The following is a 72089-nucleotide window of genomic DNA, read 5'->3' on the forward strand; positions in this document are numbered from 1 at the left end:
GTTTCTTCATTGATGACTAACTACACAGGAACGCACTATAAACATTCTAAGATTAATTAAAGATGTAGTAACACTTGAGTCAACCTTACGCAAATCTCAAAAGTTTACAATGACTTAAGTCAATAGGCGGTTTTCCCAAAATTGTAATTGTTCAGGTAGGGCGCCAGACAGTTTAAATAAACTGACAAACAATTTGTATCTTCTGATAACCACCCTTACGGGAAGAAACAGAAATGTTACACATAGGGTAAGTCTTGTAATTTCCGTTGACATTTTAAAGCAATGACAACAATAACAAAAAAATACCTTCTCTTAATGTCCAGAAACACGACCTCTGAAATGAGCAAATGAAAAGATTAGGGTGAATTGCCCTAATGTGGAACATTTTTTGCACTTCAGACTTCTGTGACATATTGCGATGTGTAACTAAAACATTAAATCCACACCCAATACCATTAAAAAACAAAACAGGATGTGTCCTAATCAAATCAAAAGAGAAAATTCAGATAACCCATTCATAAGAGAAATTATAGACATTTTAGTGCTCTTATTGCAAGTCGTCTGAGAAAATCTGCAGCTTCCTAATGTGGGACACTGAAAAATTATGATAAAAGACCAAAAATCACATTGATACATGTAGAATAGAAAAATCTTATTTTATTTTAGATACACTGGAGAGTAGATTTAGGGACATTCCATGGCCTGGCCAACAGTCTCAACTGAGGGACCCCGCACCATATACTCCTCTATGGCTCTTTTCATCCTGTCCTGCCTCCACTGATTAAGTTTCTTTCTCTTATCCTTTCCCTGTTTCTGCCTCTCTTTCTGCGTCTGACAATCTGTCCCTGTCTTTCTCACCTTTGCCATTGTGATCTGAAATACATTTCATTGAATTAGTCAGATGCATAAAATAAAGTGGAATGGCTTTATTGGTTTTCTACTGCATTTTTAAATTCAGAGCTATTTTTCATTTTAAGTCAACTACCTACTTTTTACACACACATGACACACACACACACAGAGAGAGAGAGGACACACACACACACAAACACACACGTACGTACGCATGTACACACACATACACAAAAAAAAAAGAGCCTTCAAACCGCGCTCCAAGAATAAAAAATTCACATAACTGTAAAAATCTGCATTAACAGTATTATAATATTACATTACATGACTAAAACCATGTAAATAACTATGTTTGTCCCACAAACCATGCCCCACCACACATTTTTGAGTATTTAAGTACTGTCCCACATTAGGCTGATCATGCTGTCCCGGATTTGGAAACCACATTTCCTAATGTGGGACACTAGGAAATTTGATAAAAAATATTAAATATATAGTTTATACACACAAAGTTAGACTATTTTTTGATGGACAAACATTTCATAAGCATATTAGGCTTAAAAGTAGCAGGATTGCTTTGTTTAAAATGTATTTAACTCCTTAAATCAAATTTGTTAAAACTGTATGTCAGTGGCCTTCGGATGGTCTTCACACAAGGTGCCTCCTGTTTGATGATTGCTCCACCCTCAAATATGATTGGACATTTGATAGGTCATGTGATTTTGATCACATGACACCACAGCTTTGTCTAACCCATAGTTCTCCTACGAGAGGTTCTCTCGTATTGCGTAAGTTGCTTACGCTGCGGGTAAAGTCATCTTTTCTCGAGATATGAAGCCAAAAAATTATCCTTAATTTTTATAATCTTGTCAACGCAGTGCAGCAGCATTCAGACCTAGAGCAGGCTATCTAGCGTGCTCATTGGCTGCCCTGCTGCAACTGCAGCAGCCTACCACTGAGCCTGGTGTGACGTCACGCCCAATGAGGGCGCTTGGCGCCCTCACGCGTCACAGCCCGCCAGAAGGGGCGTGGTTAAGCGTATAAAAGGAAGGCTCGGAGGCTGGTTCACTGATTTTCGTCTCTTCAGCGAAGCTCTCCGCATCGCTGGACTCTGAGAGAAGCCGCCGTCGAATCAAGCGGCCAGCAAGCCGAGGATAGAGTCTGAGGAAGCCAGTCGTCTTCGCCGCCTTCAGCCATCCGTGCCTGCTTCGCTATCCGGCGATAGTATCCTTTTACTCTGTGCTTCACTGTGTGCTCACCGCCGCGACACACTTTTCTAAAAGAGCGCGAGGCGTTTGTTTCAAAATGCCTCGCATTTCCGCTCAGCAACAGGGACCGCCACGTGATCTGCGCTCTCTGCCTGGGCCGAGACCACGCAGCCCTCGCTCTCTCTTCCGGGGGCTGCGAACACTGCGACGAACTGTCGATGTCGACTCTGCAGGCTCGACTCGCCTCGTTCGACGCTCCCGCTGTCTCTCCGCCTGCCTCCACCGGGCCGCGCAAGAAGAAGCGCCGCTCCCAGAGGCCACCGGAGCCCGATGCAGCAGCTGAGTGCTCGCCGGATCCCTTCCCTCGAGCCTCGCTCTCTCCTTCTCCGCCCCCCTTTTCTGACGTGCAGCTGCCGGCTCTCGCCCACACTGCCGTCGCCTCAGGGGATGAAACGGACGAGGCTGCTATCGGCGACAGCTGCTCTCTTCTCGCTTCGGACAGCGAAGAGTGGTCCGGATCTCACCGCTCCGCCTCCTCTTCGACACGGGAGTCTAGCAGTTCCCGCGCCAATGTCGACGCGGAGCTTCTCCGCCTCCTCACTAAAGCGGTCGACCAACTGGGCCTCGAGTGGTCCCCACCAAAGGCGCCCGCGCCCAACAGACTCAACGGGTGTTTTCTGCCTAACCGCCGCCAAGCGCCTGCCTCTAGGTCAGCACCCTTCCTGCCTGAGCTTCACACCGAGCTCACGAAGTCTTGGAGCGCCCCCTTCCAGATCCTTCAAGCCGATCTCCTCCGCAAATTGGATGAGAAAGGCCCGGACCACTCTGTTCTGACGGACCTGCGCAGCGCGACGGATCTCTCGCTTCGCGCTACAAAGTCCGCAGCACAAGCCATCGGGAGATCCATGGCTTCGCTCACCGTCACCGAAAGACATCTTTGGCTGACGCTCACGGATATGAGCGAATATGAGCGCTCTGTGTTCCTCAATGCCCCGCTCTCCCCCACCGGTGATGCCACTCGAGCTCAGCTGCAGGCCGCTCTCAGAATCAGCCTCCTGCACGCAGCTCGTCTCAGCGCTTTTCTCAGCCTCCGTCTTCGCAGCGACGACAGGGCGGCCGCCCTAGATCGCGCTCGACCAGCCGTCACAGACCGCCTCCCCCTCGGGGACCCCGGCCCAAGATAGCGCTGAAGCCAGAGCCTGCGAAGTCCTCCTAGCAACCGCAGGGAGGAAAAGATGGATGAGTCCCGCTGCGGCCGGACCGCCATCAAAGCGCCCACCTCTGTCAGTCCCCTTAGAAAAGGCTACTGCAGCAGTGTATACCGCAGCCAACGAGTCAGTTATACAACTCCCTCGTCTGCACACAAAAGCCGTTTTTACGGCGACCCAGAGAAATCTCAAAAAGAGTGTAATGTCTGGTTATTCCGGCTCACGCCGACGGTGTTATGAGTGTAGAAAATGTGCCCACATCTCTGTGTTCACCCCTACACACAAGCACGATCCCCCCGGTACCTCCCACAGAGCGCACTCTCATAAAGCGGGCAAGCGCCGCTCGAGTGCTAAGTGTAGGAAATGTGCCCACGATCCCGTGCCCACACCTACCCATTTGAACAAAGCTCTCATGAGACGGCACCTCGTACATTCACGAAGTGCATGTACGATGCACTTCGATCATCTCAAAATGATCACAACCAGACAAATCCTCGCGCAAATTTGCCCGAGGGACTGGTTTATCTCTCTCGATCTGAAAGACGCATATTTTCAGATCCAGATTATACCCCGTCACAGGCCATTCTTGAGATTCGCCTTCGACGGTCAGGTATATCAATACACCGTCCTGCAGTTCGGCCTGTCTTTGGCACCTCGTACATTCACGAAGTGCATGGACGCAGCTCTCGCTCCCCTGAGAAGGCAGGGGATGCGGATATTGAACTATCTGGATGATTGGCTGATACTAGCGCAGTCAGAGACAGAGCTCATGTCTCACAGAACAGCGCTCCTCAGCCATCTGGAAAGCCTGGGTCTCTCGGTCAACTGGACCAAGAGCTCATTACTGCCCAGTCAGTCAATTTCCTTTCTGGGAATAGAACTGGACTCGGTGACTATGACGGCCAGATTGTCAACGACATCTCGCCGCGTCTTTCCACACAGGCAGCCGGGTTCCGCTGAGAACATTTCAGAAAATGTTGGGCCATATGGCATCAGCTGCAGCTGTGCTCCAGCTGGGCCTACTGCGCATGCGCCCGCTACAACGCTGGCTGAAAGCGACAGTGCCTCACCGAGCCTGGACTGCCGGCGGCCTGCGAGTCAGTGTGAATCAGGGCTGTGTGTCAGCCCTGCAGCCCTGGCTGGCGGCCGAATGGTACCACACGGGGGTGACTATGGGAGTTGTCTCGCACCAAAAGGTTGTCTCAAAAGATGCCTCCAACCTAGGTTGGGGGGCTCTTTTCAAGAGCAGACCGGTCTATGGCCTCTGCTCAGACCAGGAGATTCGCCTTCATATAAACTGTCTAGAGATGCTGGCGGTCGAGAATGCGCTGAAGCACTTCCTCCCATACCTGCGGGATCACCATGTACTAGTCCGCACGGACAATACGTCAGTGGTGTCCTATGTGAAACGTCAGGGCGGCGTCAGATCCAAAATTCTCTGCGCCCTGGCGGAACGCCTCCTCGTTTGGGCTCAGCACTCACTGCGCTCGCTGAGAGCCACGCATGTGCCCGGTCACCTGAACGATGGTCCAGACAGGCTGTCCAGAGACAATGTTCCCCCGGGGGAATGGTCTTTGCATCCCCAGACAGTCCAGTTATTGTGGCGCCTTTTTGGCAAAGCGAAAGTCGACCTTTTTGCGTCAAAAGCCAACGCTCACTGCCAAAGGTTCTTTTCAAAGAGCGAGGATGCGCTGACCCAAACCTGGCCCAGCGGCCCGCTGTACGCTTTCCCCCCGGTCTCACTGTTGCCACAGGTCATCGGGAGAATCAGGGAAGCTCGCCACTTGGTGCTCCTCATTGCCCTGCACTGGGAGAATCAAACATGGTTCCCGGAATTAATGCGGCTGGCAGATACAGCCCCATGGCCGATCCCGGTGAGGAGAGACCTTCTCTCCCAAGCCCGCGGCTCGATCTGGCATCCTCATCCAGAGCGCTGGTCTCTGCATGTATGGATAATCAACGAATACCCGTTGACCTGCCAAAAGGGGTTGTGAACACGATCACACAGTCTAGAGCTCCCTCTACGAGACGGTTCTACGCTTCTAAATGGTCTGTGTTCGATAAGTGGTGAACCGCCAAAGATTTGGATCCACAGACGTGTGGGGTCGCGCAGGTGCTTTGCTTCCTTCAAGAGCTGTTGGACATGGGCAGGTCCCCCTCCACGCTCAAAGTGTATGTTGCGGCCATTTCAGCGTTCGCCGACTCGGCGCAGGGTTCAGGGTCCAGAGTTCATCATCCGCTTCCTTAGAGGAGCCAGGAGGATGAATCCCCCGCGGCCCCCGTCGGTTCATATCTGGGATCTTTCCCTGGTCCTAGAGGCCCTGAAAGCGCATCCCTTTGAACCAATAGAAACTGTGGATTTCAAATATCTCACGCTCAAGACCATTTTTCTGATAGCCCTGTCTTCAGTCAAACGTCTGGGTGACCTACACGCGTTATCAGTTAACGCTGCGTGCCTTGAGTTCGGACCTAATGACTCGAAAGTCATTCTCAAACCGAGGCACGGTTATGTCCCCAAAGTGATGGGCACTCCCTTCAGAGCGCATGTCATTTCTCTCTCAGCTTTGCCGGCATCCGGCAGCGAGGTTGATAATAACCTCCTCTGCCCTGTCAGAGCACTGAGAAATTACATCACGCGCTCCGCCGCTGTCAGGCGCTCGGAGCAGCTTTTCGTTTCGTTTGGTGGGCGCACCAAGGGTCTCGCCGCCTCGAAACACAGTCTGTCCAGATGGATAGTGGACGCTATTGCGGCTGCTTACGCATCTAAAAACCTGCAGTGCCCCTTGGGCATCAGAGCTCACTCCACTAGAGGCATGGCCTCATCGTGGGCTTGGTCCAGCGGGATTTCCATTCATGACATTTGTACGGCGGCGGGCTGGGCCTCCTCCTCTACATTTGTTAGGTTTTACAATCTGGAAGTTCCCGCCCTGCAGGCTAAACTTTTATCAGTCTAAGTCGCGCGTATGCCCTGCCCACTCTCTCGTGCGCAGGCTACTGCTGTTCGATTTAGCTCTCCTGGTTGAGCTGCACTATAAAGGGTTGTGTCAGTTTCAGTTCAGACCGGCTGGGACGCTCTGCACTCCCTACTGTGTGTTTATGTACATGCGCTAGCCATTCTGTTGGCCGCCCGGCTCCCACTTATCGTGTTCCCCGGGCTTTCCCTGGGACTCATTCAGTGGATGCTGGGTGCGCACGGCGTTGACAAGGGTGTTCCCGTAGCGTAAGCAACTTACGCAATACGAGAGAACCTCTCGTAAGAGAACGTAATCGGTTACCTAACGTAACCTCTGTTCTCTCTAGAACGAGTATTGCGTAACCCGCCGTGCTCGCGCCATGAGCTCATTTGCTTCATTGATGAAAACCAGTGAACCAGCCTCCGAGCCCTCCTTTTATATGCTTAACCACGCCCCTTCTGGCGGGCCGTGACGCGTGAGGGCGCGACGTCATGCCAGGCTCAGTGGTAGGCTGCTGCAGTTGCCGCAGGGCAGCATATGAGCACGCTAGATAGCCCGCTCTAGGTCTGACTGCTGCTGCACTGCGTTGACAAGATTATAAAAATTAAGGATAATTTTTTGGCTTCATATCTCGAGAAAAGATTACTTTACCCGTAGCGTAAGCAACTTACGCAATACTCGTTCCCTCTTCTAGAGAGAACAGAGGTTACGTTAGGTAACCGATTACGTTTCACTGTCATTCATGTATTCATGGGGGACCTACAAACACTAGACCTTAGGTGTCCCTCATTAGGCAGTGTCCCACATTAGGGCAATTCACCCTATTTACAAATGAAATATGATTGCGTTTGCACACAGACCTTAAAAGTTCAACAGTGCCTTTCATAAAACAATAAAAAAACAATAATAATAAAAAATGTAAAAAAAATAAATAAAAAAAAATCTAACAGATAGAAAGAATAATAATCGTGTTTGCGATGGAAGAGTGGGGTCGTTTGATGTTATCTGACTGAGTTAGAGAAATCGTTAACCAGGAAGAGCGCGGGGAAGCCTGGATGTTCCTTTTAGCTTTTGGTGATCACACGTCCGGGGAAAAACCAACAGACGCAACCAACAGTCACAGCTTAGGATTGCGATTCTGCAATTTGACTGGGTCAAGTTTCCTAACCCGCTTTAGGCATTGGTTTTCACAGGCGGCGTTCAGATTTCAGCTCGTTCAGTCACTCTGAGACCGGGGACAGTTGCAACATGGGGCCGGTTGCAACATGTCATTTTTCTCCTATCAGAAACAAGCTAGAGTGATGACACTCATACTGCACATGCACAGTTAGACCCTCCCCCAACCAAGACAGTAGACATATTCAACATCTGCTGCTGCATTTATTTGTTTTGGAGGTATGAAAGTACATTTTTTCATGAGATATATTTTTGTCATACTGTCCTGACATTTTGTATGAATTAATCAAAACTTACTTATTACTCAAAACTGTTATTTGACAAATATGACTAAATAAATAAATTATAGGCTACAATAATATTATTGAAATAAACAATACTATAATATTATAGTAGGCCTAAAACAGTTAATATTTTCAGAATTCTATGCTCATTGAGACAAAAAGCTTAAGTTAATTAGTGAAATTTAACCCTCCTATTTTGCTTCATATTTAAAGACTTTTCCTAATTTAATGGGGACAACTGGGTAAACATAAAATTCACATGATGATAGGTTTTCAATGTTCTGTACGTACTTTTGTAGCATCGGTGTTCTTTGGGGTCAATTTGACCCCAGGCTCATTTTGCTGTATAAAACCGTATAAAACATATAAGAAATATAATTTTTTTTTTTGTTCACATTGGTGAATAGGCACAAATCCCACATTTATTTTAGATGATATTGAGGTCATTATAAGTTGAGATTTTATGATCTTCAAAAACCTTCACTCTGCTTTAGGGCCCTAACCTGACATTACCATATAGGCCTACTTGAAGTATTGCGAGAACCACTGATAGTTCACACGATATATGAAGGGGGGAATCATAATTCTCACAAGAAATTAGATATTTCCAGTGCCAATTATATATTTCCAGGGAAGGGAAAACATAATTCTTGCAAGAACTTTGATATTTTGTGCCGTGGGGGAGGGGAAAACATAATATAGGGGATGAGCAAATGTATGAAAGCTTCCACAGAAGCCTTATAAACCATTTCTCTTTGTGCTTTGTGAGCTCTCTCTTTATGCTCTCTCAATTGAAAATTACCTCTTAGCAAAGTTTTTTGGGGTTTTTTTGGGGTTCTATACGGACCTGTTCGCCAGCAAGACACCAGTCGACCCGTCCGAAATGCAGGACGATGCCATACCAGCCATCCCATCAGTGTTGACCAGTGAGGTCAGGCATGCGATCCAGAACATCCAGAAAGACCGGGCGCCAGGGCTGGACGGAATCGTGGCCGAGCTGCTCAAAGAGGGTGGACCACTGATCTATATAGAATGACTGGATAGCTCATGATGTCATAAACAGTGAAGCCATTGGTATTGGTATTCCCTAGCGAGCTCAAGCGTTCTATTGAATCAATAGGAGATTTTATGATTTGACTGAAAAAACATTGCCTAACGAGACACAGTTTTTAAATCTAAAGTCTCCCTGTACATTCTCACAACTCCTAAGCATGTAAATGGGTATTTGTTTAAAGTCGGAAATTTTTCCTGCTTATTAAAAAACGGCAATTTCTTTGCAAAAGGAATAAAAAGCTGTACGAGAACACTATCGGCCTTCACTTAAAAACTATCTTCACAGGTAAGAAAAACAGTTTGATACTATTAATTAAATAGTGAAAGGCAAAGACCTATATTTTTGTGAATTGGTGAATATTCAGGTGAATATTGTTTCGTAGCCACGAATTAATGATAATACCTCAGCACGTTATACTAATTTGTTCCCTCGTTTTATTATATTGTAGCCACGTTGTAATTCTTTAAATCAAAATGAGGGAGGCAATTAGTTCATCGTTCAAGTCGTCGTAACAACGAATTATTTAGATCAGTGGACAGGGCGCATAAGAACAAGCAGAGAGTGAGAGCCTCGGTCTGAGGTTTCTTTAGGCTACTGTTGACTGTTTTATCGTTGTTTTTTTGAAGAAGCGGCAGCTCTTGCCTCGGAGAAAACAACACAGGCATAGCGACAATTTTGCATATAAATTACTACTTATAGGGCTTGAATTACAACCTGTGGGCAGTTTTTCCTACATCCTTTTGTGAACGCCGTTTTACACTTGTATGCTGCACAGCGGGTCATCTTAAAAGTGCCGTCGGAGCTACCAATCTCTGTATAACGGCCATTGGAGCCCTCTGCTGGTAGGGAATCGTAAGATGGCCGCTCGAACACTTCCGGTGGCTTCACTGCCTAGTGGCAGTTTAGAACGTCATGAGCTATCCAGTCATTATATAGATCAGTGGGTTGGACCGATGCTTTGGGCAGCATTGGCCAGCCGTTTCAGCCGCTACATGGCGCAGAGAAGAACACCAGATCAATGGAAGACGGCCAAGACAGTGCTGTTGTACAAGAAGGGTGACCGCGAACAGCTGAGGAATTATCGGCCAATCTGGCTCCTGCTGACCGTGTACAAGGTTTTCACCAAGGTGCTGTACAACCGACTAGGCAGGCAGTTGGACGAACAACAGCCACCCGAACAGGCCGGCTTCTGGTCTGGCTACAGAACAATGGACCACATCCACGTGCTGAACCAACTGCTTGAATGCTGCCGGAAGTACAAGATGCCCTTGGTACTGGCCTTCGTAGACTACGAGAAAGCCTTCGACAGCATAGAGATCAATGCCGTACTGCTCACCCTACAACAACAGGGTATCTCCTACGAGTATGTGGACCTTTTGCGGGAGCTGAACAGCGGATGCGCCACCAACATCACCTTGTTCGACCGGACACTTCCCACTTGAATGCTGTGGCCAAATTTGAAATTTTTGCTGCTTCAGTTGTTATGATGTTGATTCACATTTTTCTAGATTATTGTGCAGAGTGATCAGAGGCATTTTACATCATTTCAAAAAGCTTTATCACAAAAAACCCCCAAATTTTACTGTTTTTGTCCTTGGCACCAAATTACCAGCTAACATAATTTTACTAATCATATCATCAGCACATAATTGCTATAAGGAAGGAAGAAGTGCTTCCAATCATTTTGTTGTGCTGTTAGCAATGGTTTCCTCCAAAGAAAGATGGAGGATCATCTTTGCATCAAAATGGCCTCCATTTACCAAATCATCAAGAGCTTCAAGAATAGAGGTTCGGCTGCAGTGAAGGCGGCTTTAGGATGTCCCAGAGTGTCCAGCAAGTACCAGGAACTTCTCCTCCTGAGGAATCAGCTAGGGAATCGTGTCACCACCAGTGCAGAACTGCTCAATATTGGCAGCAGGTAGGTGTGAGAGCATCTGCACACACAGCGAGGCCAAGACTTTTGGACAACAACCTGGTGTCAAGAAGGGCAGCAAAGAAGCCACTTCTCTCCAATAAAAACATCAAATATTGGCTGAAATTCTGCAGGAAGTACAAGAATTGGACAGCAGAAGACTGGTGCAAAGTTAATGTATCTGATTAGAACATCTGGAAAATCGATTGTCCAGAGAAGAAAAGGTGAACGCTACCATGAGTCCTGTGTCGTGCCAACAGTGAGGCATCCTGAGACTATCAATGGGAGTGTCATATTGACCCCAAACCCATCCTTGATCAAATATATTGTGTAATATAATAAATTAAAAGCTATTAAAACTCCAAAAAATATATATAATTTTAGAATTTTAGATAAATCAGTGACATTTTATAGTGATTTGCTAATTTGTCCATAGTCGTGCAATAGGTATTCTGGATGTATAAGGGGTGGGGTTGGTGGTGTTTTATTTAAAGGGCTATTTAAGTAGTCAACAAAGAAAAATAAAGTACCTGACTTAAACCTTTGGGGAAAAAAATCAAATTGTGGGGGTTTAAATTGCTGGGGTCAAATTGACCCCAGTGGGTAAAAGATGTTTGTAGATTTGAGGGTAACAGGAGGGTTAAGGTATTTTTAACATGTTGCAATCATCCCTGGGTTGTGTTGCAACCGTCCCCTGGGTTGTGTTGCAACCGTCCCCTGGGTCGGGGTTAGTTGCAACATCTGGCTTTTTCCATTCACATAAATACTGTGAACGATATGTCATATAATCATCTTTAAATGGTATGGGTAATTAGCAGACAGATGCAAGTTTAATACATACAAATGTGGTTGGTCTAGTCCAAATAGTCTCTGAGTAACTGAGAGAAATGCAAAAAGTGTTGCAACTGTCCCAAGTCTCCCCTAATCCATGCCATCCCCTTCTTTATCATTTCACACGCTGAAACAACGGCCTCGTTTCCCCCTGCCTTTTCGTTTATACAAATTCTAATAACTATTATGAAGTTGTTTAGGTTTCCATTTGGTATTATTTAATATGATTATTAATTAAATATTGGTTGGTAGCGGTTCGGTACATTAGTTATTAAGCTTTTCACGTTAGAGTACTGATCCAAATTATTAGTTCCTTAAATAGTTACTGATTAGCTAATAGTGAACTATACCGTTCGACTGAGCGCTACTTAGCCTACTTGTTCATTAATCAGAGTTTCTTGTTAGTTAGTAGGCTATACTTTAATTTTAATAGTGCGTTACTATCTTCCTGTGTAGTTATTCATTAATGAAGGAACAGTATTCTAAAGTGTTACCAAATATGGATTAAAAAAAGTATGTAGGCTACCTTTTCTGGGTCAAAATAGACTCGAATGCAAACGAGTTTATGACTCGGGTATCAAATTTATCCCAGTTTCCCAGTAGTAAATATGACTTGAGAGTGCATTCATATCCGATTTTCAACTTGGAAACTTGTATTTACGATTATTCCAATAGCACATAAAGGCAACATTAATCCTGTAAAGCCTGACATATGAAGCCTGACTTTTGTAAGTATTTTATTCAGAGGTTTATTTAGAAATTCTGAAAGCTTGTAATGTAAATCAATGAGATCTTATAACAGTATATCAGACTGCTTACATAAAATGCATTTAAATATCAGTTTTCACTTGATATCTACCAATATGTCTTATAATAAGATGATATTGAAATGCTTAGTTTTATGATCAAAGCCTTGCAGTTTGTATCAATACAATAATGATTGAGAGATGAACAAACATTCCTCAAAAGCCTGATGGATATTTTTTTGATACTCACATTTTAACAAAATTGATGTATATTCAAGTAAACCTAAATTGCTTTAGTCTAGTATATGTTCATCTTGAAATATAATTAAAGTTATTCTTATTTTTACCTTTTATTTTGTTATATAAAATTACCTTTTATAGGTTTATTCTTATGTAATCAGTAAAGATTTCACAGCAAAAACAAAAAGGACTTGAAGGTGGACTTCTTGCAAAAAAAAAGCATGAATTATCAATCAGACGACAGAAGGACTGTAGTAGATTGTGTTCAGCTACAAGTTTCAGCAAAGTTTTGATCATGTTGATTATTTAGATTTCTCAGAAATTTGCATATCAAATATGACACAGCATGCTTCAGGTTTAAGAAGTATTTTTATAATCGCTTGCAAAGGAAATTACAATAGAATAATAGCCACTGAGAGTGAGAGCGAGAAAGATAGAGTTCCTTGGAAGAGAAGATTAGTCAGGAACCGTAATTGCGCAACACACTCTCGTGTCGTGTGGGAGTTTCTCTCTTTAAAAGGGAGAGTGCAGGCCTGTGTTAGACTACAGCAGACGCTCACTTCACACGTTTACTGGCATTTCTCTGCACAACACTGATTCAGAATGATGAAGTTCACCGTAACAGCCTTCGTGTTTCTGATCTGCACCGCTGCACTGCTGTCCACAACAGAAGGTAAGCAGAATATAACATTCATAACGGTGTTTTAAATCCATTCATTTGCAGATATTTACACCAACTCTCTCTCTCTGTCACTGCAGGAATGCCTCACATCAACAGGCGCTGCCAGTGCATTCAAACACATTCAAACCCACCAATTCGTACTGGAAGAATACTCTCGTTGAAGGTGATTCCTGCTGGACCACACTGCAAAAATGAGGAGATCATGTGAGTGTTCCACATTCCTCTTCTTCTTCTTCTTCTTCTTCTCTTCATCACCTCAGGAGTTCACATGTGTGGTGGACACTTGTTGATGCTTTTTTCACTAATTTGAGTGATTTAAGCCATCATATTAAAAGGTCTTTAAGATCATTAGAGTGGCTGGTAGCGTGTGAAAATTCATAAATGATGATGATACATGGATGTTTCGTCTGAATGAATGAATTTGAGGCTTAATTTACTCTCCTTCATGTTGTTTCAAACCTGTATGGCTTTTATTTTCACCAGATGTTTAGCAGAATGCCTGAGCTGTTCTTCTGTAAAATAAAATAAAAGGTCTTGCTTTATATGGAAAAGAGCAGCTTGGATATTCTGCTATAAATAACTACTTTTGTGTTCTACGGAAGAAAAAAAAGTAAAAAAATTTTGGGGTGAACATAATTTAACGATAAAATCATGATTTACCAGAATTTCACATTTTTTCCTTACAGTGGTCTTTCAAAATAATAATAGATTTTAAATAATCATACATTTGTTTCTTACAGTGCTACATTGAAGAAAGGAATGACGTGTCTCAATCCTAGAGTAGACTGGGTGATTTCTCTCAAGAAAGAGTAAGTTTGTCTATGATGATGTGTCACACTTATTATCTGTCTTATTATTATTATTAATATAAGTGAAATCAAATCATGCTAATGGATGAATTTTAATTCATACTTTTAATCTCGGACACTGCGGCACCTTTCATCCTTCAGACAGTAATGTAATGTGTGTCTCTTTATGTTTGCAGAATGTGCAAGGGGAACATCCAGAGGCAGTATGCATATGACTGTTCTAAAAACACAGAGCAACTGAAGTAATATAGAATTTTTTATTTTAATTTATCTCTTGGTGAAGTATTGAATGTGAAAACATGCTTTTTATAAAATGTGAATTGATGTGTTTTTTTTTTTACTGTACATTTTTCTGACCTTTTTTTTATTATATTTATTGGTATTGTCTCACTAAATTATAGTTTTATATGTTGATGTAGTTTTGCATTGTTTTTGAATGATGACACGCTTATACTAGCAATAAAATATGTTTTAATTGTCTTAATTTATATTTTTGTTGTTTTTTATTGTGCTTATTTTTTCATCTTGCAAAACATTTTCATATTACGTGAAAAATTTTTTTTAAGACACACACAGAAATCTAGAATCAACATATGAATTTCAAAAATGGTGACATGCCTTACGCCACATGTATTGCAGCATGAAACATGTCTCCATTGCTTTGTTTCATATATGATTCATTCTTGATGCAATCCTACAACGTATTCAAATTTCAGAATATCTCATCTGTTGCAAGAAAGTACTGTTGGTGAATATAATCTATTAATACCAAATAACAACTTTTGATATGGATAAGATCTGTGATTTCTTTCTATTTTATGATGCTAAAAAATAAATCACCTGATCATCATCTGGCATTCTTTGCAACAAATTATGTATTTTGTTAAACACTGTTACAAAGACCACAAACTCACATAAAAAGCCAAGAGTCAAACTAGCCAACTAAAGCAAACACTGATCACCATAATGGTGACAACATTTTCAATAAAGCATAAACATCTAAACCTCTGTAAATTCTCAATAAGAGCTTTTGCTGAGATCTTAAAGGAGTCATAACCTGCAATTTTCACTTTTCCACGAGAATCAATGTATGTTATGATCGACTAACGATTATACACTGGCCGGGAAGCCGATATTTAAAAGTGAAGCGTTTGTTTACCTCAGGGTAAATAAACCAGCGCGCGTGCACGCGCACTCAAATACGAGATTTTGATTTCAGCTCCCTCTTGACGTCATGAGGTAGTAGGATATACCATATATGGACACCGCAGCAGGAAGCCCGCCCTTCCCCTCATATTCAGTTCAGTCGAGAAAGATGGAGAAACCGAGTGCACACCGGACTTGCTCTGTGGTTGATTGCCATAAAAAACATGTAAATGTGTTTTATCTCCCAAAATCGGACGAAACTATCAGGGACCAGTGGACGAAATTCATTTTTAATGACGCTGTCCCAACAACCCTTTCAACTGGCGTATCGTTATGTGTGTGCGCTTTATTGTATATTATATAACTATGACAACATATCATTGTATTGATTTTTTATAGAATAGATAACGATACATAGATAAATAAAACAAACAGTCAAGTAATAATAAACAAAGAAAAACAACACGTTACCTGTCTAAAGAAGAAAAATATTGAATGTCTAAATAACGTGAAACAAGGCAAAAACAGCACATGATAGTAAACATCTCATCTCAATAACCACTGTAAGCTGATAAAATAAGTAGACTACATCTCCGTTAATGTAATCGAAATTAAATAAAAGGTAAACCTATGTGGGAGAAAATAGCAATAAACGTTTTAGCTCGTTACCGATGTTAATGTATGTCTCAGTCAAAATGATTGTCTTTACCATTCAGAGACATCTTGATGTAGACATCCATCCAACAACTCTACATCTTCCCTTTCCAGCTCTGGTTCAGAGTCCGGCTCAAACATGTAGGGTTGAATCCCGTAGGTCGCGGCCAGGTGTCAGTTTGTAATGATGCTGAAGTTACCTGCGTGTCAACCCCCCTCCTTCCTTTAACCAATCAACGCGCCCCTCATTTGCATTATTAAAATGAGCGTCCACGACAGCCAAAACATCGCATTGATCTCGCAAGACAATAATGCCTTCAGAAATAAGGGTAAAAGTAGGTCTGTGTTTATTTTTTTTTCCACTTTTCTTTTTTAGAAGGGCCTGAAAGACTATAATACAGCAGTAGGTATCCAATGTAATACTAGGTTATGACTCCTTTAAGAGATTTCTGTCAGGTCCATTAAGTCAAGAACACACAGACAATAAAAATAAAGAATTTTCATTGAATAGATTGCAAACAAGTTGATGTTCCGGAATTGAAATTTGGCGGTATGGCTCTGTTCAGGGAGTCCTCTGACCTTTCATGAGCACCATGAAATAGCAGAGAGTCAGAGGACAGCAGCAGCAGCATTAGGGAACGCTCACACAGTTTAGGACTGTGAGAGCTAAAATATCCCCCCAAACAAAACCACACCTGGCAATCCTCTGAGATACAGAGGATGATTTTATTTTTACAATTTATATGCTTAGTAATCTACAAATATATACGGATAATTTGCTATGTTATAATCAGATATGAGTCCTGGCCACCCATAAGTTAGCAGAATCAGGGGACAGCAGCAGCAGTATGTTCTGATCAGATGAGCAGCAGTATGAGGAGATAGCAACAGCACATAGAGACAGCATTATCAGCATGAGGGGATGCAGCAGCAGCATAAGGGCTCTCACATTATTTTGACTAGATGAGCTATTCCCCCCAAAACAGAAATTGAGTGTCTCGAACAGTGTCGTCTGAGCCACCCTAATTTAGCAATTTATATTATGGTAAAAATGATTAATTAGTTACTGAAATGAATATTCAAGACTGCAATAGCTAAAACATGCTGTTACCCAGAATGATCTGACTTTGAACTGTTTTGACAGTCTACAGTGTAAGCGCTATGAAGAGATGACTAGGCCATCTTCTGAGAAACAAGCTAGATGAAGGAATTAAACAGCTTTTTACCAGCGTACAGATCAGCAGAAGCGAGCAGCAAACATGTATGAGCAAACTGAATGTGCTTTAAATAGGGCGCCTTGTTTGAGCTTTGGCCATTGAGCATCGAGGGGAGTTAACGAGCTAATGCAGCTCAGCTGAAGCAGATCAGCTGACGGGACAGTGTTGTTAGCAAACAGCATTAGCAGCGTCTTGACTACCTGGCCTGCCAGAACTGACGCTGACGCTCAATTTATGGTCTTCTTTTATTTCCAGTTGATTTCAGGCTGTTATAGTTAAGAGTGCAAGCATAATGTTGAACCAACATCACATTGTAACATTGATTCAATGCCATTACCATGATTTTTTGGATGGAATTAAAAAACCGTATGTTGATTCAATGCAGTTAATGTTGACATATTAACATTGATTAAACATTGTTTCGATGGTGGCTTGCTATCTGGGTTGTTAATAAATATCGATGTAATGGAAATTATTTATGTCTGTTTTTTTTGTTTGTTTTTTTACTAGATCCTGGATAAGTATACATATTAAGTAATGTTTCTTAATGGGAAACGTTTTATTAAATCCATATCTTTTTGTTGTTTTGAACAAATCATTACCATTAACTTGTATTTTTTAAAATAAGAATCAATTGATTATTAAATCTACATATATTTGTTTGGAGAAAACAAACTTGACTTGACTCATGCATACGTCTGAAGCCATTCAAGTTATTGAATCTTATAACATAATTTACATGTTAAAGGAACACGCCGACTTTTTGGGACTTTAGCTTATTCACCGTATCCCCCAGAGTTAGATAAGTCCATACATACCCTTATCATCTCTGTGGGTGTTGTAACTCTGTCTGACGCACCCACCACTAGCCTAGCTTAGCACAAAGACTGGAGGTAAACGGCTCCAGCTAGCATACTGCTCCCAATAAGTGACAAAATAACACCAACATTTTCCTATTTACATGTTGTGATTTGTATAGTCACAGTGTGTACAAATAACAAGGTCACATGAGACACAGCCATCTTCTAACCGTATACATACTGGGAACTATATTCTCAGAATGCGAAGCACTGCTAGTAAAATGTTGGCGTTATTTTGTCCCTTATTGGGAGCAGTATGCTAGCTGGAGCCGTTTACCTTCAGTCTTTGTGCTAAGCTAGCGGTGAGTAGGGTTGGGTATCAAGAACCATGCAGTTCCATTTTAGAACCGGTAACAAATTTCCAAAAACCGGGTATTCGATAAGACGCACGCATTACAATTCCTCTTATCGATTCCTGACTTTGGGACAGTTGCAAATTCATTATTTCAAATGTAGGCGCGCGGCAAGCACGTTCATAATAGAAGCGATGTGGGCCGTGGGCACGACGAGCATGCGGTGCGTGGCGCTCGTTTTTGCAGGCGCGCCTATGCCTCGGCGAGATGAAAACATCTAAACTTTTCAGAATGCCGCAAGCGGTGTGCAGGTCATGTGACAAAAAACAACCGACCTTTCTGTAACATCAAAAGCTCGGCTGAACAGCTGATCATAGCGGGGTTTTATTTCTTAAATAGAAATTTTGGCTTTTCCATGCATTTTTAGACGCGATATGTGAACGGTCCCTAATTCAGGAATCTATGTGGCTTAAAATCATTTTTGTTTTGTTTAAAATGGAGATCACGATTGCATACATCAGACAACTACTCAGAATAGCATGTTTAGTCTAATAGTCTATTTTTTTTAAACTAGTTTGAATAATTAATTCAAACACTAATTAATTCAGTGTCTCATAAATACTTGTTTAATGAATGAACGATTCACCGTTTTTGAAGGAATCTCTGGAGTCTTCTTGAATAAATAATTAAATGAAAAAAAAACTTTTGCCACCTACTGGAGTAATAATGTAATCAACACCTTTATATGAAGAGACTCCTTTCACTTTTTACATTTTATTGGTTATTGCTTAAAATTGGCAAGAATAAAAGGTAGAAATATTTATTCTTCAAGTATTTGTCCTTTTTTCTCCCTCCAAAAAATATTGGAATCGGAAAGAAGAATCGATAAGAACCGGATTCGATAAGCGGAATCGGAATCGGTAAAAATGAAACGATACCCAACCCTAGCGGTGAGTGCGTTAGACAGAGTTACGGCACGCACTGAGATGAAAAGGGTATGTATGGACTTATCTAACTCTGGGGGATATGGTGAATAAAGTCCCAAAAAGTCGGCGTGTTCCTTTAATAACCTTTTCATCCCACAAAAGGTTCTTTATAGTCAGAAAAGGTTCTTTGGATTTTCAGAATGTTCTTCACACTAAGAGAAAAAAAAGTATGAATATCCAGTTTAGGTGGCTTGCTAATAAGTAGGCTACCTTTAACAAAAATATATTTAAGTGACTCGATCTTATATATAAAAAAATATAAATAAAAATATTTTTTATATGACTCTAAAGTGCTCCTTTTAAATACTCAAATTACATTTGTTGTGTTAATGTCACTGATCTTAAAGAATAAAAACCTGCACGAGTCCTGGAAGCTGTGTAGGTTTCAGCCAGTCACATTGAAGGGTTGAGAGTTTCTGGACAGCTCGTGGCTCTGGTTTGTACCGTTTGCATCAGATAGTCTGGTTGGTCTGGCCTGCTTGGGAGTTGAGGCTGAACTTGTCTGTGGTAAATATGATTCATGTTTTAGTGCACATCTCCTTGATATCAGCCTTCATGGTGGTCAGATTCAGTTCATTTTGTATCTTCCTCTAATGAATTGTATGTAGGCCTAATCTTAAACCACAATGTATTGGACAATAATATACAAAAGTGCATTTATTTTTATTCATTCATTTATTATTCATTAATTCATTCATTAATCCATTCATCTGCTCCTGCTTGTGTATAATCTACCACCTTTTTACTTTAAACTTGGCATTTTGCACTGCTAATATTGTTGTTTCTCATGACACATTGCTTGTGATGTTTTCCGTTTCTAAGTCGCTTTGGAAAGAAGCATCTGCTAAATAAGATGCTAAATGCACAGTCTTTCTGTGTTTTATCATCTCACATCTTTCACATTTTTTCAGCTCAAATCAAGATTTAATTTCCATTTATTTGCATACTAAGTGTGCAAATGCAGTGTGTACTGTACATTGTCTCTGTGATTTTGTGTCATTCCTGACTTCAGGGATTACTTCAAATGTTTTGTCATCTGAACCCCTTTGATCTCAAATATAAAAATTTGACAACACATTTGCATGTTCACTTTAGAAACAGTTTACATAAAGCATTAAATTTAAAGCGCTTTGAGTGCTGAGAAAAATATATAAACTATATAAATCCAAATTATTAACTGTTATTAATACATTTTCTAAAGCTGTGTACATTGCAATGTGATAGTCCACTATTAGCTAATCATTACCTACTATTACATTACCTACTAACTAGCTACAGTAGTGAGTATTTGAAGTTGTCCTAAGAAAATTCATGTATAACTTTGATGAAAGGTTTTGATCCACTTCAAATGTTGACTACTGTACTATATACAGGTTCATAATTAATATTAATAATGCATAATCTATAATATAAGGTAATGGTAACCCATTATTAATGACTCAAGTGTTACTACATTTTTCTAAAGGAACTTCTAATTATTTTGGATCAGTATTCTAAAGTGAAGATCATGGGAACACACTAGTATGACAAAAGTGTTACCAAATCCATCGGAACGAATTACTATTCAAAATCTTACATAAATCTCAAAAGTTTACAGTGACTAAGGATTTAGTTCCTTTAGATGGATGTAGTAACACTTGAGTCATTACTAGTGGGTTTCCGTTACCTTTTATTATAAATTGTGCATTAATCATGTTAATTATGAACCTCTATATAGTAGTTCTCTGGGAGGTATGAAAAAAAATAGTAGTTACTGAAACTACCCAACGCTATCTCATGACCAGTTCATACCAATTTGTACGATCTGTAGATTTAGGGTCGTGATCAGTCATTCGTACGAATTTGTAAGACTGAAAATACTGGTTGGGGCCTGGTCTGATGAGACAAAGGGCACTGCTGGCTAATTAACATTCGTCCTCCCCCATAAAACCTCACTTCCTCTCACAACAACTAAGAACTCACACAAGAACATGGTTTAATGTGAATGTTTATCATTGACTGTTATGTTTTTGGTGTCATTTGAAATGTCTCAAAATGAGTGGTACAGATTTCTCATATCCAGATAGATAAAATAAAAGGAAATAAGGTTTATAGAAGTCTCCCCCATCCCCCATGTCACCTGCATTTGAGGGTGGTCACCCCCATCCCCCATGTCACCTATATTTGAGGGTGGTCACCCCCATCCCCCATGTCACCTGCATTTGAGGGTGGTCACCCCCATCCCCCATGTCACCTGCATTTGAGGGTGGTCACCCCCATCCCCCATGTCACCTGCATTTGAGGGTGGTCACCCCCGTCACCCATGTCACCTGGTCAAACAGGATAAAAGAAGGTGTTCGCACTCTCTCTGGCTCTCTTCTTTGCTGGACACGAATGGAATAGGGTCTCTCTCTCTCTCTCTCTCTCTCTCTCTATCTCTCCCTCTCTCTTTCTCTTTCTTTCCCTTTCTCTCTCTCTATCTCAGGTACAAGCTGGGTAAGATTCTTTGGTGTAACCAATATATAATCATGTTCTAGATATTTGAATTGATTGTGGAATTGATCTCTGATATCTGAAATATTAAATTGTTACATGTGATTATTCTAACTGATTTTGACATTGTTCATTTAATGGTTATAAGGAATAGTCATACATTCGCTCACTTTTAGTGAGGCACAGATATTATTAAAACCTTTCATTTATGGAGTCAGATGAATTAACGAGTAAATACATATGATTAATGTATTACAAATTTAACCAACCAATACTTTGCATGAGTGAGGACAGAACACGTGATTCCTTCCCCGTGTATTGGCGAACCGGCAATTGGACCAATATAGCGGGCCTTACAAATTCATATGTATTAGCCACCTCATAAAATTCGTACAAATTGCCGTGAGATCGGGTTGGAACTACCACATTCAACTGAGCGCTACTACTTACTAATTTGTTAATCAGAGTTTCTTGTTAGTTAAAAGTAGTTACTAAAATATTAATAGTGCATTACTCATTTGTTTTTGTGTAGTTGGTCATTAATGAAGAAACAGTAGTCTAAAGTGTTGCCGTCTTTGGAAATCTGTAACCAGAAAACCCCCCATGCAGTGCTGTCTCAGTGTCGTCTTAAAGGATTAGTTCACCTCAAATAGTTTACGCACCCCAATGCCATCCAAGATGTCCATGTCTTTCTTTCTTCAGTGAAAAAGAAATTACGTTTTTTGAGGAAAACACACACGATGGAGTTCAATGACAACCAGAATGTTGAAGTTCAAATCAATGCAGTTTCAAAGGGCTCTGAAGTGCTTCAAAGGGCTCTGCACGATCCCAGCTGAGGAATGGGGTCTTATCTAGCGAAACGATAGGTCATTTTCCCCCAAAAAATAAGAAACACAATGCTACAATGACGCTACAATGGGCACTGCATTTGTATTTGAATGATGGATCTTTCCTGTTTTATACATCAGTTAATATTCATACCTAATGAGTGAATTCTATAAAGAGATTAATTCATCTTAATTCAATAAAAAAAAGTGTTGTGGAGTGACTTTCACTCAACTTTTTGTTTTCTGTGCTTATTTCCCTTTTCAAGAAAAAAGTTGATTTTGTTGATTTGTTGATTTATTTTATTTTAAACCTATGGATATAAGAACAAATTCATTGTAATAACTGTATTTTTGACTAAACATAATATAATGCACTGGTAACATGCTTCAGTATGTTTATAGAGTGCATGCTGTGCTGGAGTTTATATGGTATTTCTATTTGGTCAAAGACTACAGATGTGTGTTTCTCAGCTTCATCCTCTGTGGCGTTCATGGTTGTATGGTGAGCTCAGTCTCCCCGTACACCTGTCTGAGCGCAGCACAGTCTAGACTCGCCATCAGTTTAGTAGAGCCGGCCCGGCGGGGACTGAATGTCTCCGTCCACGTTATAGAGGTGCCTGGAGAAATCAGACTGAAAAACACAATCACACACTTCAGAATGACACAAAACATGCAGTACAGACTTACATTCATGCATTTAGCAGATGCGTTTATCCACAACAACTTGCATTGCATTCAAGGTATACTGATTAGTTCATGCATTCCCTGGGAATCAAACCCATGACTTTAGAGATATGAGTCTCACATAAAACATGTTCATGTCACATTTCACTCTTACAAAAAGGAACCGTTTTTTGCACCGCACATTATTCCCAACACTAAATATGGAAATTTTAACATATATGTATTTTATTTTACTTGTATGCATTGCATTTAAAATATATGTACAATTTCGATGTAAAGGTGTCGGTCTGACAGTGTTCACCTGTACTGCTTGCGTTTGAGGGCCATGATTCCAGGACCCTCCATACGCAGATCCACATTCTCCAGACTGAACTTAAACGGGTTGGTGAACTCGACCAACACATACATTTCCTCGCTCACTCTTGGGGAACCGGTCACCTGTACAGAGAGAAAGAAGAGAGACATGAACTAGTCTCTAGTCTACCAGTAGAGGGCAGCAGATTCATTTACATTCAATTATCAAAAGCAACTTGCAGTCCATTCAAACAATGGTTTATGTTTATATATATATAAACTTAAAATCTCAGGGGTACCTCAAGTAAATATTTTAGGTCAAAGGGGTTTGTCTGACCAAAAAAAAAGTAAATTTAATTGAAATTAATAAGAGACCAAATACAGTTAATATGATTAAACTTATGATCTCATTAAACTTTAAATTTATATTGTTTTTATATTGTTTTATGTGTATATAATAATATACAAGTATAATAATACGTTTGATTAAAAGGTTAATCATCTTTAAATTATTTTTATTATCTATACTTTATTTGAGCTTTTTCAGTTCCCTCATCAACGGCAGTTTGGGAAACCCTGGTTTTAATGTAAATGAGAGGTCCAGTAACAGTAATGTACAATGCCTGACCTTCACTATGAGTTTGGGGTTGTGCATTGTGATGACTTTCATCGCTGTTACGATCTGGCCCGTCTCTTTAATCTTTCCTGTAGCGATGAAGTGGATGTTTCCCTGTTCCACCAGTTTGTGCATGTAGTCCTCGCCACGCACAGACACTTTCTCCTCCTTACCTATCGCCAGCAGGGGGAGCATTAAAAGCATGAGTATAGATCCAATCATATTACACTCTCTCCTAGGGCTGGGTTGAAAATAGAAATTTCTCGATTTTAATCAAATCTCCTTTCTATGCACTGATATCGTTTCTTTAATCCCGATAAATGATCTTTTATTTTATTTGTATCGCGCCGACCAACCAATAAATTACAATAAGCTTTGTGCTGTTTCTTTTGATGTGAAACAAAGTCTTAGCTTTCAAATTCTGTCAATTTTATTATGAATTTGACCATTTTGGCACTCTTCAATGTAGCGAGACAGATCGATTTTTCTAAATATATGCATTATTAATTATATTTTTACTTAACCTGTTCTTCAAAATTGAATGTGTGTTTATATAAATCTGTCATGAAAACAAGTTGAAAACGTTAAAAAACGAATTGGAGTAGAAACATGTCATTATTACAATAACGTTATTATAACAAGAACAGTAACAGTTTGTATACAAATCAGGACCTTTAAAATTATATTAATGTACCAACTGACATTATTCCCTGTATAGTTTACAGCATTAGTTGAGATTTTTTTTTTCCTTGACATGTACTGTAACTGATAAATATTCACATGAATCGATATATCAAAACGAGAACTTTTGCAAACTTGTGAATCAATATTGAATGGAGAAACTCGTGTACCCAGCCCTACTCTCTCCTATGTGCACTCACTCTGCAGTGGCTCTAGTTTCACTCTGGGTGTGTTAAACACAACCTCTCCGCTCGGGACTCCGGTGTAATACACCACAGTCCCGATGATGTACACGTCTGCACTGCGCCGCTGGTCGCTGCGGTTGTTAAACTGCAGCGTCACGTAAAAGTCGTCCCCTACGCGAACGTCCTGACTGAGGATCTCCACATCCACATCACCCTTAGGAAGAGAGGATTTCTCCCTCTGACAGCCGAACTCCTCCGCTTTCTCCAGCACACGGCGCTCCTCTGGGCTCCCTGGGGAAAGAAAGGTTTAAAATGGAAGTCGATCCTGGTTATCTGACATTTACATCCAAGAGCAACTTCTCTCACCTTCAGGAAACTTGTATTGATTGGTGATGTCTCGACGCCCATCGTGCAGCACGGCTTTGGTCAGAACCATGCGGCCCACGTGAGAGGTATTGACCTTCACCGCGTCCAGTGTGCCATCTTTATGTCTACGATAAAAGACCACGTCACTGTTCACCTGCAGAGAGAGATAAATAGATTAGGTGGATGGATAGATGGATACATGGATAGATAGATAGATAGATAGATAGATAGATAGATAGATAGATAGATAGATAGATAGATAGATAGATAGATAGATAGATAGATAGATAGATAGATAGATAGATAGATAGATAGATAGATAGATAGATAGATAGATAGATAGATACCTAAGGGTTAAAAGTAAAAAGGACTCTTTGACCTGGTATTAAGATGCGTTTTGGTCGATCGGATCACAAGTGGACGATGCTAAATTCAGGTGTAAACGGGTCTAAAACGGTTTGAGCTCGCCCACTTTCAAACACTTCCAGAGGTTGTGGAAAACGCATTCGACCGGATTGTCAGCTGAAGACCCAAGTTTGGTTTGAAGATGAAAAACGTACCAAGCACAATGTTCTCTCACCATTCCTGATTTCTAACACACACTCACAGCGTTCGGCTGGTCTTGTGTCTGTCAGATCAGAAACTAAAGCTGATGCTCTCCGTGTGTTTTTCCGTCGTCTCCTGGACGTGTTCATATGTAAATTACACAAACTTATTTCGTCCATTAAACTGAAAGATCTGAAAAAACACATACATTTCCCGCCCATAGACGCTCCCCTCGAAGAAATCAGGACAGAAGTGGTTGAAAGTGGACAAAAGAGATGGATTAAAACACCAGGAGTAAATGGGAATGTGTCTCCCTCGTCTACTTGTGATCCAATCGACCAAAACGCATCTAAATGCCAGGAGTAAACGGGGCCTGTCACATGGCTTGCATTACCTCAGCGAAGACAAAAGGGGCATCAAACGGGTAGCAGATCTGGCCGTGTTTAATGGCAGCTACTGATGCAGGACCGCACCTGAACATACCTGACAGAAGAACAGCCTCAATGACATCACAGAACAACAAACAGATGCTGTGTGTGTGTGTGTGTGTGTGTGTGTGTGTGTGTGTGTGTGTGTGTGTGTGTGTGTGTGTGTGTGTGTGTGTGTGTGTGTGTGTGTGTGTGTGTGTGTGTGTGTGTGTGTGTGTGTGTGTGTGTGTGTGTGTGTTTGTGTGAATGTCCTACCATCACTTGTCTCCTGTGGCGTAGCGTCCACAACCTGCCATCCTCCAAAGCCAGAGGGCAGATCGGGTCTCGCCATGTAGCACTCGTTCCAGCAATGATAATTCCTGCAGATGAAGATAAAGCAAGTCATTTACTGCATAAGCCGCATTCAGCAACAGGGTGAGAGATTGACAAGGCCTTGGGGTAAAAACACTGCCAAAATGAACAAAAAATCCTCCTCAAGTTCAAGATAAGTGGACAAAAAAGCCTTGTACAAATTAAAGTGAAATAAAATGAATGAACTGCGTCAATTGCAGCATTACATCATGATCCAGGGCGTAACTATTATTACAATATCAATATTATGCAATTGTGTTAATACATGTGTGCCATATATAAAACATTTGATCCAAAACAACGATTTTTTTTGTGAAATTGAAATTCCAAATGTGTTACCATGACATGTTGTATGTATTTTTAATTCATTATACAATTTTAACTCATATTTAGTAATCTACTTAATGTATAATGCATTGTAAAGGTATTCATAATGTACCTTATAAAGCATTATATATTTTCCTAAATAATTGTAACCAAAGTTAAAATGCATTATAAAATTTGCAGATTCTAAAATGGGTTATTTGTCATGTTTTATAATGCATTATTCTTTCTCAATGATTAAATAAGTATTATAATGTATTATAACTGTGGTTACGATTATTCATGAGACCCTACAATGCATTATAAGGTGCATTAAAATACTTTTATAATGCATTATCTATATAGGCTTTAAGTAAAGTGTTAGCAAAAATTGTACTGCTAAATTGCAGGCTGTAAAAGAGCACAAACCAGATGGAATCCTTGGTGCGATTCCGGTCCAGTTTTCCGTTTTCGTCCAGAATGATGTCCATCTTCAAGTTTCCGTCATTGTCGTGGGCGGAGAAGAAGTTTGTCACGACCCTGCTGGGGATCCCGAGACTACGCAAGACTGTGGGGAGGAAGGAGATGATAATTAATCTCATTGCACAGCCCTCGGAAATGCTCGGTTCTGATTGGTCAGTTATTTGTCAAAAGCAACGGTTTATAACGATTGTTTTGTGCACTGTAATGGATTTTAAGATAATTAACAGGTAGGATTTTAAAACAAATCCCTATTTCATGACCCCTCTGTTATTGTTAATATGGTGAAAAGCTGTGTAATAAGTGATATGACTATACACTGATATGAACTTGTTTGTTGGTCTAGACTCAAAGCTGCTTGCTAGGAACTCTTATCAGTTGTGGAAGCTTTGTGTTGAATGAGCTAAACTCACGATTTTCAATATTTCGTGTCGAATTATTTACTTATGTGGCGTGTAATAAGCTTACATCCAATACAAGCTAATACAATGTAATGTAATAAGCTAATACATCCAGCCGGTTGTTTCCCCTTCAGGGTGATACAAGACCTGATCACCCTGTCAGGGTTTCAGCAATAACAACCAGCTGGATATACATTACCCCTTAAATATAGACCGGAGATCATGTGACCTATAAATGAATGTCTTGTCCTGTTGAAGTGAGCTCTCACAGGAGTTGAAGACGGCAGCGTAGACCCAGCACTGGCTGTAGCAGACCGGCGTTCCTTTGGTGCTGGCGTAGTCCAGGAGGATATCCACGCTGCCGGTCCAGGACGTCGGCGGGACGCCGTCCATGTAATCTCCACTCCAGTTTCCCACCAACACGCCGTCGTCATCACGGGAGTTCAGCTGTTTTGAGCCAGGGAAGAAGTGAGCTCAACAATAACTTCATGAAAGTTGAAAACGATATGTTGTTTCGCCAATAGCACACATTATAAATCATCATGTGGAAATTTTAAAATTCTGTGTGACCTGTAATGCAAAATTCACTTTTACATGGTGTTTGAACATAAATGTGTGTACACAACCACCCTATAATAATAAAAATCCACACACTCCTCTTTTTATTCCCCCTAAATCATAAGCAGTGTCTCAGAACAAGCCGTTTGCAGATTCTAGCCATGTGATGTAAGAAATGCCTAGGCCCCGCCCACAACTTCTGACGGACTCCGCCCTATTAGCATAGACCCCGCCCTCAGTGAGCTGTACACAGTCCAGCATGTTTATCTCCTCGACCAGGGCATTTAACAGCAGCGTTCAAGTAAGAAATGTATTCCTTTTAAAGCTACTCCCTAGTGAAAAAAAGTATACATTATTGTATTTGAAATATATTCCCTTTTTCAATAGTACATTGCAAATATACTATGTTTAAATATATTAAAAGTATATTAGCATCATGCTTTTACCTGTTTTCACAAAACAACTTTTAACACACTTTAAAATAATTGTACTTCAGTATATTTTCTGAAAATATATTTTAGAAAAAATATAAAGTGAAAATTCTGTTTGTTTTTTAAAAGTGTATTTATTTGCACTTTACTTAAATATATTTTAAGTATATTTTTTAACTGTGTGCTAGAAATTATCACTGTAACAATGCATTGAAAGTATACTTTCAAAATGCATTATTGTAGCCAATAGTATATTGAACAAGTACAGCTAAGTTATATTTGTTTATTAATGTGCATTTGTTGAAGACAAAGTGTGCAATTTGCAGTATTTGGAATAAGCCAAAGGTATTATTGAGCATATACGTTTTACTGAAATATAATACACTTATGCTATATTGCTTGTGTGTTTCGAAGACACTCGTAATGAATTTGTAATGTACTTGTAACACAAATAAAGTACACATTAATATCACTAATCAAGCATGCAATTAGTCCCTACACAGGCATATACTAAAAGTATATTAAGTATACTTGAAGTTGTTCCAATTTAGCACAAAAGTACACAAAATACACTTAAAGTTATGCTTTACTACAATTTAATTACAAATAAAATATACTTAGTACAAAATTAGTTGTTCCAAAATAGCACACTTCAAGTTAACTAATCATTGACACACTTGAAGTATACTGAATTAGTCTGGCTTGAAGTTTACTTATATTTTTTGTTTTTTTTTCACCAGGGCTAGTTATTCAATAAAGAGCAGTGAGTGATTTTCTGTTTTTCTGTTGTTGTTTGATTCATATTCACAGCAGTAGATACTGCATTTCACGCTGCTTTCCCTTTAATACACAGATCTAATGTAGCTACACATGCGGTTTCTTTCCCTGCTGTATACGTTCACAGACATAACCGACTGTGTTTATATGAATAAAAGTATTATTTAAAGGAGAATCATTTTTTTGTAAATTTGGAGTGCTGTCAGTACAGAGAACTTTTTAAAATGTGCACCCTGTTGACTTAAATGGGGAAAGTTTTAAACCTGCTTTTAGCCTCTTAACATCCTTGATGTGTCATTACAAGTGCCCAGCCATGTGAGTGATTCCTTCAGAGTGAACACGGGTGAATCTGACTGCAGTAGATGTGAAAGATATGAATAAAAGTTATGTTAATTCATCGCGAGTTCACGCGCGTGATCATAGGTAACTAAAGCAACAGTGGAGAACTCGACAATCGATTACTGTGGATTCGACCAAAAACAGGAAGTAAATACAGGTATGTGCACTGGCTGAATTAACATCACTTTTATTCATATCTTTCACATCTACTGCAGTCAGATTCACCCGTGTTCACTCTGAAGGAATCACTCACATGGCTGGGATGTTAAGAGGCTAAAAGCAGGTTTAAAACTTGCCCCATTTAAGTCAAAAGGGTGCAAATTTTAAAAAGAGGATAACACGGTGTAGGCAACACCGATTTTTGTCGTTGTTCTCTGTACTGACAGCATTCCAAATTGACAAAAAAATTTGCTCAATGTTAAGATTGACCGGAGTTCTCCTTTAAAAGTTATTTATCTGTCAAAATATGACAGTTCGATGCTTTACCGTTAGCTGTGAACATTTACATTATAGTCCAAGTCTGGCACAGTGAAGCTCAGTTCCTCATAAGATGGTAAACAGTAAGTGAAGGAGATCATTCAGCGTTTTGGAAACTGTAGCTGTAGTTTCTCTGGTTAAAGTGTGTCAGTTTCTCACCATGGCCGAGGCGACGCGGGTCACTTTAATGACGTCACCACGGTTGGACAGCGGCATGTCTGCTTTATCCAGAATGAACAGACAGGCATCCAGGACACCAAACTCAAACTAAAAAACAAACAAAATACAGAAAATTGCAATATTTCTATTCATAAACAAGAAAATATTCTTACGGCCTTTTAGTTATAATTAAGGATGCACAATATCCCTTTGTCATCACATATCAACACTCACTTAAAATAATAAAAAATACTAATATTTAATAATGCTATTAAATGTCATTTTTTGCCAGTTTTAAAATAAATATCCATCACACTGTACATTATAAAGTTGTACTTATAAAGTTGTGCATAAAATCACTTGTTGAATATAAAATAGTTTTTTAAAATACATTTTTACTTTATAGTATAGAATTTTGGTAACAGTTTACAGTAAGGTCTAATTTGTTACCATTAGTTAATGCATTAACTAACATTAACAATGAGCAATATAACTGTACTATTTAAACTGTTGTGAATGTTAACTAATGTTAACAGATGCAACTTTTGATCTTCTGTATGTATTATGTATTAGTAAATGCTAAGATTAACCTTAACTGAGATTAATAAATGCGGTAGAAGTATTGTTCATTCTTAGTTAAAAATAAAACCTTATTGTGAGTGTTTCCAGAATTTGAATATTGGTCATTAATCAATTATCGTTCATAACATTAAACTAATTATTGGTTTAATCAAAATTGTGCATATTTTATAATAAAAGTGCATGCCTAATAATAAATAAATGTTATAGCGATTTTTCACAGAGATTAAATGTGTCCCAAGTATCTTTTATAAACTGTGTAGGACAAATGAATGCAGGCACTCAGTTATTCCTGAACATTAGAGAAAAAAAGTGCAATTAAACACATTCATCTGAACATTTAAAGAACACAAGGAAGCCGAAGCGAACCTGTCCGTAGTTCCAGGCCCGTTCGGACACATCGTCATATGCTCCATGATAGATGATCCCCAGCTCGTTCATAACACACTCTTCCCGCTCCTCCTCATCGTCCAAGAACACGGGATCAGCTTTCAAAGAAACATCAGTTATCATGCATCACATCATCTCCTTTTCCTTAACACATGCACACAATTTCAATGTGCACTGGCGTCCATATGTTTCAAAAACAGAGCCTAGCCTATATAATATGGGTTCTTCTCCCAGAAAGAAAGAAATGTAAAACCTGATGACCACGGGTTAAAAAGGATGTAGACGTCGGTGCTCGGGTCCCTCCTGGTCCTGCGGATGCCGTAGGGCGTCACCACACCGATGTATATCAAGTACTTTCCCACAATGCACTCTGGTGAGGGTGTGATGCCCATCGTGACAACTTTGTCGCTGGTCTCTACGACCCGACCCCTCCAGAGACTCTGTCGATCCGCAGTGGGGAAGACGGGAATGTAGGTGCCCTTACTGTACTGAGGACTCGGCCCTAGTGCACAACGACAATCACAGCGAAATATTAGCATTACAGGCTTCATCATTATGCACAAATATACACTACTGTAAGATTGGTAACACTTTACAATAAGGTTCGTTAGTTAACATTAGTTAACTACCTTAGTTAACATAAACTAAGCATGAACAACACTTTTACATCATTAATTAATCTTAGTTTTAATTAATTTCAACATTTACTAATACATTGATAAAAATCAAAGGTTGTATTAGTTTACATTAGTTAATGCACTGTGAACTAACATGAACAAACAATGAACAGCTGGATTTTTATTAACTAAGATTAAAAAAGATGAATAAATACTGTAATAAATGTTTTGCCTATTGTTAGTTAATACATGAACTAATGTTAACTAATAAACCTGTAAAGTGTTACTTTAAGATTTTTCCGGGGGAAAAAAAGTTTTTGAAAGATGTTCACCAAGGCTGCATTTATTTGATAAAAAAAAAACAGTAATATTGTAAAATATTATTACAATTTAAAATAACCGTTTTATTTAAATATATTTTAACATTTAATTTGTTCCTGTGATGCACAGTCACATGATTCAGAAATCATTCTAATATGTTGATTTGCTGTTCAAGAAAAAATGTTTTATTATTATCAATGTTGAAAACAGCTTAATATTTTGTGAAAACTGTGATGCATTCAGTATAATTTGATGAACAGAAAGTTCAAAAGTGCAGCATTTATTTGAGACAAATGTCTTTACTGTCACTTTTAATGCATCCTTCCTGAATAAAAGCAGAAATCTTATTGACCCCAAACTTTTGCATGGTTGCGTATGGCAAAGTCTGTTCTGAGCAACTATGTTTTCTCAAAAAGGTTTGCCTGGTCTGTTTGTTCAAATCATTTTCCAGTAAAGAGAACCTTGCTCAACTAGCCATCAAGCTGACTTCCTTCAGCTCGTGTGCTCAGTTTCCTTAAATATCAGTGGCAATGTGCAAATATCTGGATGTGTAAATATTATCAAGGGAAAAAAAGAGAAGTACACAAGGTTTTGTCCCTGAAGGGAAGTGTGCCAACGAGAAGGGAAAGTGTTGATGGTGCTCAGAAGTTGCAGAACAATGGCATCTCTTGTGAAATTTCACTGTCAAACACATTCAGAAAATGCATAGTGAATTACATTTATTGCTGTGCTGGACAATATGCCTCTTTAAATAATTCTGAGGTATTGCAAAAGAGGGAAACTGATCATTTAAGCAGAAGGAAGCTTCAAAAAACATGTACGCTCTTAAAAATAAAGGTTCCAAAAGAAGGGCTTCACAGCGATGCCATAGAAGAACCTTTTTTGGTTCACTAAAGAACCTTTCAGTGAACAGTTCTTAAAAGAATACATTTGTTCTTAGTGTGAAGAACATTCTAAAAATTCTAAAACCTTTTTCCACTTTAAGAAGCTTTTGCGGAATGGAAAGATTCTATGAATGTTAAATGCCAATAAAGAACCTTTTTTAAGAGTGAAGAATGCTTTAATAAAAAAATGGAAAGACTTCCAGATTACCAATTTGAGATATAGTGGCGCTCATTTACACAATACTCAATTTAGACTAATAAACAATGGAATTTTGACTATTTAAATACGTATTTAAGTATTAAAAGAGCTGATCTATGACCCATATTTATTGTTTATTCTAGCCAGTACTAGTCATTATCAGCAGTATTAAAGTGCAAACATTTAATATGTATTGATCTGCAAAAAAAAAGCAAACTTTTAAATGTTTAAATTATTATACTTCTTATAAACTTTTACAACAGATCTAGTTCACAAATAACTGACAGTCGCGACTTAAGTACAATAACCTACAATAATCAATACTAAAATTTGGGAATAGTAACTTACTTTTTGCGCTACGACAACATCCTGGTAAATTTTTACCTAATCACTGAATCAGTGAGTTGCAATCGGATCAGTTCGATTTGTAAATGAATCATTCGGTGCGATTCGTGAACCAATTCAACAGGTTCATTGGAAAGAATCATGTTCATGTTCTTGGGTATCATGTGGAAATTTCTTCAGTTCGAAATAGCGAGGAACGACATGTTTTTATGAAATGGACTAAAAAGTATCATGTTATGCTTTGGAATGTACTGAAGTAAAAGTTTCCCATAAGAAAAATACTTAAAGTAGAGATACTTGAAATATCAGCAACTAAGTAAAACTACTTCATTATTGTCCACCACTGGGGAAAAAAAGACTTGTGAACCAGTGGCGGCTCATCAGGGGAGGTAAGTGAGGCCAAGCCTACCCAAAACTTTGAAGTAAAAATGGGAGAAGGACGATTTAATGGTAATACAATTCTCAGATATTAATTTCATGTCTCAGAATGTGTATTTATTGTTAGTAATTTCACCTCTGTAAGTGTAACCACCGCAAGCCTCTTCCCCGAATGTGCAGAATCTGCGAAACGCGATTAGGAGTGTTAAGAAAAGTAACATGGCATGGCAGAGGATAGCCTCCCTTGGTAGGCTATATCAACCAATCATCGACGAGACGTAAATTACATGAATTTAGTTTGTACTGCTACCGCTGATGTAACTATGGAGAGTAGAGATTTTGAATATTTGATCGCAAACAAATTTACTAAACTACCATTCCAACGCTATCTCGCGACCAAATCGTACGAATTAATCGAGCGAGTAAAATGTGGCTGATTCGTATGAATTCGTACGACCTCACTCGTACAAATTCGTACGATTTGTCTAAACCCCAGTGGCGGTTAGGTTTAGGGGTGGGGTCAGGGGTAGGTCATTCATAATAGGAATTGGGCAACTCGTAAAATATGTACGATTTAGCAAAAATCGTACAAATTCGTACGAGTGAGGTCGTATGAATTCGTACGAATAAGCCACCTCGTAAAATTTGTACGAATTGGTAGTGAGATCGGGTTGACCATTCATACAACAGCTACAATTTAAAAATGAAGGAAGACCCCATGTCTAAGTTGGAAATAGGCTTCACTAAACGACACAACGCGCTCTTTTACACGGACATTTAAAAGGACAGAAGGAAGGATTTTTGCTTCAAGTGATAGGCTAGGACTAGGTGAGTGAACTTATATTTATATTGTCTTGATTTATGTGTGGTTTTCTATACATTGTCTGTCTATAAGTGACCAAAAAGACATTTTAAAGCAGTTAAATTTTTTTATTTTGTGTGCCTCCATTTAAAAAGCCACCATTCACCATCCACTGTTGTGAACATGTTGAGCTGAATTCTCTGAAGACTCACCTATGACAAACTCAAGCGCAAACTTGTCTTCGGCCGGTTTGTAGGGCCGATTGAATGTGATCTTGATCTGGAACTCTTGAGCCCGACGCACGATGAGGAAGTCGCTGGAGTACAGGTGTGTGTGGTGCTCTTGTTTATTGAGCTCTTGAGGTCGTTTCAGCACATCCACGTCCCAGACATCAAGATACTCTGGGGGACAGAAACTGGACTGTCAACACGTTTTTACAACCCTTTTTTACAATAAATAATCTACAAAAACAGAGGCATGACTCTCACAGAGGATGTCTTTCATTCTCTATCTCTGGGGGTTTGAAGGGAAGAGGATGACTGAAAGCTCAAAATGTTACAAGATAAAAGTGGTGTGCTTCCTGCAATAAATGTGAGGGACAAGAGCTCACTGTTATCTGGTGGAAATGGCAAACATGCAGGAAACGGTCTTAGTGATCAGGATATTTGTTTCAGCTTTTCAGTTGAGGGCTTTTGACTAGATAAGACCAAGCAACTGTACCAAGTGTGTCTGCATGAATTATTACTGATAATAAAAGTTTGTGAATTTGACCTTTTTGTGCATGTAATGCAAAAGAACCTTTAAAACAAAAACTTTTTCATTTAAAATATTTGTTCGTATCAGCCAATTTTCATGTCTCTATTCATCACCATTATATTTTAATTGGTTATGCATAAAACATTTGCTTTAACTGACAATATTTTATCATGCTTTCACAATTTTAAATGCTTTATTCGTTTTCATAGGAAATGCTAAATTTATGTGATGCTGGGATATTTTTCACTGGAAAAATAATGGTGAGTGTTATTTTAGTATTATTTATATACTATTGTAGTGTTTATTAATATTTGTATTAATCTATTAATATTTTAAATTATAGTTTACATTTTAACAATTTTGTTATGTACGTATTTTACTCATTTATTTGTAAATATTTTATAATTAAATTATTTTTATATCAGTTTTAGTTTAGTACTTATTTTTCTCAATTCCTAATTTCAAATTTCTCTACAGTTTTTCATCTAATATTTATTTTTCATCAGCTTTATGTTAACAATAACAACACTGATAATAATGACATCATATTTAAGTGAGAGACATTGCTTTTTTAAGTTTCTATTACAGTATTTGTCTCCATTTTATTAAGTTTTTATTAACTCAATTCTGATTTGGGACAAAAATAGAGATACATTTTACACAGACAAAAATGTCAAGAATATTAATATTGATGATATTAATATGTATTGCAATAATCGTAAAAGATTCTTAATATGTGATTTATTAAAAGGCACACCAAATAAAAGGGATACTACTAAAATTTACTCTACATATAATTTCTTACAGTGACAAGATTTACATATTCTAGCACTTTAAAATTACCATGAAATCAAAATGGGCAATTCTAGATTTTTTAAGGAATATTGCAGTGTTTATTATACATTATTTATCCATGCACATTGTTTTTAAAATTCGTGCCTCATAATGTTGTATCTAATCTCTTGCAGTGACATCTCTTTTCTTCTCTGATGAAGAGGGCGGGGCAACCTGTCAATCATATGAGATCCGCCAATAGCAAACCACACCCATCCAATCAATTCCCCATGGATAAAATCAACATTTAATCCCGCCCTACATTTATTCCTGTTCGAGAAGCCGATAAAAAGTACAAATGTTCTCGTTCTCACCATTGAGTGGAGGTGGTCCTCTGGGCATTAACATGAAGGGCTCAAACTCCTCCACTTTCCCCTCCTGTTGATTAGAGCTGGCTTTGGCTCCTGCACTGCGCCCGCGGTGGGACACGCGTTTGGGGCGTACGGCGGGTGTGGCGGCGGGCGTGGTGGCGGGCGGCGGGTTCTCTCGGGCCTCTTGATCAGCCATGGCGGGTACTGGAGGGGTGGCCATTAAACTGAACTCAGAAACAATGTAAATAGGTCATACAGACTTCAATGATAAAACAATAAAAGAGCCTCTTCTTTTGTTTACACATCATGCACTTTTATAAAATGTTGCAGGAAGGGTGTCATTCATGGCATCTGTTTTGCATTGAGGATGAAGCACTGCATGCACACAAACACAAACTCAAAGCATGTGCTGCTGCACAGTTTTATTGCAGGATTTGGCTTTTCTCCCTTTGATTTATAGCAGCACATGAAAAGTCCAATGTAGAAACGTAAGCTAGACTAATGAGGAAGATGCAGTTTGGCTTTTCTTTCTTTCTGCCATTCTTTGAAAAAGTGGTAACACTTAAGGTTTAAGGTTTTAAACATTAAGGTTTCGTTGTAAACATTAGTTAACAGTGACAAGATTTACATATTCTAGCACTTTAAAATGACCATGAAATCAAAATAGGCAATTCTAGATTTAAGGAATATTGCAGTGTTTATTATACATTATTTATCCGTGCACATTGTTTTTTAAATTCGTGCCTCATAATGTTGTATCTAATCTCTTGCAGTGACATCTCTTTTCTTCTCTGATGAAGAGGGCGGGGCAACCTGTCAATCATATGAGATCCACCAATAGCAAACCACACCCATCCAATCAATTCCCCATGGATAAAATCAACATTTAATCCTGCCCTACATTTATTCCTGTTCGAGAGCGTTTATGGCAGCATATGAAAAGTCCAATGTAGGAACGTAAGCTATAGATTAATGAGGAAGATGCAGTTTGGCTTTTCTTTCAATCATTCTTTGAAAAAGCGGCAACACTTAAAGGTATAGCGGAGGATTTTTTACTTCCGGGTGGATCACCTATACTATTGGTCCTCCTAATTGTCAATCATTCTGGTGAATCAATCAAACTTATTCAAAAAGTGGAGAGGGCGGGTCTTATCTAAAATTCGGAAAGATCCTCCACTATACCTTTAAGGTTTTAAACATTAAGGTTTTGTTGTAAACATTAGTTAACTGTAACAGTTAACGTAAACTAACAATGAACAATACTTCTACAGCATTTATTAATCTTAGTCAATGGTAATTTTTACATTTACTAATACATTTGAAAAATCCAAAGTTGTATTTGTTAACGTTAGTTAATGCACTGTGAACTAACATGAACAATTAGATTTACTAATTAAGGTTAACAAATATTAATAAATGCTTTCAAAATATATCGCTCATGCATTGTTAGTTCATGTTAGCTAATGAATTAACTATTAATAAATGAGACCTTAATTTTGAAAGTGTGACTGAAAAAGTATCTGCTTGACTAAATTAGTGTTTTGTCTTTTATTTTGAAATCTAGAAACTTAAAGAAATTTGTGGAAATAACAAAATGACTTGCTTACAACTGTTTAAAATAAATCAATAAATCAATATTATTTCTAAACCAGATTTTTTTTTTTCTGTACATTATAGTCGTCATGAAACAGAAGTTGTGATAGTCGTTTCTGCACAATTGTGACGTATATCTGAGTGAAACCTGGTGAAACTGATTCTCGAATAAGAATAAATGTAGGGCGGGGCTTGATTGATTAGTTGTAGTTTGCTATTGGTTGATCTCATGTGATTGACAGGTTGCCCCGCCCTCGTGTCAGTAAACACATCAGAGAAGAGAAGAGAAGAGAAGAGAAGAGAAGAGAAGAGAAGAGAAGAGAAGAGAAGAGAAGAGAAGAGAAGAGAAGAGAAGAGAAGAGAAGAGAAGAGAAGAGAAGAGAAGAGAAGAGGTGTCGCTGCAAGAGGGAGGGGAAGTTATTTTGCTTAAAGATTATGAAGGCAAATGAATTACAAAAAAAAAAAAAAAATGTATGATGTGCACAGATAAATCATTTAGAATAAATACTGCAATATTAAACAAAAAATAAGAATTGTACATTTTGATTTCATGGTGACTTTATGAACACAATATGGGAATAAGTACAGTGTGTGTTTTTACACAAAACCTTGTGATTCCCTCTTTGGTGCTGTTAATGCAGGCGACGTTTTCCCATCCAATTGCCTATTCCTGTGTTTCCCAGCAGCATTTAAATGTGGAAAACTTATTTTTATGATAGGCTGCACAATGGCTGCTTTTACACTGGCAAAATATGCCACCACAGACACACCAACACCTGTGTGATGGTTACATAAACTGGGCGTCTGCTTGAATGAGGTGTGAAGTTTGAGGAGATGTTTGGCCCGTGAACCCCACCGGAGCCGTGAGTAACACCTCGGACACAGTGAAGTCTCTGTTCAGTTCTGAACCACTTAAAGACACGGCAGAACACACTTTTCCACAAGTATCTTGGCGAGGTAAAACTAGACAGAAAAGCTGATGCTAATTAAAAAAAAAAAAAAAAAAAAGTTTGTAAAGGTTTTTTTTCTTTTTTCTGCGGGTATCACGTAGATATAAAACAGATGGTGGGACATATTAAAATAGGTACATTTTGCAAACTACACAGAAAATTGCCCCTGCATGCAAACACTCAGACTTACTTTCACAAACACACACATAAAATGCATTTGCAAACACAAACGTATCTAAAATCCAGAATATAAATACATCAATCACTTAAAATAACTTTAAAATTCAAACACTAACATATTTTTAAAGACAATAACTTGTCCTTTGCAATTATCCATTTTTACCCTCAATCAATTTTTGTGAACACACACACACACATATGTTCTACACAAAAAAGTTAGTTAAAGGTATTTGGATAATTGCAGATATACACTAGTACCTTTCCAAAGCTTTGGGCTCAGTGTCATTTTTTAAAATAAGATAATAATACTTTTATACAGCAAGGATGCATTAAATTGATCAAAAGTGACAATGAATACCTTTATAATTTTATAAAAGATTTCTATTTCAAATGCATCGCAGTTAAACTTTCTATGCATCAAAGAATCCTGAAAAAAAATTCATCCACACAAATATGAAGCAGCACAACTGTTTTCAACATTGATAATAATAATAAATAATAAATGTTTCTTGAGCAGCAAATCAGTATATTATAATGATTTGTGAAGGATCATGTGACACTGAAGACTGGAGTAATGATGCTGAAAATTCAGCTTTGATCACAGGAATAAATTACATTTTAAAAGCTATTCACATAGAAAACAGTTATTTTAAATCGTAAAAAAATATTTCACACTATTACTGTTTTTATTTCTGATCAAATAAATGCAGCCTTAAGTACTCAAACTTTTGAACAGTAGTTGGCAATTTCCATCTTCCAGAGTGAACTATTTACTATTAAATATGTAAAAGTAAACTAACCTGGTTTATGTTTAGGCAGAAAGGCGGCACTGGTCTGCAGACACTGGAAGCTGGAGTCCGGGATCACACCAGGACAACTTCTGCCTTCACTTTTATATGGGGCTGGAATAACAGTGTGTGTGTGTGTGTGTGTGTGTGTGTGTGTGTGTGTGTGTGTGTGTGTGTGTGCGCGCGCGCGTGTGTCTGTGAAACCTCATGGTGGGCGTGTCTATGTATGCAGATTAGCATGACATTATAAAGCAGTGGGTGTGTAGTGTATGTGTGAGATTAGAGTGGAAGTGCAAACCACTGCGTGTGTGAGTGTGTGTGAGGCTTGTAGTGACCATGAGGCGAAATAAAGACAAGTGTAGAATGTGTCACATCCTTCTCTTTAGGCACCGACTCAAAACACGCAGAGACACCTAAAATATTCAGCGTCATTTTTTTGCAAAACTTACAAATGCTATATTGCTGTAAAAAGGCAAACCATAGTAACTTTCAATAAAAATCATAATTTTACTGATATATGACTGAAATAGTGTCTCTTAGATTGTGATCCGATAAAAAAAAGTTGAAAAATGTATATAAAAATCAATCATAATAACATCAAAGCCATTTTTTCTAAATCCCAGTGCTTCAAAATGACTGGATATGGCCTTTGTATGGCAGTATAAGTACATCTATGAGTTATAATACTGAACGGCTTTCTGTATTTCTACAGTAAACAGTTACTCTTCATCAGATCAGTCTCTTTGCTTACCAGTAAAAAACATCTAGACATCCTTAAAGCAAGATGTATTCACCTGAGAAGCAGAAGATGATGCATAAGATATTAAGCATAGAATATAAGAGCATTTCATCTTGTTCCATTTTCTAATGTCCATTTTTGCACTGCATTATGGCTCTAATGGGCGGTTCGAGTCATTGCTTCAGGCATTCTATATGGAAAAATCGCATTTTGCCAATGTTTCTGAGGGAAAACATGCTGTTCAGACCCCTTCGGATGCTTTGGGAGACTATGAGTCACAGGCATGAGCTCACCTTTACATTGGAGAACAGGCAACTTTCTTTCACCATGAACTTTAATTCTGAAGATGTAATGCTTTTGGTACAATACGAGTGCTTGTCAAAGCAGTTTGACCTTAGCAAGTTACATCTAGTTGCATAACAGAGGGTGGATGCAGTCCACGGCTTATAAATGGGCTTTTCATGAACATTTTTGGTGGGCCAAAACTAAAAGGTTAGGGTTGTGAGCATATATGTTATGTTATTATATGCATATATACCTGATCAAGACACTTCCCCTGAAATACAACAACATAAAACACAAATGAGCCTTCCTGATGACCAAATAATGATTCGAAACAAAGCTTTATGATATAGAGCTATAATGCACATCTGAAATGAGCAACACTGACCACAAGGCTCCTTTTGATTTCCGCCAAACCCATGCGAGCAGAACATGGCATTTCCTGTGCGAGTTTCAGAAAACCACAGGTTAGTCACGTGAACAAAAGCTTCCACGTTCAGCGCTTTGTTCCGCTCTGCTGTCGTTCCATGCATATAGGAAGTGAATCGATTACGCTTGAAAGATACTGAGGCGTAAACCGATGCCAATGTAAAACAATACAGCTCACAACGACGAGCGAAGGAGGACGAAGACAGACAGACAGACAGAGATGGAGAAACAGAAGGAGGATCCCTCGTTCTTGGGTGAGCAAAGTATGATCATGATTGAAGAGAGACCACTGAAGCTGATGTACACATGCACACATCTGTGAAAACATGTCTGAACTTCTTTGCATTATGAGACAAACGATATATATCAAAGCAAGTGTTTGTATCTTCAGAGCCTTTTTTTCATTTACTAACGACAAACCAACACAAAGGGTCACAATACTCAGGAATAAGAGGAACCTCTTTTCAAAAGGTACATTTTTGGACCTTATTTACCCCTAATGGCTGCATATTAGTACCTTAAAGGTACATGTTAGTACTTAAACATATTAGTACCTTTGGTACTGCCCCACTAACAGCTTTTGTACCTTTTCTTTCTGAGAGTGTACGGACTGACTCATTTTCAACACCCAAATGGCTTTATGTCAAATGTTTTGCTTGAAAGGTGTGTTTTTGCTATCATACTTTAAATGAATGATACTTGCTTTAATATTTTGCTATCTAATGCAATAAAAACTCAGATATGTTTAAGTGTGGCTTAGGTCTGTAAATAACTTTTGGGGTCACTGCATAATATCTTCTTCCAAAGGGAGATTCAGGCTTTGTCTCACTAAAAAGACAGTGATATGACAACTGTAAACTTTTTTTTTTTATATATATAATATAATCAAAAATTACACTTATTTAAATATAAAATACATACATATATACTACCATTCGGAAGTTTGAGTGCAGTAAGATTTTTTAAATGTTTTTTTAAAGTCTCTTATGCTCAACAAGGCAGCATTTTTTTTGATAAAAAATACAGTAAAAACAATTGATCTAATTGAATATATTAAGATGTAATTTATTCCTGTGATCAAAGCTGAATGTTCATCATCATTACTCCATTCTTCAGTGTCACATTCTAATATGATGATTTCTGATTATTTTCAATGTTTATTATATTTTTGTAGAAACTATGATACATTTTTTTCATGATTCTTTGATGAACAGAGAGTTCAAAAGAACAGCATTTGTTCAAATTGAAATGTTTTGTACATTATAAATGTCTTTAAAATCACCTTTGCCCAATTTAATACATCCTTGCTGAATGAAAGCATGAATTACTTTTGAACGGCAGTGCATTAAAACTAAACATTACCTATCCGTCACAGACAGGAGGCCGCAGACAGTTGAGGCGAATGGAGGAAGTCTTAGTCACCAGCCGTCTCCTCTTCCTGAACTTCGTGTGGTTTTACTCGGCCGCAAAGGTGCCGGGAAGAGCTCAGCTGGAAATACCATTCTAGGCCTGGCAGGAGGGTTTGAGCCGAATAAACCGACCGAGGAGTGTGTGAAGAGGCGCGCTGATGTGGAGGGAAGGCGCATCACGGTTGTGGACACACCAGGATGGGAATGGTACTATCCGGTGAACGGGACTCCCGGTTGGGTGAGGAGAGAAACGAAGCGAAGCATGTCCTTGTGTCCGCCAGGCCCTCATGCCGTTCTACTAGTGGTGCGATCCTGTACGTCAGTGACAGCCGACTACCATCAGCAGATCGAGGAGCACCTGGAGCTTCTGGGAAAAGCGGTGTGGGATCACACACTGGTGCTGTTCACACGCGGGGACGAACTGGGCTCCGTTCCCATCGAACAGAGGATTCGAAACGGCGGCAAGGCCTTCCAGAGGCTCCTGGAACGATGTGGGAACCGGTTTCACGTTCTGGAGAACAAGAGGCGTGTCGATGATGGATCGCAGGTGAAGGAACTGATGAAGAAGTTGGATGAGCTGGTCGGAGAGAGAGGAGGGAGATATTATGAGATGGATGTGCTGCTTCTGGAGCTGGATGTGGAGAGTAAACGGAGGGCGAGAGAAAGGAGGAAGAAACAGAGGCTGATGGAGGCGCAGACGCACAGAGGAACCATCAGAGCCGTGCTGACGAGTGAGTGGACGGCATGCGAAAAGAGATAGATAGATGATAGATAGATAGATTTATTTAATGCCATGTCAGCATCTAAGGCTATTTTCATGGCAAAAATTTAATTACAAAAATACAAATATCATATAAATACAATGCATGTGAAAAGTGTTCTTCCTTAGTATTTTTGTCTTGTTCTACTAAGATGAACACTTGTTTTGTTGTTTTAAATATATAAATAACATTTGTTTGGGTCAAAATGACCCGAACAGAGGATTAAGGGTTAAATTGAGATACTTCATTTACTTTAGAAGCAAAATTACATAAGATATTAAGCCTTAATGTATCTAAATGAAATTAATATATGCTTAAAAAAAGTAAACCAAGGGTGTAAGTGATTTTTTTTTTTTTTTTTAAGCCTAAACTCACTGTATTTTGGGAATATCATATTTTATAATATACAATATATTATTATTATTATTATATATATTATATTATTATATTATAATTTTTTTCAGAATATCATGCATCTTAATTTTGGACTGGAAAACAAGATAAAAGTACTTTTTGCAGTGCATCAAAATGACTTTATGGTATTTGCAGAAGACAAAACAAATTTTTAACTGTGAGTTTGGGATACTTGTTTTCACTATAGAAATTTCTATTACTTTAAAACTTAATTCCATTAATTTTGCTACGGCAGTGTACAAGGCACATTTTCATCACCTAGAAATGAACATTTTGTCATGATTTACTCACCTCATGTTGTTCTAAATGCGTATGTATTCATATACATCTGTGAAACACACACACACACACACACACAAAGTTAATATTGCACTTTTTCACACACTGCAAAACAAAACAAGCAAACAAACAAAAGTACCATACAAGAAAAAACATAAAAATACCTATATGACTAATATGGAAAAATCTTCCAGTCCACCATAGCTTAAAACATAATTCATGCTTGAGTTTAATTCAAGCTTGGCCCATTTACACACATTGCACTAGGTGTGATGTCACTCATGTAAATCAGCATTGTTCCTCACACAAAACAACACACTAGTTTGGAACAAGATGAGTAGGAGCAACTAAAAGATTTGTCAAATTATTTATTTGTCAGCATTAATATGTGGTTAAAAACAGTCACATGTATATTAGTGCTGTTACAGCAAACAATCTTTTTCTCCTTAAAAAAAAAAAAAAACTGAACATTTAAAATGAATCGTTATGTGAATCCAAATTATGGAATTACGTAAATTCGAAATGTGACTTGAATGCATGTAAGCACTACAATTTTGTAAGATCTGAATATAGGCCTACATAATACATTAACACAGTGATGTAGATAACCTTTGTTTGGCAAAAAGACTTAATAATAAAAATGCATCTAAATGATATGTCAACAAAAGTCATTATTCACAAGTAACCACTTCATTTAGTTGTTTCTGTTTATTGTGTCTCCTGTCCCTGCTAGACGATAATACTCAAACTGAAGACATGGATGAGAGGAATCTCTTCTCCAGAGGTTCACGGCGTCTCCCGGAGCTGAGACTGGTTCTGCTGGGAGAGAGAGAGACGGGGAAAAGCTCGGCTGGGAACGCCATCCTCGGAGGACCGGGATACTTTCAAAGCGGAGAGGCGACGGAGGAGTGTTCGAGACAGCAGATGGAGGTTTCTAACAGACTGGTGACGGTGGTGGATGTGCCGGGATGGGAGGGCGGACCGGAGGGAACAACTCCAGAGAGAGTGAAGCGAGAGATCGGAATGAGTGTGATGCTATGTCCTCCCGGGCCTCACGCGTTTCTTTTGACGTTGCGCGTAGATGCGTTTGTCCAAGCCCAGTCGGTGCGGGAGCACTTGGAGCTTCTGGGGGAGACGGTTTGGAGACATACGTATCTTCTGTTCACGAGGGGCGACCAGCTACGAGAGGGAGTCACGATTGAGCAGCACATACAAGGAGGAGGAAAGGAACTTCGCTGGCTGGTGGAACGATGTTCAAATAGGTTCCACGTCATCAGCAGCAATTCTTATTTGGAACCTCGGAATTCCAAGACACAAATAACGGAACTTCTGGAGAAGATTGAAAAGATGGTGGCGGGAAATCGATGCGAGGCCTTCTCGCCACTAGTGCATGAGATTCAAGAGTTAGGAAGACAAAAAAATGAAAAATTTCAAATGAAGATCAAGGAGTTTGGCGAGAAGCTTCAACGGCAGGACGAAGAATTGAAGAAGATGAAGGAACGAGAGGTCAAGAGCATTCGGTGGTTCTTCGAAAGACGCAAGAAGGACAAAGTGCAGTCTCCCGGGAAGGCCGAGAGGGAAGAGGCGCCGTACAAAGGCGAAGACGACAGGAGAAGTATGATGGGCGAGCTGGAGGAGAGGATGGCGTGGTTAACGGAAGACAAGGAGCGAGAGATACAAGACCTGAACACTGAAATAAGCAAAGTCACAGTGACTCACCATCAGGTACTGAAAGAGAAAGAGCAACTGCTAATGATATTAGAGGAACGAGAGCGCGAGGGGGAAGAACTTAAAGAGAAAGTGGACGAGCTTCAAATTAAACTGCTAGAACTGGAGCGCTTGGGTGCCGCGAAAGAGCAAGAACGAAAAGAGAGAGAGGCCGAAATTCAGCGAGCACACTTGGACGAGAAGAATGAACTTAAAAACAAATTGTTGGATGCTGAGAAAGAGAATGATAGGATGAGAGGAAAGGCTGAGGAAACTCAAAAAGAGATGGATGCATCACAACGCAGGTACGAAGAAGAGGCCAGGCAGCAAAAGCAAGAGATGGAGAGCAAACTGAAAGAGAAGGACAGTCAAATTGAAAACATTTTAAGAGAAATCGAGGAGGTGAAACTTAAGGCAGAGAGCAGAGAAAGAGAACAAGGTGAGATATTCAGGGAAAAGGTTGAGAAGAGAGAGAAAGAGATGGACAAGCTGAGAGAGGTAATAGAGATGATGACAAAAGAGATGGAGCAGCTACGAATGTCCTATCGAGAGCAAGTGAAAACAACTGAAGCCGAGAGAGAAATGCATGGAGACGTTATGGAGAAATACAACACGCTCATAGATAAACTTGTAGGGAAAGACAAAGAAATAGAGCGAACGATGAGAGAGAAGGAAAAAGAGCTGATTCGAAATGCTGAAACGCAAGAGAAGCTTCAGCAAAAAGACGACGAAATAGTCAAATTGAGACAAAGAGATCAGGAAAAGGACAGAGAATTGGAGACACTGAAGCAAAACATTACCGAAAAACAGAGGGATACAGAAAAGTTAAAAGACACTGTCCAGGCAAATACTGATAAACACACAGCAGAACTTAAAGTTTTGGAGGAAGAGTTGAAAGCAAAAGAAGATGAAATTGACAAGTTAAAACAAAGAAACCTAGAGAATGACAAATACATTGACAAACTAAAGCAAAACATTAGCGAACAACAAAATGACATTGAAAAGTTAAAAGACAGTGTTCAGGCACATATTGAAGAAAACGCAGCTCAACTAAAACATCAACAGGAGGAATTCGAAGTAAAAGAAGAGGAAAATGAAAAATTAAGACAGAGAGACCAGGAGAAAGAAAGAGAAATTGACATTCTTAGGCAAAACATTGGTGAAAAACAGAAAGACATTGAAAAGTTAAGAGACTGTATTGAGTCGCATACTGAAGAAAGTGCGGCTCAACTGAAGCATTTAGAGGAAGAGCTGAAAATAAAAGAGGAGGAAATAACCAAATTAAAACAAAGAGACCTGGAGAAAGACAATGAAATTAACACACTTAAGAAGAATATTTTTGGCCAACAGCAGGACGCTGAAAAATTGAAAGACAGCATTCAGTCAAATATTGAAGAAAGTGCAGCTCAATTGAAACGTTTAAATGACGAATTCAAAATAAAAGATGAGGAAATAATCCAATTAAGAGCAAGAGACCTGGAGAAAGACAGAGAAATGAACACACTGCGGGAAAATATTTGCGAAAAACAAAAAGACATTGAAAAGTTAAGAGAGAGTATTCAAGCACATATTGAGGAAAGTGCAGCTCACCTAAAACATTTAGAGGAGGAGCTACAAACAAAAGATGAAGAAATAACCAAATTAAATCAGGGAGATATGGAAAAAGACACACTGCTGCAAGCAATCAATGAAAAGCATATAAGAGACATAGAAACGTTGAAAAACAGCATTCAAGCAAATACTGAACAAGGTGCTGTTCAACTAAAACTTCTAGAGGAGGAGTTTGACATAAAGATGGAGGTCTACAAAAGAAAGAATACGGTGATGGAAAAGGAGATGGAAAATATAAAGAAACAGTATGAGGAAACAAGAGTAATAATTGAGATGAAAGAGAATATCATCAGTCAGTTACAACAGCAACACGCAGACACTGAAAGACGCTCAGAAGAGCTAAAACAACAGCATAGTAAAGAGCAAATGCGTAACGACGCCCTACAAAACGTGAACGCAGAACTGGAGAAAGAATTCGAAGAGCTGAAGTGCAAGTGTGAGGGACTTCAGACTCAGTTGAAGACTTCAGTGGAGCGCTATGAGATACAGATGAAAGAAATGAACGGGTTAGAACAACAGCTAGACGAGTTAAAACGGCAGCTGGAGGAGAAGGAGAAAGAGAAAGAGAGTGATATGCAAGACATGAAGGTGTATTATGAGAAAAGACTGAGGGAAAGGCATGAAGAGCATGAGACGGTGAAAGAACAAGAGCTTTGCAGGAGAGAGAGGGAGGTAGAAAAGAAAGAAGAGAAATTAGCTCAAAACAAACAAGATTTGTTAACTAGAGAGGGTGAAATTAATAGGAGAGAACAAGCGCTAACAGATGAAAAGCAGGATTTGGAGGTGCAAATGTACAGGATTAGAGAAGAGGAGAAGAATCTGGAAAACGAGGGCCAGAATAACGAACGTTTAGCTGTAGATCTGATGAGAATGAGAGAAGAGGTTGAGAAAAGAGCAGAAGAGCTTATGGTTCGAGAGGAAAAATTAAAGGAGCAAGAGCAGCAGATAAAATGTCGAAAGGATGAACTACAAGCAATGGAGAGGATATTGGAGAACAAGGAGTTGGAAATGAAAGACCTGACTGAAAAGCAGGAGAAAAATATGGAAAATCGTAGAGAGCAGATAGAAAGGAGAGAGCAAGAGCTGTTTGAAATGGAGGAGACATTTGTTAAAGAACAACACAGGCTTAAGGGAGAAGAAAAATCCTTGGAGATGCTCAGAGCAAATCTGGAAACGAGAGAAAATGAGCTTAATAAACGAGAGCAGATGTGGGAAGTAAAAACCCATGAACTTTTAAAGAGCTCAGAGGAACTTGAAAATAACAAACACAGCGCAGAGAAACGGCAAGCCGAGTTGAGCAATGAGGAAAATGATCTTCTGCAAAAAATAAAAGGATTACAAGAAAGGGAGCAAGAACTTGAACTCAAAGGTCAAAGGCTGATGGAGCAACAACGAGACATGGAAAAACGGGATAATACTCAGCATGAACATGACCTGGAGCTTGACAGCATTAGAGAAGCGTTAGGAAAAAGGGAGCAAGAGCTGATAAAAGGCGAAGACGTGCTTTCTCAAAGAGAGCAAAAGCTGAAAAGTGAAGAAATCTATTTAGAGAAAAGAGAGCAAGTCATGCAAAAACGGGAAGAACAGCATGAAGACTTGTTACGCGGTCTGAAGAAACAGCAGGATGTTTTGAAAGACAGAGAACGCTCTTTAGACACCAGAGAAACAGACCTGCGTCAGCTGGAACTGGAGCTCGCTACGAAAGATAATAAAAACAAATTTCTGCAGAACCAAGCATTAGATCTAAAGAACAAAGAGAGCGATTTTGAGGCCAAAGCCCAAATGTTAGAGCTCCTAAAATCAACACTAGACGTGAGAGAAAAGGAGCTTGAGGAACGTCAAAACCAACTGGACGGCAGAACGCAGGAGGTAAATAATGAACAAGACAAGCTGGAAAAGAAGCGAGAGGAACTTGAGAAATGGGAGAAGTATTTGTATAACACAGAGCTCAAATTGATACACAAAGAGCCTTCTTCAGAGTATCGCCCATGGACAAACAGCGCTGAAATGAATGGGAAACAAATGGAAGGTGAAGACATCCATCGAATGCATCAAGAAATAGGAGTGGATGGTGGCATTTGCGATGCAAAAGACACAAGATGTGAAGAGCGATTGGTGTTGGCTACTAAAAACTGTGCAAACAACAGATCGGAGAGGGTTAAACGAATTCTGAAGGCCAAGCAGAATGAGGAAGATGGTGAGATTGAAAATTCTGAAGGCGAAAGTGAGGAAGACTTCTTTGAATCTTCAAGCATCAATTTCCAACCTACTGGACGTTCACCCCGGCCCGTGTCTGATCTAAGGCTTATGCTTTTAGGAGACTCCTGGTCGTCCCGTCATCCAGCGAGATGCACCATCGTGGGGCCTGATGCAAATGGATGCAACCCTTGGAGAGGAGAGATTTCCGGCAGGCAAGTCACTATTGTAGAGCCTCAGGGCCTGAAATGGAGATCTGGGATTGACAGTAAAGGCACGTTTCAAAAACATCTCTCTCAAAGTGTCTCTCTGTGTCAACCTGGACCGCATGCATTCATCCTGGTGATTCCCGCTTATTTATCCTTCACTGGTCAGTACAAGCGTGCAGTGGAACGTACCGTATCAGCGTTAGGAGAAACATCATGGAGCCACACTATTGTTCTGCTCACCTGGGGGGAAACTTTAGGAGAGAGCGGCCAACAGCACGTGAAGAGAAACGGTGACCTGGAGCGGCTGGTTCGGAGGTGTGGGAATAGATGCCACGTGCTTGACAACAGATATCGGGAATCTCACGTGGTTAAGTTGTTGGAGAAGGTTGAGGAGATGCTTGGAGTAAACAATGGATGTTACTTCAAACTGGACTGAAAAAGAGTGTTGGGAATTTAAAGAGAGCCTTAATGACTGTGAATGACATTTAAATTATGATATAGACCTATCTGGTAGATTGTCTTGACATTCTTGGCTTTAAACAATATTTATGTGTTTAGGAGTAAAAATGAAAATAAACAAGATTTTCAAAAGACTTTAGAGCAAAATGTGTTTATGTACAATAGAGTAGGCCGAACTACAGCAAACATGCAAGTATGTAATTCACACTCTTAACAGACGGTGGCGCACTTGTACTAAAAGTTCCACTAGGTCGTTTCACTAACAATACTGCTTTTCACAGTATTTTATAATCTTTAGCTAATTTATTAGCAAATATGAGGAAGAATACGCTATTTTCTCTCTTTGTAATACAATACAATGAGTAAAGTGCATGGTTCATTTCCAAAACGCCTCACGTAGGCCTAAACATAACTTTTTTTTATGTTTAACGATCATTTCAGTCTAAAAATGAATCATAAAGAAGCCGATCTCCTCATAATGTGTTGCGAGATTGGAAAGATATAAATACGACAAATTACTCACATTTAACACCGATTCAAGCATATTCAGGGATTCTCCGGAACATAAACAGAATGTAGTATTTTCCATTAGTGCCTCAGTGAAGTGGCGCCTTGCTGTGCTTCCGCTGCGATCCTGACAGGTAAATTATTACCTTAAAAAATACTGGTCAGTTTCGTCTGAAAGGGAAACCCTTCCCATCGAGTGAAAACACACATTTAAAATGAAATTCTCTTTTATGGCCCACACACAGAAAACCCAAACGCTTACATATAATCTGTGGTAATTACGCGAGGATAGTATTCCTCCGCCTCGCTATTACGCGCGTCAAACAGATGAAATGTTTCAAAAATAATTCCTCAACAGCGTGTCGTTTCCCCCACGACATTTATATGTGTCTGAATGGGTCTATTTTCAAGTCTTTTGAAAGAATCTATAATTTATCACTTATGACATCAAATACAGATTTTATTTTATAAGACCAACATTGTTAGACTTTAGGAAAGCACTTCAATTAGACGAAAATAATATGCAATCTAATTGAAAGTGTGTCCGTCTGAGTGCATTAGTCGACTTCTTTCATTTGCCCATTAATTGCAATTTTGGGTTTTCTAGTCATTATCTGCACTATAGCTTTTTAAGGTAATGAACATGGCCATGCTAGCATCATTTCATCAGCAGAAACTTCAAATGTCAGTTTCCTCTTAAACTACTAGACAGATGTGCATTCATTGGCATGCTTATTGTATGTGTAGTAAACCCTGCTATCTCTAATGGATGATAAAACCTCTTGACAATTAGCCTAAATTCACTGCAATTACCATATGTGCCCATTTCTCTTTTGGTCAGATCAGATCAAGCAATGTTAAGGTTTTTATAAGAGGATGTAAAACACTCACTCCATTCATGTTTCAAATTAGGATTACACTGTTTTAGTTTGACTCCGTGAAACTTTTCCCAAATAAATGTAGATTCTTCCAGATTCCCAACATACAAAGTCACAAGTCAAAGTAGGTGCATTGTTGTTTGTCTCCTAAATGGTAGGAAAGGCATCTAAATATGTGACTTCAGGAGACTCAATTCAGATAACACACAGAGATTAACATACAAATACAAATGCACATTTAATGGTGCACGGTTCAACTTTCTGGGTCTATAAGCAGGTTAAACTTCTGGAGAGACCATAGCATATATAATTGTTGCATTACTCTAAGAGCAAGAGGGGAAAAATCCACCATTGCATTCCCATTTTCAAAATAAGAAAAAAAGATGATTTGTGGCAGTCATGTCAAATTCAGTCACTCCCTCAGTTCCATAAAATATGAAGCAATTTTTAACATAAAAAAAAGGAATGTTTCTTGAGCAGCCAATCATCATGATTTCTGAAGGATCATGTGACACTGAAGAATTGATCACAGGAATAAATTACATTTTAACACATATTCAAATGGAAAACAATTATTTTAAAAGGTATAAATATTTCACAGTATTACTGTTTTGCTGTATTTGTATTGTTTTGCGGTATTTTTGCTGTATTTTTTGTATAATTTGCTGTAAATTCAGTCTTGAACTGAACATAATGGTAGCATAAATGTACATACTAAAAAATAAAATAAAAATAACTGCTAGCTTCATGAAGTTCATTATTTTGCAAAGGGTCCATCCTGGTAGACACAATAGCAATAAATATGATCATATTAAAAAAGAGTAAAGGAATCCATTTATGTACAGTTTGTAATTTTCATGCAAGAGGTTTTAATACATTGATTCCAAATAATGCTTTATTTTTGCTATATCGAACTTTGAGAGACCCTGACCCTCCAGATGCCCTTTAAAATGCCCCTTTGGAACTTCAGATGCTGTCTGCATGCACAGTGTGCAGCGAACTTATAAAGGTCAACCCGATATCTCTGAGGGCAGACATATCAATTCTGATGGACCATGAGGAGCAACACTCTAAATAATGTCCTCTCGTAAATGCTGATCCAGGAACAGTTTTCCGATCCCAAAATCTATCATCATAATTGGAGAAAACTGCAGAACTGACCTGAGATCAGCATATTTGTGAGTAAAGGCCAACCTTTAGCCACATTTACACATGGGCCATGAAGCAAAAACAATTTTAGGCTTTTTTTTTTATTGTATCTTGAAAAGTTTCATATTGAATGCGCATATTTCATCTCGACTCAGACCTGGACAAGAATGTGGGCAAATGGTTTTACGGATTATCAAATGTAACTTTATTCACACTTCACAGAACAGTGCAGTTTAAAAAATATATATATATATATGCAAAAGTTTGATAAACATTTCCCAGATTCAAGTCCCGACCCAAAGCATCATCATGCCTGTCTTTATAATAAAATTAACTTTTTACTAGGAAGCAATATTTGTCTGTGAAAGTGAGTTTCAGGGTTTAAAAATAAAAATACAGAGAAAAACTGGTGGTATTATTGAGAGATGAATATGGATTTGAAAAATGATGCTGATGTGCCAATGATTGATTGATGATTATATATATATATATATATATATATATATATATATATATATATATATATATATATATATATATATATATATATATATATATATATGGAAAAACCTGATATATTAATTCTAAAATGGTCAATAAATAATTTTACTCAACAAGACTCAAATGTTTTTTTATTCAGATTCTATGATTTAAAGAACTTGGATTTTCTTTTTTTGCACACAAAAGTTTCACCATTTATACTTGTCCTATATTAACCTCCTGCAATGTTTCAAGCCGTTTGCTACATAAATTAGCCTGTACTTCATAAGTGCTTGTCTTTGAAATATACTTACATCTGATGAACTTCTTCCCAAGATCAGCTCGTCAGACAGGCTACAAGTCAGAAAATTGAGATGTGTTTGATTGAAACCCCAGTCAGGGAAGATTTTTATGGATTTTACGAAATTACCATATAGGCCTATGGCTCATACAACGCCTAGTTTTATACATTAATGTCAACTGCATACCATTTCCAGATACCATGTTTAACACAAGACATTAGGAAAATATGAAAAGATAAGGACTATGTGCCGTCACAATAAAAAAAATCATTCAGTGTCCTTGCCTTGTTTTAGAATAAATAAATCATTGTATAAAATACATTTCAGAGAAAGTTTACAGAGAAGAGTTATTCTCAATCTTTAATTTCCACTGGCTAAATGCAATGTTTATTTGATTTAAGCAAATCAAATTTATGCAATTTTTTCCTATAAGGTAAACATGTATTTAATGATGGTTTATATGTGTTTTAATGGAAACATATAGGCCTTATTTTTTGCAGTGTAAATAATTGTCTGACTATTGCGTCACTGAAAAAAACATTTAAAATAATAAAAACGTGCATATCCTACAGTTTCCTTCAAATTCTATGCTTCAAATATAATTGTATTTTCATAATATTGGGAAGACCCCAAAAATGGTTATCATTAGGCTACTGTCTGTGCACGACATCCAGAGGTTTTACTGTCATCGGTCATTACAGCAACAGGTCTATGCCGAATGCTGTGACCCTATAGGCGCTGTAGTGATGGTATAGGATTAGGATTGGGTAGGAGTAAGTCGGATTATCTTAATACAGCGCCTATAGGGTCACAAAATTCGTTGGGACACAGCATCGGCACGGAGTCAAGCGCATTATTCGCACGAAAGTGTTTTAAATAGGCTACAATTTAAAGCGGAATTATCATGAGCTAAGCAATCCTCGCTGTAGTTAAAACATTAAAACACAGCATGCCAAAAGTGTTCAAAAGCAGCGCATCCGCTTCAAATATTTCTATTTAAATTAATAATAATAAAAAAACTTTTGGATAGGTCTAATTATTTCATGAAAGTTCAGTAGGCTACTCAACTCATTTAATGAGAGTGGCATATTTAATCTAAATATATCAGATGTAAGTTTAAATCATCCTGTTTACTTCATTACTTTGCTCACCAAGTAGAAGAGTGCGTATGCATAGTCTAGTATCCGTGCGTGCGCACATATTTGCACCTAGTTCATTTTTTTATAAATCCCGCCATATTTTGGCTCCTCCCTATTGGATTCAACCATTTACAAAAACCAGGGGATGTATGAAAGTGTGCGGTGCTCAAGTAAACTCGCACCCATACTTAACACCAAAAATAAATAAATCTATACAATTCATGCCAACAATTAACATAAACCCAACAACATTTCCCACATCACACAATCATGTAAGCTAGTAGCCTACCTTTCTGGTGACGCCAATATTGGCGAAGACCTTTTCGGTATAAATACCGGAAGCCCTCATTACCAAGCACGTTTTATCTTCGTTTCCTTCGCACCCGGAATCAGACAACACAAACTAACTGGTAATTATACTTAAATGTATGTGTATGAGTTTATTAGCGGGGCGACGATCGTTGAATTTGAATGAACAATTGATATGGGGTCCATAACGAGGCAAATTAAAATGTGTGTCAGAGGCAGTGCCATCCTGCCCCTCTTCACAAAATGTATTTGCACTCCTGGCTGTAAATTTAGGTAGGCAGATTCTGGGTCTTCGCATGACAAAACATTTTGTAAGCTTTATTATTCTAATCGCTGAAAACACCAGACACACTTTTGGCATAATTCTAATGTCCTCTTTGCGTTATTCAGCCTGAGGGTGGCGCTCTAATGATGATTGAATTACTTTAGTACACACAACAAACGCATAATGTCATCTTTTAGAATTGCCTTAGTATTTATTGCCTCTGAATGTTGTTTTAGAAATGTGCAAGTTGTGTAGGAATTCCAGTGAGGAAAACCGTGTCATGTTCTCAGAATGAACATAAAACAAACACCACAGACTAATGTATACCAGGTTCACATAAGCTGCGAATGCTTTGCCCTGTCATTTTTTACACAATGGGGGGAAAACGCACACATTACAAAGTGTATAATTGTTTTTGAGAAGTTGTTAAACTGGGTAAGTAAAGTCAGTACAATTTTGTCCAATGTAGTAACCTTAACTAGCATTTTCGGTATGGGAAAATCCTAGAGTGCCCGCCCACTGATCTTCAACATGTTTTATGCTAAACAATACTTTTGGTGTGAACGATAGCCTATGTAGATTTTACTATGACAAAAAGGCGATCCTATAAGAGAAGTTTGCGACAGGTAGGAGGGCTTATTTACGGCATTACCATAGTATTTAATCGTAATATTGAGACTAGCCCAAAGAGAACTGACAACAGACAATAAACAGGATTACACAGGACTAAATGAGTAAGATAACGAGGAACAGGTGGACACAACAGGTTGCCATGGGAACAGATATAAACAACACTAGGGCTGCATCTGAAATCTTGAATCAGTAATTACTTCATGACCGCTAAAAAAGTATCTATAGTTCTATATAGTATAAGTAGAAAAAAGTTATATATAGTATTAATGTGTGTAGTATGAATGTAATCTGGAAGTACTATATTCGCCATGTTGTCATTATCATGTGACCTACCAGCATTAGTTGCGTCGCTTCACTCTCATTCACAAATCCTCTCCCAACGGTCTCATGGGATAGTAAAGTCTTTATCATATGCACACTTCAGAATCTCGCCGGAAGAAGGTCATCTTTTTGTCAACTCTCTTATGAGTAGGCTACTGTGAATTTGGACATACTTCTCTTGTTACATAATGTTTGTCACCCACTATATTAGAAAGTATGCGTTTTCGGATTCAGCCTAGAAAACTATAGGCCGAGGGGCCATTCACACGACACTGTTTTCAACTAAAAACAGAAAACTTTTTATGCATTTTGGTTGTTCAAGTTTCAAGTGCAAGTTTTTGAAAACAATACCGTTATTGTCTCCTTGTAAACTACAAAACCACGAATTCATGAAAACGGTGACGTCATGTACATGCGTATTCCGTGTACAGTCTATAGGCGTGTAGTGTTTCTTTACAAAGAGACATTGCCAACTACTGGCCTTGCATGAATAATACAGCATTTTTAGTCATTTTCGTGGATCCGTGTGAACGGGGAACGTTTTGACAGCATTGTCGGCTGTAAGTGAAAAACACAAAGGTAAAACTTTTCCGTTTTTAGCACATCGTTGTTGTGTAAATGTACCTTTATTCAGCTGACTTGTTGCCTCGCTGCCTTATCAGGCAGTGACTTGAAGGCAGAGTTTGCGCACACAGGTTCATCTGCTGCCTTCAAAAATGATCAGATGAAGGTATATCAGGTCAGGAGACAGTGGAGCTAACATTGGATTTGGATGTGCCTTGATGCCTTCCTACACTGGAATGCAACATTTTAAGCTTTCGGATGCAACGTTGGTCAACCAAGGCAAAGGAACTGGGAAACCATGAAACTAAACCAAAACAGAACATAAACCTGACAATAAAAGCATAACAGACAACTTGCATACAATGCATATAAATATCAATTGTCACTCTATATCTCTCATATGTCTTACGTCTAAAGCTCTGTATATTTTATTGTCGGGGACAAAACATATAATTCAATGCAATACATTGATGATTTAGAAATGAACAAATAAACTTTCCTCAAAAGCCTGATGGATCATATTTGATACACATTTTAACATGATTGATTTCTCTAAAAAGCGATTTATGGATAATCAGTAAGTTGTTCATCCTGAAATATTAAAAAGTTATTCTTTATAAAAATCAGTCAAGATTTCACAGCAAGAAGACTAAAAGTCAATGCAAAAAGGCCTTTTACTTCCTAGAAACATTAACAGACGATAGAAAGCATGTAGACTGTGTAGTACAACACTTTTTCAGCAGTTTTAATCATTTTAATCAGTTTTTGATCATTTAGAGGCCTCAGAAATTTATAAGGGCAAAAATGCAAATCATGAAAAACAACAATGAAATCATCAAAACATCTGCTTCTTTTTGCTGTAAAATACTTTTTCATTTCATAATGATTTCCTGTCTGTTCATTTCAAAGCTGCATGACGATTCTTTAAACATCTACTTTTGAGTTCCACAAGAACAAAAAGCATTCAGCTTTGGAATGAAAAAACTATGAGAGAAATTTCATGAACGGGTGCACTAAACTTTTTAATTGGTTCTTTTATTCAACTATAGTCCAGTGAGCACTAGGTGGCACTGTTCTCTTCATTTAGCTCTCTCTCTCTCTCTCTCTCCCTCTCCAATTATCCCTCTTGTCTGTCAGTCGGTGAGGCATCATCTGCTATGGGTTAAAAGCAAGGTCATATAGTTTTAGAAAACAGTTAAATGCGTGCGTGCGAATGCGCCTATGCACAATGTAAAACTCACGGGTCTCAGGTGAGGTGCCCAAAACAAGCAGAATCACATGACCTCTGAGTGACTTCCACATGGCAGTGTGTCTGTGGGATGTGAACACACTCGCCTCGGGATCTGTAAACAACGCGGGAAAGTATCGAGGGTCGTAAGTTCAGGTCATCCTGTCATCGCTTGAAAATAACAGATGTGTCTGACGGTTTTCGCTATTTGTTAACATACACTCATATTTGGTTTATTTGCAATATTATTAGTGTATGGCTTTGATTTGTTCATCTTAAACGGTCCATAGTCGTGTATTCAAGAGTGTTGCCTTTGGCATTAGCGCAGAAGTCAAAAGTTCAACTGTAAGCCACCTAGTGGAAGAATTAAGTATATTGAATCATGACGCATTTAATTATGGGTCACATTTGGAGTCCACACACAATCACATATGTTCTCCATCTGTTTGTGTAATATATCATTTCTCTTGATCATTCTGACTGGAATTTGTCCAGAGATGCAGCTTATTTTGCTCAAAAGAGCTGTATGCTAAATAAAATAGGTTGCAAACTCCTGAAAGAAGATTTAACCGTTCGTTGTGTGTGTTTACTACACCATTTTATTAGTACTAAGTAGGGGTGTAACAATTCCCTCGTCACGATTCGATATGATATTACAATATGATATTTTTGCGATACTCCAAGACATAGTTAAAGGTTAACAAGAAATGACTGTTGATTGAAATGCTACATTTGATATTACATGGGTCTAAATGAATAGGCTTGGACTTGGTGCTGGTAACCCAATGCACCGGACAATAGTGACACCCGAATACAAATATTCATGATTCTGAAGCTGAAAATACTATTTTAGACAAATATGTTTGCACTCTTTCACTGACTAGATGTATTTAAAATAATGTAGGCCACTTTTTACTGGTAAAATAAGATATCTGGCCCCACAAATATATTATCAGGACCCACAAATATTCCCCCATTGCATTATATATTATATTCAACGTTATAATTAGTAGTTTAATGTAGTACTGACACTAAAACTCTGTAAACTTGAATTTTTTTATGCACAGTAGTTTTTATTTTGGGTGAACTATACACAATACATATTGTCACTATCCACGATACATATTGTTGCATTTTTGTATTGCGATATATCCTGACACGGTATATTGTTACACCCCTAGTACTAAGTAGGCACCACATTCAGCATTCAAAGCAAGTTTATTCTGTGTGTTTGATGACAGGTGTGACTGGTCTCTTCCTAAAAATCACAGTCTAGCACTGTCTAACACCATCTACGTTTCTACCGCACAGAAATGTATTTTTGACGAGCGAAGGGTAACGGAGACAGAGCACCCTCCATTTTGGTTTTATCTCAATTACCTGCATGAAATTTTTATGCTGGCGTTGAGAGTGCATGGTAGCATGTCTATGGAGCAGATTAAAGATTGATCATGTAATGAGGTCTCGCCTGAAAGGGTAGCGGAGGTGGGAGCGTGAACACTTGTGTCTGTGAGCGCGTGTTCGTGCTGCAACCAAAGGAAGACACACTGGCTGTTCACTACTGAGTCAAAAACCAGTGAGTCAGTGCTCTGCTTTGAGAAGGCCTGGGTCTGTGTAACTAGTCCTACTCGCTGTTCTCCGAGCAGGATTCAAACCCGGGTCTCTGGCATGGGAGGCGGGCGCTAACAAGTAAAAGTCGCTAGCTCACCTTTTGAGATCAGGGGAGTGAGGTTTACACGCACAGCTCTTACTAGCCTACGTCTGTTACATCTGGATCAGTTTAGTTTAGAGCCATATAAAGACTTCATTTTCTTTATGCTTAGAGTCCCAGAGACCCCCATGCTTTAGGGGGTGACATAATAATTTTGAAATTAAACTATTCATTTGCTTTTGAGTGTTTCTTTGACCTCCTTTGTTTTACCACAAAACCAGCTGACAGTAAAAAATGTTTTGCTAAAGTTTCCAATAAGTTATGAGATCTTTATTTTTCTGAACATCAAGTTAAAAAAAAAGACGTTTTTTTCTTGGTTATGCAAACATTATGGGGAACATTACTCTTTATCATTTTGCAAAAATTATGGGTTACTTTTAATGTTCTCTGAACGTTCTGAAACAAGTAGTCACATTTATTGAAACATTCCATGAATGATGTAGATAATGTTTTGTGCTAACGTTTTGAGAACATTATCAAAGACCAGATAACTTTTGTGAATGAGCATTCGATAAATGTTACTGGAGAAATGTTCATTCATAACTTTGAGAGAACCTTGCCAGAACATTAGAGAAGCTCTGAGAACATTCTCTGTGATTTTTCAATGCAGATTAGTGATAGTTATAATTGATTCTAGTGACGAAAATAAAACTTAAAATAAATTTGTTCAGTGTTTCTTTGACCTCCTTTGTTTTACCAAAAGCCCAGCAAACAAAAATATGTTCTGAAAATGTTCTGAAAACGTTTCCTTTAAGTTACAAGAACTTTATTTTTCTGAACGTTAAAAACATCCAGTATTTTAAAAATGTTTTTAGAACTTTTTTTTTTTTTTTTTTTTTCTTGGTTCGTGATTTTCTATGCAGATTAGTAATAGCTATACTTGATTCTGATAACGAAAAAAAAAATATATATATATATATATATATTTTAATTAAATTCGTTTTGGGGCTCTCGCTTAATCCAAACAGACACTTTGACAGGGAAAGTTAATGAATAAGAAAAATGATGCATCAACGAAGGCAGAGCATTAAAATTGCATGAGACTTACAGCGGAATGGTAGATTCAGAACAGCGAAGAAGCAAAGCAAATGTGCCTGAGGTGGAAGGGAAGAATAGAGTTGCACTGGGAACTCATTGGCTCTGTGGAGGCCGGTGACGGGCTTCTCCGGGACGTCTGCTCAGATTGCTTTTGTTTTGATGTATCAGTGGCAGTGGTTTCACGTGTGCCCGCCTGGCCAGTGGAGCTCGACCGGGGCACAAAATGTCTCCTGGCAGTGCCCGCTGCGCGGTGGATTTTATGAGTGATTTCACAACACATGCACTCGGTGAAAACGGACTAATTACACAGAGACAGAACAGGCAGACACGGACCAAATTGAGTTAAGGAGGTGGAGCACATTTTTAAATGTTACATTCACATGCATGCAGTCTTTTATCTTTAATAGTTTTTTGTTTGTTTTTTTAAGATAGGCTAATATTTAAATGTGCATATGTGCGCTTGGTCTTCAGTCAGGCAAATGTTATATTCAACGCAAAAATGGCAATTGCATGGTCGTTTCAGTAATGATTTAGGCAAACATTTTGTTTGCCGACAGCCAAACTGACCATCGTGTCAGTGCGTCTGAACAGGACTGATCCGATGTAAATACGAAAGATGCGAACACAAATATCCTATCCATTACTGCAATTTTCTCTCAGGGTGAATAGTTCACATCGCATCACATGTACCCGAGCTTCTGCTGCTGTTGCCATAGAAACCCGCAATAGACTCAGGTTGACTTTCTGCTGTTAATGCGTCCTGACTGACACCGCATACGCACCTGTCCTCCGTTTGACAAACTTTGCGTTTCACTCACATTGGTTATATGCTAATTAATGTTCTCGTTCTCGTTATACAAAAATGGTAATATTGTTAGTTTTACTGCCAATTTGCAGAGTAATGCGTGATGGTCATTGTTTTTGATAGATCTTAACTTATGTTACCAAAAAAAGACTAAGATTTTACGCGTGTTTTGGTTGTCATTTATTTAGTATTTATTTCATAATTTATTTTTAAAGACTTAAAATTGTAAAAATGAAGATCCGAAAAGTTCTGAAAACTTGTTTGAAAACATAAATACATGGTCTTGCTTGTTTTTCACCCACACTAACAAATCAAATAGCTTGATTTCAAATGTTAAGTTTGGCCATTTACTTAAAAGTGTGAATAGCCGCTTCACTGTTTTGAAAAAAATAAAATAAGATGCTTTTCGCAAGAAAAATATGCTGATTCGTTACTTATTAAACTGAATTAATGAAAAGTAAAATGTAAAGTGTGCAAATCCACAACGGGATAGTTTTATGAGTCTATTTTTAAGGCGATATTCTGGACAGTTTTTTTGTTTTGTTTTTTTTTAAATCTAAAAAAGGATTGCGTTAAAATCTCTTCTAATTCCGTTGTCCGCTTATTAATTATTCATAGCATCTCAGATGTAGAAAAAGAGGAGATTTTATAGACTGGCTGAGGGGTTTGAGTTTCCAGAAAGCGTCCAGTCGCTTCTCACAGAATCACAGGACACACGCGAAGCTGGACGAAAACAAGGTAAAGACTAGCAGTAATATTATAGTGTTCCTTCTTTATAAACAGTGTTTGATATATATATATATATATATATATATATATATATATATATATATATATATATATATATATATATATATATATATAAAGAAAGCGTAGAATAAGTGATTTTAATGTTTATTTTCTTTTTATTTCTGTTTTGAATGTCATTTTTAAGAGGAATATTTAGTAGCTAATATTTATAGACTTGGTTTTGCATTGTTTTTATAATAGAAACATTCCTCAAATGAACGAGTGTAGTTTATTTGTTTGCCTTTATATTTTTTTATGTTAATTGTAAATGTCACTTTGAGCTTGTCCTCTGCCAGGAACCGAGCGGAATGTAGGACCACGAGCTGCAGAGCTTCATCTCCCCGCGCGCGGTGCATTCACAGTTCACGGGCGCCTCGACGCTAACGCGATGAGACAGGGGAACCTTTACAGCAACAAACGGGAGTATAGTATCAGGGAAGGCTGACCGAGCCGTGAACCGCGGCCCTAACACGGAGCAAATTAACATCAACAAAAATAGCACTGCGTTTTTAGATCGCTTATGTGAGGAGTGGCAAATGCAGCCCGCGGTGTCAGGTCATCTTTGCGCGGGGATGCATAGCAAATCCTCCCGCTTACCTGGTCAGGTGGACCCGGGGTCACGACATTAGACCTGTTCACCTGGATGATCCGGACGGATAGAACCAGAACCGATCGATTTGAGTGTGTGTGTGTGTGTGTGTGTGTGTGTTTGTGTGTGTGTGTGTGTGTGTGTGTGTGAAAACAACATTTCAGTTTATGTCTGTTAGTCCATGTCTGAGACCTCAAAAAAGTTCATTTCAGATAACAAAAAAATATATTCTAAGACCTTTTGGCTAACGTTCCGATAAAGTTATTTTGTTTTTAAAATTAAATTGTGTTTTTTTTTAAAACGTTCAAAAGGTCTTTTTTTTTTTCTTTTTTTTTTTTTTTTTTTTCTGTGTTCTAATTTATAATTTTGCAAACATTATGGGAACATTTCTTTTAAATGTTCTCTGAACGTTCTGGAACAGGTATTAACTTTTTTTTAGATTAACCTACAACTGAAATGTTTCAGGGGGAAAATCGTTCCATAAACAATGTATTAATAACGTTTTAATGCTAACATTTTGGGAACATTATCCAGAAATCTAAATGAAAGTTCTATTAATGTTAATGGAAGAAGGTTTATTCATAACTTTGAGAGAACCTTGCCAGAACCGTCATATACTGATGTCAACTTGTTTGCAGAAGCATATTGCTGTCTAATAAAGTTGAATGCCCTTTTCACATAAAGGTTATAATGCCCAACGTGACCAGAAATTAGTATTAAGAAAATAAATAGTGGCTTTTGATTTCCACTTAAATGAGCCACATATCAGTTAAAGGTTGTATCAGTGATTTCAGGCCAAAAAAAAAAAAAAAAAAAATTACATTCATCTAATCTTTCCTAACGATCCGCTAGCTGCCCGTCAAAAAAACGCGTCTCTGTTAACTGAAAAACGCGTCTCGGTAGGCAGCCTAGGCTCTGAGATCTGCACACAAAAATAATTGGTTTCACCAACCACTCAAAACCAAAACAAATACTGTTCCAACCAATCACCGACAGGGGGAGGGTGTTGTGAGGTTTTGAGCATAGACAGTATATAAACTGGACACAGCGACCCCATAGGTTTCAACGGAGAAAAGTGAAGTCAGACTCAAACTGAGCTTGACGACGTAGATGTGACATGAGCAACCCGTCTGTCTTCTAGTAGCTGTGCCAAGAGAAATCTGAATCATTCCCTTCAGAAACCTGCAGAGACGGAGAGTGTGAGTAGGAGGTGTCCATGAGCTAGGAGCAGGAGCAACTTTTGCCAAGTATTCTGATTAATTACTTTGTCATTTTGGCTCCACGTCCCCCCGATTGCGCGCGAGCTTCTCCTCCTGTCCATACGGTAATTTCTCTACTGTGCGACAGAGAGTCGCGTGGTTATGACGCAATCGTTAGCCTATTTTTACAAAAACTGAATCTATGGGGCCATAACGTAAGATACAAGGTAATGGAGCCTTTTATACATTTTCGTGTTTCTTTAGAAATAAATAATGGACAAATGGAGTCTTTAAACGCCTCAGATGTAAAGTTATTCGCTGTCAAAGTGACGCAAAAATGAATGGGAGTCAATGGAATGCTAACAGCAGGTCCGCTAATCAATGGCGGCTTCCGGGGAAGCTTCAATATTTTATGAAACCCTGCCCCCCTGGTTTTGAGCCAACTTCTTCTTCAGCTCCGACTTTGCGTGCAACCGTGCACGAGCACAAAACCTCACAACACCCAGCCCCTGTCGGTGATTGGTTGGAACACTATTTGTTTTGGTTTTGAGTGGTTGGTGAAACCAATTGTTTTTGTGTGCAGATCTTAGACCCTAGGCTGCCTACAGAGACGCGTTTTTTTGACGGCATGCTTATGGGGCGGGCAGCTAGCGGATCGTTAGGAAAGATTAGATAAATGTGATCTTTTTTTTTTTCTTTTTTTTTTGGGCCTGAAATCACTGATACAACCTTTAAGCTTATTGAATTCTTCATGCATTTTACTGCAAACTGCCCATGAAGTGCAATTTTCAGTAAATACAGACTCATGTGAGACTGACGCACAAAGGGCAGGTGAGGTGGTTCAAGCGGACATGAAAGGAAAAACTACAGGTTCGCCCTCTTAAAATCGAGGCATGATTTTAAAAGACAAAGACACGAGATCACAAGCGTGTTGCGATGAAATCCAGTGTGTGACGTTTCGGCTAAGAGAGAGCGACCCGAGGGCTGGTAATGAAATAGAGATAGAGGGAGGCAGATGCTTTGAAGAAAAGCACTCCATTAAGTGAAGGCAGAGCAGTGTGACGGGTCTGGGAGGATCTTAAAAGCCTCTGCTGACTCTTGCGAAGTGAGATGTCAGTGCGCGTTTGAGGGAGCACATCTTCTGACCCGGGCCGGGACAGCTAGACCTTCAACAGTTCACATCTATACTGGCAGAAATCTTTGCTTACAGATGAAAACTCCTGTGTAGGCCTATAAACTGGAATGTATAGGCTACGCATGTGAAAAAAACGTTCAGTGGAATTTTATATAGAAATCAACGTTAAAGAACCTCTAAAATGGTTCTATTTAAAGAGAAATGTCTTAAATGATTGCATAATAATTTCACGTTTAATGGGTTGTTTCTTATTACATTGATAAAGCATGTTTACGAGCTTTTTAATTTATACAATTTAATCAGAATTAATGGATTACAACAAAATTAATTAATTAAAATAAATCCAAAAAATGATCCCATGGAACCCTTTAAGGTATCTAGAGGTCAACAGTGCCCGTTCACTTTTTCAGCGGAGTTGGTTCCGGAAGTATTTTTTCCATCAATTTCTCCAAAGGGATTTTTCAAAAAAGTCTTTGTTAAAGCGTTGTAAGCTATAAACCAAGCCATTTAGCCATGAGCTGAATCATAACACTACAAACTTTGATTTTGAGCACCAAAAAAAGTTTTTTAAAACCATTGACAAAAATCCAAAGGTACAAGACTGTGTACTTAACGTCTTTAGTGAGGGAAAGAACTACAATCCCATGAAGCATTGCGAGCATAATCGAATAAAAAACGTAAACAGAATGAGAACATGGATCCATCATGCCTTGTTACCACTGTGCAGGCTGGTGGTGGTGGTGTAATGGTGTCGGGGATGTTTTCTTGGCACATTTTAGGCCCCTTAGTGCCAATTGGGCATCGTTTAAATGCCACGGCCTACCTGAGCATTGTTTCTGACCATGTCCATCCCTTTATGACCACCATGTACCCATCCTCTGATGGCTACTTCCAGCAGGATAATGCACCATGTCACAAAGCTCGAATCATTTCAAATTGGTTTCTTGAACATGACAATGAGTTCACTGTACTAAAATGGCCCCCACAGTCACCAGATCTCAACCCAATAGAGCATCTTTGGGATGTGGTGGAACGGGAGCTTCGTGTCCTGGATGTGCATCCCACAAATCTCCATCAACTGCAAGATGCTATCCTATCAATATGGGCCAACATTTCTAAAGAATGCTTTCAGCACCTCGTTGAATCAATGCCACGTAGAATTAAGGCAGTTCTGAAGGCGAAAGGGGGTCAAACACAGTATTAGTATGGTGTTCCTAATAATCCTTTAGGTGAGTGTATACTCAAAAACATTGCAACTATATAGCAACACCCTGGCAACCATCAAACGCTTGGGTTTGCAGCCCATCATATGTATTAAAAAATTATAATAATTCTATTAATTATGGTTAGCTTTTCTTTTTCTTTTCCCTATTTGCTTTTAATTATTTAGATTATGTGTTCATTACTTATTTATTTGTTTGTTAATTTTTTTTATTGTAAATGTCCTTCAGGTCAAACTGAGGTGTCACTTTTGCAGACGTTGACTTGTGTCGATCACAGCCTGTGGGCTTATTAGACACTGAATACTTTCTGGAGCCAAACACCTGAAGCCTTTTCTCCATAGAAGTGTCTCTTGGGTTTTATTCACAATCATTATGGGATGGTGGTTGAGATAATTTCTTTCAATATTATCTTCACATCCAACTTTAGGTGAAGTGTGTAAGCACAATGAATGATGAGAGGTTTCAAAATAATGGAAAAATGTTCTAGTTGTAATACTCAAACAAATACATTGTGTTTTGATAGCGCCACAGAGTCATATAGCACTTAAACTACTGGGGGAATCAACCTACGAATGACTTCTAGTTATCTATCCACATGAACAGACCATAAGAACCTATTTTAATTTACGCACTTCACCTTTAAAGAAAAACGATCTGTTCATAAACTCCCTTTTTTTTACCACTGGGGATTTCTTGTGCATCTCTTTCAAAGTGCAAGGTCATCTATAGTAAAGAAGCAGAAAGAGAACGAGAGAGAAATGAAGTTCTTTTGAAGCGATGGCTGAGTGAAATGCTCTCTGGATGTTTTTCACACTTCATGCTGTCCATCAGATTAGCACCTCCCCAAAGGTCCATTACTGGAGCGCTTTGACAATCTCCTGAGAAGCTCTGGAAAGAGAGATGGAGAAAGGCAAAGCTACTGTTTATTTGACTGAAGGAGCGCAGCCTGAACATGACACACATATGTATATGTATATGATGTCTGTGTGTATCTGCTCAATCTGTGTTCCTTATTTTCAGTTGAAAGTGTAGTAAGTGATCACTGTTGATATTTGAAAACAACCCAAACAAACACACCCCTCCCTTTATTGCTCCGCCCCTAAAATGCACGATCACGAAATGCAAAATTTGTGAAAAATAAAGTGAAGGTGACGAGTGAACGACAAGGAAGAACAAACAATGAACATACAGTACACAAGAGTAAATACAAGCAAGAGTTGGTTGTTAGTCGCCAGCAGCTCCAGACAAACAATTACATTCAGACTGTCCTGTTACTATGGCTAACATTACAACAACAGCATATCTTGGTTCTGTGAAACACACAAAAAACAATGTTACTCACGTATGGAGCAGAAACAACGCAACCTCGGCGTCCGTATTCAGGTCTTCCCGCTTCGGTCTCTCCAGCGCTGGAAAGCTTTTCTAATATTAACACGGGTCCTAAAGCTCTTGCCAGATCATAACCCTTCTTTTCCCAGTGATATTCCTCTGACCTTTTTTCTTTTGTAATGTCTCTCAGCCATCTCTCTTTCTACAGTCTTTCTTCAAATCTCCCTCTTACTCACTCTGTCTCCCTGCATCATGAGTGGACACGCCCCATACTTTTGATTGGCTCACTCTCTCCTCCTCCATGAGTGGACACGCCCCCTTCTTTTGACTGCTCACTCTCTCTCCTCCTCCATCATGAGTGGACACACCCCCTACTGCTGATTGGGTCACTCTCTATCCTCCCCATCATGTGTGGACACACACCCTACTGCTGATTTTCTCTCTCTCTCTCTCTCTCTCTCTCTCTCTCTCTCTCTCTCTCTCTCTCTCTCTCTCTCTCTCTCTCTCTCTCTCTCTCTCTCTCTCTCTCTCTCTCTCTCTCTCTCTCTCTCTCTCTCTCATCATGAGAGGACACGCCCTTAACTGCTGATTGGCTCACTCTCTCCTCCTCCATGAGTGGACACGCCCCCTACTGCTGATTGGCTACAAGTGTGTTGTGCTTCTCGTCTGATCCACTTTCAACAGCATTTCTCAGAAATCACTTACTGCACCTTTAATTTGCTGGAATTTGAATCGAATTTGAATTGGAATGACAAGCAGAGGAATCTACTGAATTGCAATTAACACAAACACAACACAGTCACGACAGAGGAGGTTTGCCATAATTACTCATCATTAATTTAGACTAATTATGTCATTGTCAATAACACTGTCACCACAATTAACACAGTCATCAAACAGTTGTTGAATTTGCCTTGGAGCGACACAAAATGTCCATTGAATTGTTTTTAGAAAACCTTTTTTAAAACAGGCATTAAAATGTGTGGTAAATTAGAACTATTACAAAAGATTTCCATTTCAAATAAATGCTACTCTATTTGAACTTGATATTCAACAAAGCATCCTGAAAAAAATTATTTTCCACAAAAATATGAAGCAGCACAACTGTTTTCAACATTGATAATAAAAAAATAAATGTTTCTTGAACATCAAATCAGCATATTAGAATGATTTCTGAAGGATGTGACTCTGAAGACTGGAGTAATGATGCTGAAAATTCAGCTTTGATCACAGAAATAAATTACACCTTAAAATATATTACAATAGAAAATGGCTATTTCAAGTTGTAATAATATTTCAAAATTTTACTGTATTTTTTGATCAAATAAATGAAGCCTCGGTGAGCAGAAGAGACTCATTTAAACATAAAAAAATATTTCCGACTCAAAACTTTTGAACAGTAGCATATATATATATATATATATATATATATTTTAATTCTTCTTTAAATTTAAAAGGCTCAACTCAGTCCTGAATGCCTCGTGGGTACGTGGATGTGTGTGTGTATCTTCATACCGCATCTCATCACTGACAGGTAATCCATCTAATGTGGGACAAACAGTGTCTGATACCATCTACAGCCCTAGAGAGAGAGATTGAGAAAATATGTGCGTAAATGAGCTAATTTGAATGCATGCCTGCATTATTAGTCATAAATGCTGAGTGTGCCAGGTGCCAGGTACAATTATAATCTAATGGCAGTGTCAGATGTCCTGTTTTCCTCTGATCCAATCATAGTCTTCTCTCTCTTCTCTACCAATCATATCAGCCCTCCACACATCTCAACAGAAACCAAGAGACCTCCAAACCCTGCAGGGGGTTGATGGATGTCAGACCCCAAATCGGGTCAGCTTGGACAAGAAAACAACTTTCTCAACAAAAAAAAAAATCCATATGCTACAAATAACTAAATAAATTAACATTTAATGTTCACTCATTCGCTATTTTCACCTTATTTTGCAATGCGGATGTACCAGTTTGCAGTAGCAGCATAAGAATCTGTTTTGTGAAGCTAAAACTAACTGAAGCGAATGACACCGGAAGCCAGACACATTCAGTTTATAAATGGCGCATGAGAAATAAGGTGGATATGGAATAACCGAGTGATCGAGTCAGCGTTTTCATAGCTTATGTCTGAACTGTTCACCCATCGATGTGCACATGAAGAGTTCTAGCATGCCATCTATCATTGATTTGATATCTTGGCCCCGTCTGTCAGCATCAGTGCTGCTAAAGCAGATACTGGAGTAAATAATTCAGTACATAATTAGATGAGAGTTTGGCCTGATCTTCCACAGGGACAAATGTGACGGTGGATCCTTGAGTTCTCTCTGGATTGGATTGGATTAGACTGAGACTGTTGGCTTTAGAACAGTTTTTTTTTTTTTTTTTTGCCTCCTGATTTTTGTTTCTTTCAGCCAATAGGCTTCAGAACATCAGTCTTGATATCCAATATGCTAGTTTACATATGCACAAAATTCATACTTTTTGCCATTTAAAGAGAGCAAATAAGACAGTAGAGATAATAAAAACTTTATTACAATAACTATATAATCATGGTTTAAAAATATTTTTTAATGTTAATGTATAATTAGTGACATGCTGATCTACTGACTCTCTGCATGACAAATTCACTGCATGACAATGATTTTATTGAACTGCAAATTCATTTTGTGAATTCATAATTCTTTATATTAATATAAACACAGTTTTAATTATAATATATTTAGGCCTATCTTTTTTTTTTTTTACATATATATATATATATAGTCTCACAATTCTTTAATGTTACTTTCTGAGATAAAATTTTCATGAATTGCAATTCAATAAATTAATTGTTGGATCACTTTATTTAAATGGTACACTGTAAAAAATTATATGATCAATAAGTTATGACTACATTTGTTTTTACATTGCTTTAACTCGTCCAAATAAGTTAAGCAACTTTCAAAAAAAAATTCAAGATTCAACTCATTTTTTAAAGTCAGTTTAATGTAATTTAAGTTGAAATGACATAAACATCCAAGTTTGCTGTACTTAAAGGGTTAGTTCACCCAAAAATGAAAATTCTGTCAGTAATTACTCACCCTCATGTTGTTCCAACCCCGTAAGACCTTCGTTCATCTTCAGAACAAATTAAGATATTTTTGATTAAATCTGAGTGCTGGATCACTCCTCCATAGGCTTCTAAGACACTATAACTTGCTGGCCCAGAAAATGTATTAAAGACATCGTTAATATAGTCCAAGTGACTCCAGTGGCTCAATCTTAAGTATATCAAGCGACGAGAATACTTTTTGTGCGCAAAAACAAACAAAAATAACAACTTTATTCCACTATTCATTTCCTTCTCTCTGGGCCTCGAGTCTTTTCACGTAGTGTTTAAGCGTAGCGCGTCTGTGTTGTACGTGGCTCACACGTAGGCTCACTATTGGGCAGCGCTGGTCATGTGTGTGATACGTGGTGACAGAATTTTCATTTTTGGGTGAACTAACCCTTTAAACAATGTAAGGGAGCAACTTCTTTTTTACAGTGTAGGTTCTGTATGTGAATAAACCATCTTGATAGCAGCTCTCTATCAATCAACT

The 72089-nt window shown here is 38.6% G+C and overlaps 3 protein-coding genes and 1 long non-coding RNA gene across 4 annotated transcripts; 2 read left to right on the plus strand and 2 right to left on the minus strand.

The window, feature by feature from the left end:
- The first annotated feature begins 12787 nt into the window (after nucleotides 1-12787).
- Nucleotides 12788-14440, plus strand: LOC311288481 (growth-regulated alpha protein-like). Its single transcript, XM_084405900.1, has 4 exons — nucleotides 12788-13138; nucleotides 13225-13351; nucleotides 13888-13956; nucleotides 14133-14440. The coding sequence occupies exons 1-4, from the start codon at nucleotides 13069-13071 to the stop codon at nucleotides 14200-14202; spliced, it is 336 nt and encodes a 111-aa protein (XP_084262026.1). The 5' UTR covers nucleotides 12788-13068; the 3' UTR covers nucleotides 14203-14440.
- Nucleotides 14441-22688: 8248 nt separating this feature from the next.
- f13a1b (coagulation factor XIII, A1 polypeptide b) lies at nucleotides 22689-40577 on the minus strand. Its single transcript, XM_084403678.1, has 15 exons — nucleotides 40427-40577; nucleotides 36907-37127; nucleotides 35215-35403; nucleotides 31710-31958; nucleotides 31436-31554; nucleotides 30488-30595; nucleotides 28016-28193; nucleotides 27295-27433; nucleotides 26467-26570; nucleotides 26178-26266; nucleotides 25238-25391; nucleotides 24887-25162; nucleotides 24018-24178; nucleotides 23397-23533; nucleotides 22689-23042 (listed from the first exon to the last, which is right to left on the minus strand). The coding sequence occupies exons 2-15, from the start codon at nucleotides 37121-37123 to the stop codon at nucleotides 22901-22903; spliced, it is 2262 nt and encodes a 753-aa protein (XP_084259804.1). The 5' UTR covers nucleotides 37124-37127; nucleotides 40427-40577; the 3' UTR covers nucleotides 22689-22900.
- A 1364-nt stretch (nucleotides 40578-41941) lies between these two features.
- LOC311287808 (uncharacterized protein) lies at nucleotides 41942-51043 on the plus strand. Its single transcript, XM_084404874.1, has 3 exons — nucleotides 41942-42118; nucleotides 43240-44004; nucleotides 45461-51043. Exons 1-3 carry the CDS (start codon nucleotides 42085-42087, stop codon nucleotides 50884-50886), a joined length of 6225 nt encoding a protein of 2074 aa, XP_084261000.1. The 5' UTR covers nucleotides 41942-42084; the 3' UTR covers nucleotides 50887-51043.
- Nucleotides 51044-57853: 6810 nt separating this feature from the next.
- LOC311288485 lies at nucleotides 57854-61675 on the minus strand. The gene is made up of 3 exons (XR_014626936.1): nucleotides 61444-61675; nucleotides 58698-58799; nucleotides 57854-58611 (listed from the first exon to the last, which is right to left on the minus strand). It is a non-coding gene; the product is annotated as an uncharacterized lncRNA (long non-coding RNA).
- Nucleotides 61676-72089: the final 10414 nt, after the last annotated feature.

This window comes from Rutilus rutilus (genome assembly GCF_951802725.1).
Source record: "Rutilus rutilus genome assembly, chromosome: 3".
Taxonomy (NCBI): domain Eukaryota; kingdom Metazoa; phylum Chordata; class Actinopteri; order Cypriniformes; family Leuciscidae; genus Rutilus; species Rutilus rutilus.

Bases quoted from the DNA above. Each gene is read 5' to 3' on its own strand.
- LOC311287808 (XM_084404874.1), top strand. From the start codon at position 42,085: ATGGAGAAACAGAAGGAGGATCCCTCGTTCTTGG. The intron at 42,119-43,239 runs GTGAGCAAAGTA...TATCCGTCACAG, and splicing joins GGAGGATCCCTCGTTCTTGG to ACAGGAGGCCGCAGACAGTT. The intron at 44,005-45,460 runs GTGAGTGGACGG...TGTCCCTGCTAG, and splicing joins CATCAGAGCCGTGCTGACGA to ACGATAATACTCAAACTGAA.
- LOC311288481 (XM_084405900.1), top strand. From the start codon at position 13,069: ATGATGAAGTTCACCGTAACAGCCTTCGTGTTTCTGATCTGCACCGCT. The intron at 13,139-13,224 runs GTAAGCAGAATA...CTGTCACTGCAG, and splicing joins ACTGCTGTCCACAACAGAAG to GAATGCCTCACATCAACAGG. The intron at 13,352-13,887 runs GTGAGTGTTCCA...TGTTTCTTACAG, and splicing joins TGCAAAAATGAGGAGATCAT to TGCTACATTGAAGAAAGGAA.
- f13a1b (XM_084403678.1), bottom strand. From the start codon at position 37,123: ATGGCCACCCCTCCAGTACCCGCCATGGCTGATCAAGAGGCCCGAGAG. The intron at 25,392-26,177 runs GTAATGCAAGCC...CTCTCTCTGCAG, and splicing joins CCCCTTTTGTCTTCGCTGAG to GTGAACAGTGACGTGGTCTT. The intron at 23,534-24,017 runs GTCAGGCATTGT...CTCTCTGTACAG, and splicing joins ACCCCAAACTCATAGTGAAG to GTGACCGGTTCCCCAAGAGT.